Here is a 61802-nt window from a genome sequence, read left to right as displayed (position 1 = left end):
TTGGCAATCTACCGGAGCACTAAAAGTGATACACCGCTGAACATTCTTTTCGCGGTAAGTAAGTTGTGGAATGGTCATATGGATGTTCAGAAACCGTCTGAACGTTTCCAGGGGGACGGTCATGCCCGGTAGCTTGAAAGTAAAGGCCGCTTTCAGTAGGTGTTGTAACTTACCGTGACTCGCACTTCTAAGATTAAGGAATAACCTTTGCTCAAATAGTCTTTAAGCAAACTGTATAAATTGGGGGTCGCCGTACAAATTTTGGTACCAGAGAAACAAATTACGCAGTTTACCAATATTTGAAATTCAAAATGGCCGCCATCCCTGTGTTATCTGCATGGGGAAAAATTATCTTTGTTTTCCACAAAACTATTAAGTCCGCCAAAAATTTATATAAAAAATGACCCCCGGAAGTGGTAGGCAAAAATGATGAAATATAAAAGATTGAGAGTCCAAACATCTGTTCCAGTGGCACATGCTACCTTGATGAAAGAGGAAATGAAAGGGAATGGACCTGACTTTGTTTGCTAAAACACAAATGAAGTAAATGAAGTAAAGTTATTGGAATGAAACTGCGGCTAATGGCTTGCTATGTCAGTTGGATCGTAGCTTAGACTTGATTTTTGTTCCGGCTTTCCTATGGTCACTATTTTGCATTTTGTACGGTATGGAGTGAACTATATCTTCATTTGAACAAGGGATATATTTCTCTTTATATAGAAGAAGGTATATTTGGTGTTACATTGAAGATTATAACTGTTTGTAACATACTGCAGATGTCACATCGTATCGTGGTTGACGGCGTTAAACAGGGGTTAACTTAAACTTACTCCGTCAATCACATACTGGTAATTTAGCGTGTAATTAATTATCCAACAGCTATGATTGTATAGATGCCGAGAATAGGCAAGGCTTGAGGTTGATCAAGAGAGGATTAATAATCTGATACGCACGGGTACAGTAATAGTTAAAATATTCTTCATGAAAATTTGAATGTTTTGTCGTGTGGAAAAATAACACATTTGCTAGCTCATAATCTTGAATTGTTTCACACAAACACGTTGTCATGCTATATACTGTACCGTGTCGGAGAAAACTTAGTTTTCAATTAAGAGTAAACAAATCAGATGTTAACACTTGAAGGAGATATCTTAACCAACCGATGTTTGGTCAACCCGGCCACCACGTCTTGACCCTAATCGCCTATTCGCATTGTTGGACTTTGCGCTTTAATGCCGTAATACCACAGATTGTATTGTGAAGATATCTGGGCTTTCATTGTCATGTCTATTTATGACTAGATACTGACAGTTTTGATTAACAAATATCAAAGCAGTCGAAATTCAGTTTATCGTGTTACACCTGAGTTAAAATTACTGTCCATGCTTGACAAAAGATCTAAAAGTTAGGGATATACTTGAACGTATTTGGTTGGAGGCGCTTTAGTACAAACATAACTCTGATTGTACGTTATCTTAGATGGACGTAGTAGACAATATTTTATCTTGGCTGACGTCAGCATAGTGATGAATTTCGCCAAGCTCTGACGTGGCATTAAATGAGTAATGATATGTCATACTTTTGAAGTCACCCAGATCTTCAGCTACACTAATATAAAAAATTGTTAAATTGACGGAAAACGGGGTGACGGCATACGAATTACGTAAGCTGAATGGATCCTAGGAAATAAAGATAAATTGCAAAGTCTAGCACAGAGTATTGAGAGACTCTAAATGCAAGAACTAAATTGTATGTCAAGACTATGCTTGAAACAAGCACGCAGAGCATAATACAATGGAAGTCAAATTAGAGAACACAAGACGTGTCGTAAAAGTAAGATTATTGGGAATTTTTTGCGTTTTCATTTTTATTGTTTTCGTTTGTGTGCCTTACTGGGGTACATGTGACCAACATATCGCTCTAACTCTAAAATTTTTACACTTTTTTCATCTTGTCTGACATGTTGGCTGTAAAGTTTACTTACGAAACAGGTATTCTCACCCAAGCAATGGTGTTGAACCGTAAATACCGGAGGAATAATTAAGACTGCGATGAAAAACCGAATTTTTCAGCCCGTAATTGAGATACAAAATGTACAATGACACATTAAAAGTTACTTGAAGACAACACATAATGTGCTCACGGACACTTGAATGACGTCAGCTGTATTATCAACCTTATCGTCACTTGTCTATTTTTAAATTTTGGAATGACTCAGTGATTTCATTCATAAAAGAATTCAAGATAGTGCGTGCCTATCTATTGTTTACGTCAAATGTAGGGGAAAGGTAGTCTACATCTGCAGTTTACAGACAGTCTTTGCAGTTACACATCTAAGCAGGCAAGCAGTACATCGCGTTGTCGGGCGGTGCAATTGATGAAACCATGGAGTCTCTTGGTCTTGAAATACCGACATGGCTAGTTCTTTCTGTGATAGCTTTGGTTCTGTTTTACATGTAAGTATTTGATTTGTCATGTTTAAACCATAAACTGAACATCGGAACTCGTCGAGAGTTTTCAGGAACGGTGATTTAGCAGCAGCGATTCAAAGTTTACTCTCACTAACATTTTAAGATGAGATTGTCCAAATTCTGCTCCTTAAGGTGTAGTATGCGCCTCGAAAATGAAAAACTTACACTTTTGCTCAAACTTTCCTCAATGAAACTTTCAAACATTTTGCTACCCGATAAAGAATAAAAATCCGGGGTCAACGTAAAAAGTTTAGCCAAAGCAAACAAATTATCTAACATTTATCGATATCTGATATCAAAAATGGCCGCCATCCTTGTGTTAACTCTGTTGGGAAAAATGAAATCTTCGAGTTCAGAAAAACTAAGACGTTGAAAGCTCTTCTTTCTCCAAGAACTTTAAAATAAGCCCCCACAAGTGGTAGATCAAAAATGACTTGTAAAAATTAGAGAAACCAAAAATTTGTCGCCGAGGCGTATTCTACTTTAATACAAGTTGCTTCGTCAGTTAAATTTATCCCTCAAACGATGGATGGAAATTGTCGAGCATTTTAATTAACAGACGGTTAACGGCATGCAGCAGCCATTAAATATAAGGAATATGAACAGTGTATTGCCTGACGTATGTGAACACATAACTCTACGTTCACAAAAAACGATTAGGGGGGGGGGGGCTGGAGGAATTCAGGGGGGATTCGAAAATTTTTGGGTAGTAGAGGGGGGGGACTTGAAAATTTTGCTCTACCTGTAGGGGGGGACTTGAAAATTTTTGGTTCCCTTTTGTGTTTTACATTTTCCTATTCCAAGTTTTTGTAGATAATTCAATGAAAAATGAATACCATTTTTAATGTCATCATAGTAATAATTTAACAAAATTTAGAACCATTTTGTCACATTTCATGACTTGTATCTCGAAAAAATCTAAATGTGTGGTTTGTCGTAAAAACAAACTTTAGCCTCCTAACCTGGGCAGAAGCTGCAACTGTTAATGATTTCTGCAATATTTCTATGCAATGGAACAAATATAGTTTCTGCTATCTCCCTACAGCATGCGCAAACACACAATATTTAGTTTGTCAACAAAGCCTGTATATATAAATATAAATACGTATTTGGTGATAATTTAATTGGAGTCCAGGCTGACAGTCAGTTGTCAGTGTTTTAATGCATGGTACACATATATAGGCTGTGATAGCATTAGCTGAATACTAGACAATTCAACATGCTGTAGGGAGTAGAACAAGAATGCAGTTGTAAAACTGAACAAAAATATTGCCAAAATTATCAAAGTTAATACAGCTACTGCCTAGGGTAGTGTCACTATCATTAATGCTCTCCTCCTGCAGTGTCACTGTCACTGCATACCTGATCAGTGCAAGAGATAGCTCTGACTCTGATGTACATCATGCAGAAGAGTTTGGGTCATATGATGCTCATGACAGTGAAACATACTTGTACACAAGATCAGGCCAGAGAGCAACACATGGAGAAACACATAGAAATATTTGAATTCTGGCATATGAGAATAATCAAATACGGGTATTAAAGAAAAAAGATGGGGTCACCATGCTTGATTTTCTAAATTTTCACATTCTTGTTATAAAATGTTACAGAATCTGATGTAAAACTTTGAACAGTAAAGACTAAAAGAAAAAATATGTGACCAAATGGAATTATTTATTTTTTAAACAAATTTAAAATTATTACACCCAAAATTTCAGAGAATAAAACATTTATTTGATGAAACATTTTACCTTCCAGTGTTGTCAATTTTGAGTAGCATCTAATCCATATATGTCTTGTAGTTTTGAAACAAATTTTTGGTAGGTCACTGTGCAATATGGCAATTAGCCAAAATTCACAATTTTCCTACTCTCTCATGATTGTCATTTTTGTGCTCTTCAGCAGGAGCAATTGACCTGGCCAGAGTTGGATTAACTCCGCCAAGTTGGCTTTTAGACCAATAAATCTAAAAAATTCACTGATGCATTTAAAGAACTTGCCTTGGGAATATGACTATAGAAAGTGCTAAAACAGGTTGTGTTGAACACCTGTGAGCGGAACGGCGCTATACATGTTTATTTTTTCTGCGCTCACATCCTTTACAAATATGCGGGCCTGTGATAGTTAGGGGGGGGACTTGAAAAATTTTGACCATATAGAGGGGGGGGGGGCATTTGAAAATTTTTTGGGGTACTTAGGGGGGGGATCTGAAAAAAAATAAGATTTCAATCGAAATTCCTCCAGCCCCCCCCCCCCCTAATCGTTATTTGTGAACACATAACTCTACGCTATCTGAGCCGAACAGAGGTAAACAATAGAATGTTTAAGTCATAATTGAACTTCTGTCGGGGGGCATTTTACTTTACTTTAGATCGCCACACCTCTTCTCAATCATATATTTTATTAAAGAGCAGAAATCAGATGCAACCGACGAAGCTGTTCCTAAAAAGCTGCACAAAGGTGTTCGTGCCAGTTTTTCAGCGGGCGGCAATGATCCAATAGGCGGGGAAATAGCATTCAATGGATTAGATAGTGTGACCTTTGGTACGGTTGGGAGAATGTTCAAGGTAGTCCGATACTTGACTCTCACAGCTCCTCGCTAGCTTCACGTCAGACCATAATACACATACCACCCTCTTAAGATCTTTGCTTGGCTCAGCGAGCCAGCGAAGTTCCGCTGCGCTATAACCCGGCCCCGGGAATTCGGAACCCGGCCACGCGTGGAACCCGGTTCGCTGATCACTGCGTCTCACGTGACTAGCTAGACGCAGCACGAAGGCGGGGACCAGCCAAGGAACCCGGCTGGCTTGGTGAGCCTCGCTTGCTAGAAGATCGTTGAGGGCGCATCACCATATGGTTGACAGAGCTGCGCAGTGGACGAGGGGCTGTGAGAGTGTGTAGTACGATACATAATCTTGACGACCAGAAAAGCCTAACTGAAGGAACATGACAGAAGCTAAATACAATTTTGACGCACTGTTTAGAGATAAATTTGCCTGAATAGTGATCGGAGGTCCAAATTCCAGGCTGAATAACTAGACCAAAGCCATGGTTGAGAACAATATTACCGCGGTCTCAAGTGGAGGGAGCGTGATTTTATCTTCCTCAGAGGAAATAATGTCACGTACATACAGTCATTGGTGGTGTACCATGTATTGTCTCTACAATCTCATTTAAAATTACATGAGTATATTTTCCTACAAGGCAAACGTTCGCAATTGTTAAATCTTTGAGTCATAAAAATAGAGTGCGGTAGCACCGGTTTATGGCTTTGTCTATCTTTTCTGAAATGGACATATGAAGAAGAAATACAACACTTTGCAAGGATGATGATCAAGTTGACAAAGTTTGATCCACAACGATTTATAAAGCAATTTATAACCTAATACAATGATATGGAAATCTATGGATACTTGTAAATTTTGTCATCAAAGAATTGAACTGCTCCGCGAACAGTCCAAGCCTTTTGCAATTTAAAAACTCATTTTCTCATGAATCAGGCATATACTAATTCTAATTATTTGCTTGTTTCAATTTTCAATCTTACAAGAATCAGGCCATTCGGAAGGATATCGTTTATAGACTCTGCTAGCTTTCTGTAGTTAGTCAGTCCGATAGTTTGATTAATACAAATTTTCTTCCATTGAGAAGGAGTTAAAAAAATTAATGTATTAATTTTATAAGAGGTTTGAATATAAGAATTTTGAAGTAAATTTTGTAAGGTTTTGTTGGAATATAAAAATTTCCCAGGTGAATGTTGAAAATTTTGAGAACTATGAATGAAATTAATTAATTAACTAGGATTTGGCAGGCTCGCTGTTCCAACCAGTCTCGTGTCATACCTGAACGATAATCCTGTAAAATTCTAATTTGGTGGTGTCTGCTTGAAGTGACAATGATCCCCACGCTCCTACAAGTGTTCTTTTCAAGCTGAAATGTAATTGCCTTTTTAACGATAACCATTTAAGAAATCCAATTTCTTTTATCATTCAAATTCCTTAAAATACAATTTGCATCGATAGAATTTATATCTCTATCTGGGATATTATTGACCATATCGATCCAGTTCTGAATGTGTACGTCATGAATTTTACACACAATATTTTCGTGTCCCTAGACAATTTGATTTCAATTATCCAGGTAGCTAGGATTTGGCAGGCTCGCTGTTCCAACCAGTCTCGTGTCATACCTGAACGATAATCCTGTAAAATTCTAATTTGGTGGTGTCTGCTTGAAGTGACAATGGCCCACGTTTACTATATAATCGTCTCAGATTTTTGTGAAAGCTTTTTGTCTGATACCGTTGAACTTTGTGAAGGGATTTTGTCTGGTATAGATGACACGCTACAATGAAGTTAGCACCTGGAGTTCACTGGAATGAGAACTGACTCATGGAAAATGCTCAAAATACAAAAAAAATCACAAGTTAGCCAAGGACTACGCCTTGCCGATGTATGGAAATAGATCAAAGTCATACAAATAGTGAGTAGGGCTGGCGAATTGAGGTGTGAAAAGCACACAAAGAGATTTTGACCGATCAGAGACCTACATTACATCACACAAAATAAACTGAAACGGTACACTAATTATTAGAAAACATGTGGCATACTTGGTGATGTTAGGTTACTCACGACGAATTGCACATGATAATCTCTTCAACAGTATGACCATTCCTGATCTTGTACGAAGCGTTCGCTTTGACTTGACCGAGAACTGAAAAACTTATCGATTGATTTCAGCAGGCATGTACCTCCGGTCATAACTTAGCATGCACTGGATACGCTTCACTGGATACAGTTCAGATGCACGACAGCAAACTGTAAAACAGTTGACAAAGACAGTCATGCCAGATTGGCAGCAGTGATGTGCACCGTTGATTTGTTATCTTCTGAATCGTCCACAATTACCAGTAACTAAAATGTTTCAAATCCAGGTCAGCATTTTTCCAGTTAGTTTCAGAAGAACGGTCTGTCATGACAACAGTGACACGGTCGCGGTGCAAATTGAATGGGCAATGGCTATACGTCTTGCCTCTACTGGAATATTCGGCTACGACTGCATGTGATTCAGTTGCACCTGCAAATGTGAATAATTACAATTACCCAATCACGCACTCCACAGCATGTCTTTGGTCCAATCAGCAATCGTTTACTGGTGTCATCGTCAATAGGTGAACAACACGTGCCAAGATGTACTGATTTTCGGTTTTGCATGTTAACCTGCATCGTTCATAATTAAAGAGTCCCATGCCTTCTGTAAACGAACAACCTTATCGAGAAAGTCAATTTTTTTGAAATGTCTTCCAATTCGGACTTTTAATTAGGACGTTTACCTGACTGAGACTCCAAAAGCGGCCGCTGTTTATCGTTAACCCCCTTGTACTCGTACTGTAACTACCATTCAAAAGTCTGTTCCCTCGCTCGAAGATAACCGGTAAGGTCATATCAGGAGCTTCAAATTCATACGCTTTTCTTTACATTTTCTCCTCAAAAGAATGTTTCCCAGGTAACGTTATACACGATGGCAAACATTCAAACAAAAACCTCGGTTTCAGGTGACAAATGCTCAGCTTATTTCTGTGTCCTTAACAGGTATGCAACTTGGAATCATTCCACGTTCCGAAACCTGGGAATTCCTGGACCAACGCCATGGCCACTTGTAGGAAACCTCATGCAGTTAGGCGCGGTGAGGACAAGTTGGTATCAAACCAAATTAGATCAATGAAATGAAAAAGCAATGGGTTTAATTTCATTTGAATAACGGTGGTTTATTTTAATACTGCATTTGATCAGATCATAAACCCTGGCATTTTTGTTGAGATGAGGCACGACATATGCGGGGCACTTAAGACGCATATTCTTTTGTTGCAGACATGGATAAGAATTTAAAACTTGAAGAACAATCATGCAAACCTTAATTCAGTTATTACATATTTCGTTTTATCATTATTGTTAAATTCGTCCTTTCGGCCCTCTATTGCTAAATATGCTATTAACGGAAACAGCATAGATAGGTTTTGAAATAATTCAATGACAACTTTTGATTCCTCTATGGGATGTATTTATAGGGTTTTCAAGAAAAACAGTTGGAGTGGTATAACCAATATGGTAAAGTCTATGGGTAAGTGACTGATGACTGTATCTGAGCGACTTCTAGTGCCTTATTCTCCGCCTCGTGGTGATCTTTATACCACAGGTAGAAAGTCCTATGAACAACAACAACAACAAGAACAACAACAACAAGAACAACAACAACAACAACAACAACAACAGTAGCAAAAACAACGACAACTATTACATGTACTAATTTTACTACCAACAACATCATCATCTTCATTGTCGTCGTCGTTTTCGTTGTTTTATCAATGAATGTCATGTTGAGCGCTTTAGAAATTTAAATATTACATATACTTTTTCTGAGTCACGCTACTGTCTTGTTTAGAAAAACAAAGGTGTCACTTTGCAATGCATTATATGTTAAAATGGCTAAAAATCTTTCAGCTTACACAACAATATCCTGCTATCCTCTCTGATGTACTCCACGTCCCCAAATGCCGATTACACATCGGTCTTGTATTTGTAAGATCTTTGTAGCTGCACCTTCTTGTAAAGTAAACTTTTACCCACCTCTTTTCCATATTGGATGTTTTCCATATTGGATGTTTTCCATATTGGACGTTTCAGGATATACGAAGGTCATCAACCAATGCTGGAAGTGGCAGACCCGGAAATGGTTAAACAGATCTGTGTCAAACACTTCACATCATTTTATAACAGACGGGTGAGTGTTTGAATGCCCTAGCCGAGCTCGATTTGCTCGACTCCTTTAAAACCCGTAGACAAAAGTTGATATTTATTTCTATTGCCAATTAAATGGGATTTAAAGAGACAAATGTTTTTCTGAAGGGAAGAAAAAATTGTAGTAGAGACGCAGAGTAAAAACTTTGAAATTCCCAAGACGAAAAAGGAAGAACTTAAGTTTTTTGCCAGAGGAACATGCACGAGACAATTTAAAAAACTGTCAGCTCCATAGAACAAGATAATTCATTATAGACTTTGATACATGTCTTGTGATTCGGTTATTAAAATTCTGTTGTTGTTTACTGTTTCAAACAGATATTTTAGAAGAGAAAACGTTTTAATTAACCTTTATTGCTGTCGTTTGTTGTTCATTATAACTCCAAACTGAGATTTTTGTCACGGTGACTAAATGATGATAAAAAATGTTAAGCCCAAGTATACTTTCCTTGGCTTTACAGCGTTTCCCGCTCGAAAGTAAACCTCTAAACAATCGCCTAAGTATTCTCGCCGACCAACGATGGAAGGACAAGAGAAACACTCTAACACCTGCATTCACTGGATCGAAAATGAGAACTGTAAGTTCAGCCTAGACACACACACACAAACACACACACACACACACACTCTCTCTCTCTCTCTCTCTCTCTCTCTCTCTCTCTCTCTCTCTCTCTCTCACACTCTCACACACACACACACACACACAAAGACAATTGATATTGCCTACCGTTTACTAACTTACATTAATACGATTGGAACTAATTTGGGACTGGATTTTCATATTTTTCAAATTTCTCAAAGGTGTTAGATGCCGTATAGCTGATTGTTGCAATATTACAAATTACTCATAAAACAAGTGTATAATGCAAAAGAAAAAGCAGATGAGCTTACATTTGCAGATTAAACAGACATTACTTCACCATCCAATTATCCCAAATTAGTGCCAATCGTGTTCATTAGAAAGCATTGTCTTCGGAACCCTTTTAACAAATAATACAACAAAAAGCTGACGCATAGAAACGTAATTCCTTGATTTTGGTGTCAAGACCCTCCCTAGACTGAAAGATCCGTCGCTCGAGGGCGCTCGAGGGGGAGCGTAGAGAGTGCCCTCGAGCGACGGATCTTTCAGTCTAGACCCTCCCCTTCTCAAAACGAAATTTTATATTAGTTTTTGTTACAGCAGTCTTTATCGCAAATTTGACGAACGCAAAACGAATTGGAGTCTTACCCCTCCCTAAACAAAGGAATAACGTTTCTAGTTTGTAGATCGATGGCCCCTAAGTGTGTGGTAGAATTGCGTTAGCAGTAATCAATCGCATTTACCACACACAGCTTCCTTCTCTATATGACTTGGAACAACATGGGTTTTCCGCACCAAGTCCTATGTGTGTTTTCTATGACACTATAGAACTGAAATCCCAACATCTCGGTTTGATGTGACTTGCCAACGTGCTTTCATAGCGTTTTGCACAAGACAAACTTAGGATATTCAACCAAACCACTTCCATGGAAGATTATAATATATGAATATTATCTTTTTAGGTATGACTGATCGCTCAAATGTCCACTGTGGTCAAGAAAGTTCAAATAAGCTTTAAATGAGTGTGACTAAATGAATTTAAATTGCTCTGCTATTTTACTTGTAGTTTTTGTATGTAGGTAAGTTTAATGTAGATGTCGTTATTAAAAATAACATCTATACTTTTGTTTTATTAAGTAAAGTTATTTGTCTTAACAAATGTAAAAAAAATGCTTATCAGAAAATTATTGCCACATTGGTTCGAAAATAGTTTTGCAGGACATATTATCTCAAATAAATAGTGTTCCAATTATACATGTGTAACAATAGCTCGTGCAGCGGTACACTGACTCGCACAGGTCACCGAATGTAGTGCGATAATCATTTTTGCAAACTAGCCTACAATACTGTGAGAGCGTCGTCAAACGTCGCGGCCTAATAAGCTTCAATATCTTTTACTTTGATCAAGATTTGCAAGCTATAAAGTAATAAGGCTACTAAAATAATGTAAAATTTCAAAAAAAAAAATTCATTTTGGTTGAAAAACAACATCGTTATGGATCGATCGCAGCCGTTATGACTAAACTGTATCAAGGGTCACCGTCCTGACGCAAGGTACACCGGGACAATATGTGTATTCTTCGTATATGGTCGAAAACGTTTAGAGCTTTGAGCTACAGCAGATATATGGTAGCTGGATGAAACATTTCAATGTCATAAGAGTAGAAACAGAGTAGCAGTTTATAGTTGAAAATACTTGAGCCCGTCAGAGACTGAATATATACCACGTTGTGTCTTTACAGATGTCCCCAATTGTCAACAACGCTGCCGATGCAATGGTACGAGTTCTTAGCAAACACTGCAAAGAAGGAAAACCCGTACAATGCAAAGAGTAAGACATGGTTTAGGCGTAAAATGTACTCAAATGCTAAAATATTATTTTTCATGTAATGCAAATTCATTCAACCATGTCTGAAGAGGTAGTTTAAGTAATATTAAGCTACACCAGCTAAGAGTGACACAAGTGGTTTTTATTTGTAAATATACGACACTCTTCATCGTTTTGAAAAGTAAACTCGGCTCTCTGCAGAGCATCCTAAATCGAATTATTCTTTGAATCTTTCCAGCGTCTTTGGTTGCTTTATAATCGACAGCATTGGCAGTGCTGGCTTTGGCATAGAAGTGAATTCACAGGAACAACCAGACCACCCCTTCGTCAAGAATGTCAAGGAAGCGTTCTCCTCAGGATTTTTCAATCCTGCAGTTTTGATAGTTTGTAAGTTGTATGGTTCTGATGGTTTGTATAAACTATAAAATAACTTTTACGAAACAGCTGTCCAAAACACGATTGGAATTAATTTGGGATAGTTAGATCAGCATATTTTTCAAATTTCTTAAAATTGTTCGGTGCCCCATAGCCGAATGTTGCAATAATACAAATTACTTATAAAAACAAGTGTGTAATGTAAAAAGAAAAGCAGATTAGCTTACGTTTGCAGATGTAACAGACATTACTTCGCCATCCAATTATCCCAAATTAGTTCCAATCGTGTTCTAATTACTTTGGTACTCGATATACGCATTTCCACGCCCATATTAATCTTTGGGGAAATTAGCATAAATCTTTTACGTTCAAAGTTTAAATTAATTTGTTTATCATCTTTCATCAAGAATTTCATGGAAACCATGTGTCGTGTAACATCTTTATTTGCCTTGGCATTTCTCTTGAATCTCCTCATTTGTCGGTAATAGAAATGATCACGAATTTAGACATTCGGATATTAAGCTTCCACTTCTTTTATTCAATTACATCATCAAAAAAGCTAATTCTTGTAGCTCTTCTGTTCGTAAACTTTAAGCGTGAATTCAGCCAGATAAGCTGAAATAATGCCAGAAATTGCATCATCCAATTCTCATAGCTCCCTTTCCTTAAAATTGCTCCAATTTGGTTCGAAGGTTATACATTCAATAAAAGATGTTCAAATAAAAAGTCACTCTAAAACCGTATCTATGCATGCTATGTCTGTCTGTCTGTCTGTCTGTCTGTCTGTCTGTCTATCTGTCTGTCTGTCTGTCTGTCTGTGAGACTATTGGAATACGTGATCATGATAGCGTGCTTGCAAAGTTAGCGTGTATCGTCAAATATAAAATCAAATGAAAATTCTTTTCGGAATGCCAATGCAAACAACTTGGTAATTTTCAATACCGTCTACTTCATTCCATTTCAAGTCTTTATTCTGTTTCTAACACATCTTTAAAACCATTAAAGAATTTGAATATGATTATAGTCAAGCAAACTGGTATCTATATCTCAAAACAAACATAAATGTCAGACCTTAAACTTTAACAACATCATTAATCATCAACGCGTTTAGAATACCAGCTTCTCAATCACTTGCGTCAAAATTGAACTCTAAAAGGTATTACTGTAAAAATTGTTTTATTTCTTCTCATCCGATTGCAGTCTTTTTCCCTTTTGTAACACCAATTCTCAATTGGCTGAACATCGGATTTTTTCCAAAGAGAGTGATGAATTACTTCCTGAACTTGACTGAAACAACAATAGAGATAAGGAAAAATCAAGATCCGTCTGAGAAGGTAAGGAGATGCGTGTAAGAATTATCCCAGCTCCATCAATGAAACGGTAGTATTTCCCATCTATTTGTTAGCTCCAATCGGTAAACAGACGCTAATGCAGTAGTGCTCAGTCTGTCTGTCTGTCAGGCTGTGAATACAGTGTCTAAAATACAGCCGTTTCCATTGACATGAAACTTGATACACAGTGCAGGTACCGACTACTGTGAAGTGAAAAATTGAGCCGTTGAGAATGTACCATTATTAGCATTTACTAATTTCTGAAATTTCGGAATGCACGTGCAAACAACTTTAGTAATTTACTAAGTGATGAAAGTTGGAGAAATATTTCAAAAACAAAGTGATCATAGCGCCATAACATACATGGAAGTCTACTCTTGGTTAATTAGCAATTTAGATATTCAGTGACATGTAACAAAACACTTGTTATACCATAGAATGTACAATAGTGTGTGTGGTTATGCTCACTGGCCTAGTATTAGCCCTGATATTTGATAAACGTATGTATCTGAGGATGCATTTTGACGTAATATGTTTTAAGTCCACACAACATAATGCGCAAGTGTAATTTTGGGGAATTTCCTCATTTTGACACATCTGTCGCTTTACAACCACTCACCCGATAATTTTGCCAAGTTGATTTTTAGAGAGACTTCATTGAATTGTGTACGACTGATGATCAGCTTTAAAACTTGGTCTCTCGGTTTCTAGGAGAAAATCTCGTTGAGAAATTCTAATACGATGGCAAAATGTTCATTGGTAAATGACGAATTTTCTCAGTCTTCGTCTTAACATTTTTTCTGACACCAATTGACCGATACGCAGGCGCTTATTTATGTTATATCTGGCTTTGTTTGTAAATTACACTTTCTGGTTTTACTCCCCAAATCATATCATAATGACTGTATGTATGTAATGCACGATAGTCATGATAATGTTGATAACTGAATCCAAGCGAACACATTAAAGGTATACCCTCACCTGTTCCAATTTTGCCACAGATACCATGGAAAGAGAAAATCTAACCAATCACAGATTTTAAGCGAGTGGCCGCTTTTTAAAAAACAGCGCCCTCACATGGGCATATTGAATACCGAGGAAGACCCCCTTGACCATATATGGGCATATTTAGATTACAGGTGACTGTATACCTTTAAGGTAGAACGCGCATCGGGGACAGATATTCGGACTCTCAAACTTTAACTATTCGTTTCTGATCTACCACTTGTGGAGCGCTCATTTTAAAGCTCAGGGAGAAAGAAAACTTTCACCGTGTTATTTTTTCGAAAATCTAAAATTTATTCCCCCCCTAGAATTAGCGCAGGAATGGCGGCCATTTTGAATACCTAATATCGCAAAATGTAGGATAATTTGTTTCGCTAGTTCCAAAATTTGCACGGTGACAGTTTCATTTGGGAAATTTTGAGCAAAAGTTTAAGTCGTTCATTTTCGAAGCCCATACCATCTTAAGTCAAAACTAGCACGCTACACTTTGCACGTTGTTTTAAATAGGGCTTTTAATCTATTACCAAATAAAAGAAAACACCTACTCTTACTTTTCATAGAGAATTGACTTCCTACAGCAAATGTTGGACGCCAAGGAAGTTTATGATCAATATATTAAACAAAATGAAAAAGAAGAAGGTGAGAATGGAGTGCATCTTGTGAAAGATGGAAAATCAGATACACATGATTTCCATAAAGGTTTTACAAACGATGAGGTGCTGGCACAGGTAAGAATCAAACAAAGGACAGTAAAATACAATTACATTGTCTCAGGGCAAAATAGTTATTTGTAAAGGACGTCATTTAAAAAGACCAGCCGATGTATGCCTAAGGTATTCAAGTTTCGTTTTTTCAGAGTTTATGCTATTTTTAGTTATCTATTGTTTTAGACTACTTCTGTCCAAAACTTATCATGTCAGAAGTTTTAAAGTTATTGAAGTGTGATAGTCTTCGCCATACTCGATATGCCTGTGAAAAATTGCGCTTCATCATTTGACAGCAGGTTGAATTGTAGTGAGTGGATTATTTTCGTTGAACTTGAGTACCCGTCTTTCACTCGCTCTGCCTTTCTGTCATTTGTAAGTGTTTCGTTAAAATATGTTTTAGATTCAGAGCTTAGTCATAATTTCGTCGTTCGCCGTAACATTCACGTAAGCACGGGATAGTTTCAAATGGTTTCCTATTATCCACTGAGCAGCTACTTTTAAATGTTCTTTTAATTGTATCAATATAGCAAATGATTCTTAGGATTCCAAAGCTTCTTAACAAATTCCCTATTACCGACATAAATGTTAATTGGTCTGTTGTAATTTTGTTTGAGATTGATCGCTTGATAAGCTATAGTAAAACATATTTGTTGGTCTTTACAGTCACTGTTGTTCTTCCTGGCTGGCTATGAGACAACGAATACTATGATGAGTTTCGTTGCCTACAGCATGGCAACTAATCCAGACGTGCAGGACAAGTTGTGTGCTGAAATCGATGACGTCATGGCCAACTATGAAGAGCCTACCTACGAAGCCGTGTCAAAGATGCCTTATCTTGATATGGTTGTCTGTGAAACTCTAAGAATGTTTCCGCCTGCTATAAGGTTAATACCGAGTGTTTATTTTTTATAAACAATAAATGGTAGTTTTGAAAGCATTCAAATAATTATGAAGTTGACAAAATTACAGATCTGCAAGTTTTGATACTTCTGCTACCACTAGTACTTCTACTGATACAATTCCCTGTAATAATAATATTAAGAATAAGTCATCATTGCAACTTCATTAAATTACTTTGAAAGTTGCGAATGTAATTTGACAACATCTCGAAAGTGATCCAGTTTACTATCTATGTTTATGTTTATATTTACTTCATGGTACCAGTGATGCCAGGACGGAGGTCCAAGTGCGACATCAACAGTAACAACGACAATAAATATCACGCTAAGTCGTGGATTGATGTTTACCTTTTTTAACTTTCCACTTGAAGTTTGGCAGTAGCGCTGTTGTTGAGCCTAAACACAGAAACAACGCCACAACAAGAAGAACGGCAAACATCATGAACATCATCACCAGCACCATCATCATGCTTTTAAAAGATATCTTCATAGTTATAACAGTGACAGTACCAGCAGCAGTTTGATCTATCAGTTGACGAGTCAGTAAAATTGACAATACCAAATATAATAGTATATAATACTCTTACTTATGACCTTTTTTGTTAAACAGTAGTACTACTTAGTGAAAGTAACGGAGTATCTGATATCTGCAGATTTGACAGGGAGTGCAACGAGGATGTCACAATCGAAGGAGTTCACATCCCGAAGGGGATTTTTGTTGCAGTATCGGTCTATGTTATTCATCGCAATCCGAAGATTTACCCTGAACCTGAGAAATTCATCCCGGAGAGGTGAGGCAGGAAAGAAATACTGCACAAAATTTCACTTTTCACTGATGACAAGCTCAGAACATTATGATGATACTGTGAGAGTCATGTCAATTATCTGCTCATTTGCATATTTAATGATATAACTGAGAAATTTCTGCACCGCATTTTATGACACTTGCTGAAAATATTGATGTGATAGATATATAATGGTACTGAGAAGCGTTGAGCAGTCGCAAGTTAATAAATAGTTTATTTGCATATTTAGCAAATAACATTGAAATTTCTTTTAGATTTACCAAAGAAGAGAAAGAGAAACGTCATCCTTACGCATGGTTGCCATTTGGAGCTGGTCCTCGTAACTGTATTGGAATGAGATTTGCCTTGCTGGAAGCTAAGATCGGCGTTGTGCGCATATTCCAGAATTTCACCTTTGAACCTTGCTCTGAGACTGAGGTACGAATAACACAAAATACTTTTTTTTCTGACAAAGAGTAATACCGTTCATATATTGAGGAAGAGACAAGGATTTAAATTAACTCCTACATGATCATGTTCTCACACCACAGTAGTAATTAACCTTGATGCTATTGCACTGTTGCCATATAGTTGCACATACTCCTTTATCAATGATGACGACTACGACGATGATGATGGCGGCGGTGGTTGTGGTAGTGATGATGATTGTGATCACGATGAAGTAAATACTGTTGGAGTGGAATAGAACTTTATCTTGTTTGATCAACATGTTGATAATATTTCCCATCGTTCCTTAACGTTCCCAATCTCTTTATTAGATACCACCAAAGCTTGGAAAGACCGGAATTTTGTCACCACCAAATGGCATTAAACTCAACGTCAAACCAAGACTATGAAGTGGACGACTGCTTTCGTATCCATATCACTTGTAAAATTATCCGAAAGAAGCAGGACTAACTGATTTTCAATGCATTTACAAACTAGGTTTTGCAGGATTTGACTGAAAGTACAGCCAGTGATTGTTATGATTTTTTCAATACACGACTCAAAGAGTTTATCTATCCAAAACATCACTTCGTTGGGCAGATTGAAATATTTGGATTCCTGCTTGCTTGCCCAATTGGAATTTTAGTCTTTAGTCGTCGTTAACCTGACCTTATTTGCAAATATAAATGAATTAAACGTGTAAATATGACACCATGGGTTATGGCTGATTATTCAGTTAGATTTTGTCAGCTGGATTGCGCAGTAGTTTGATTGTCTTTATTGTTTCCGTGATTTCTATATATTATAGATGCACTATTTACTTTATGAAGTGTGACTATCAAAAGAACAGAAATGTAAATATTTTCGGCGGCACACTGTGATATTAAAGAAATGCCTAGTGCCACAACTGCTTACTGAAAACTATCATTGAAAGCTTGCAACAGCTTAAAAGCATGCTCATATTCGAAATATCATGTCGTGGGGATGGTCAACTTTTAGTAATTGCGATTACCCATTTCTTCTTGACAACGAAAAATGCGTGGCTGCAACCTCTACCAAAGCGTTGATCGCGATTTCGCGTTTGTTACTAAATATAGCTGCACGCGCGCGACTTTCGGACAAATATGCTGAAATTCGGATAAATTTTGTCGTTGTATGCGCGGCTGTTGTTGCAGCTTGTAGTCTTAGTCATCAATTCATACGAATAAGTGTGACGCTAAATAGCCATTCTAACACTCGTAGGTCACATTTTCGTCGTTTATGCGGAAAATGCGGACAAATATTTATTTATGCATATTAATGAGAGATAACAGTGACGTCATTTGCGATCAGCGTTAATTAGGTCAATATTATCAATATGCTGGAACTCGATGAAATGCATGCGATTCTGAGTTTATTTGTTAGGGGTCAAAGCCCATAGGGGGCTTGGGTCCCTCTTGTTTTTTCAGGAGTTCAGTTTTCTGCAACTACAATAACAACTTGTTCTTCTTTTTCTGTCACTTTTTTGTTGACCTAGATCTCAGAAATCGCTGCACACAGCAATTTCAAACTTGCAGGGGTGATGGACTCCATGAGTACTAGTGCATCTGACACTTGAAATTTTCATCGGTTATATGACCTTGCTGCCATCTTGTATTCACATTTTGTATTCTGCCTAATTTGCATAATATTTGATCAATCGAAAAGTCGTTAGCATCTCTTGCAGAGCATTGTATTAAGATGCCATATGCACATTTCAGGGTCATGACTTTGTCGTGTTTGAGAAGACGATTTTTAAGTGATTAAATTTATTTCCAAAAACTAATTAATTATGCAAAATCGATGTATCTCAGGAACTAAAGGGTCTAAAAGTTTGGTTCCTGATTACCAGCTCTTCATAGGCTCAAACACCGACAAGACCAGACGACCTTGAGAGTGTCAATGTGAGGTCTGGTGAAACAACCGTCGTTAGAATAATGTGGAAGTTAAGGCTCTCTAAATCTTCAGTTGGTCAGTCAGCAACAAAGTCGCATACTTATGTGATCGTTGAAGTCATACTATTGTCAATTTCTGATTTGTGTGATTTCTAGCATTTTTAAAAATCCTCTAAAAGTGGGGAGGGTCTTTTACTCGAGTAGGGTCTTATACTCGAACAAGTACGGTAATATGAGTCCGTGGGACCAAACTTTTTTTGAATTTTGTGTTGTTTTTAATCGATGTGTATCGGCGATTTACACATTACCACAGCAGGGCTTGATGTGATCTTGTTTACATCTCTAATCAGCAACAGGCTCTCCGTTACACAGACAGATGACAGAGAAACATAAACAAATCACCACACTTTGCCATGTCATGTATTTTTCTGCTTCATATTCCTGATGAACAAGTGAGCGTAAAAGTTCACGTAGCTTTGGAATTGACCGCCATAGACAAGTATCACATAAAACGTACATGTTCAAAATATTTGTGAAGTTCCTGATTGGACTCAACGGTACGTTTTGTTTCGCAAAAGGTAAAAAATGAAATACGGTTTGTTACAAGGCATCCTTATCACTGAAACACTCGCAAATATATGGAACAACGATACTTGAAATAGTAAAACTGAATGTATATAGATATAACAGTAAACAATTTAACTAACAGATTTCAATTTTATTGGTTCAAGTATAATAGAAAAAAAATATGGAAAACATGAACAGAATGTAGTAATTTTCTACACTTTTGTTTTCTTACAACTCAAGAAGCCAACTCAAGAAGCCCTATAAGTTTTAAAGAACTATGACAAGTAGTAGTTATTTCTTCTCTTTCAGTGAAAATACTTGTACTAATGTGTGATGTCAAAACTTTGAAATGACTAATGCTGCAGTAAATGTAAATAACCAGTGGCTGCAAAGTATTCCCGTGTATCATTTGAAAATGCATCTTAGAATTTGAAATGAGGGATGAATGTCTGGTTCATTCTTTCAGTGGTGAGCGCTTTCAGCCGTCTTTGTATGACCAACGAGAGATACTGTATCACCACATGTATACCGGCTTTTCCCTCGCAAATGTTTGAATATGCACTTATCTATGTGCATTTGTATTCACGTTTACTTTTATATTTTTCAATTCACATTTGAAGTAGTCTTGTTTACTCTGAATAAAGCACTTTTCTTGCTGCCAGTCTTTCATTGATAAGGATGTTATCTAACACATGAGACTCAAAAGACGATTTAGTGATTTTTCCCGTTTTCAACGAGTTTGGTCATCTTTGAATAAATGATCAGTAGCCGTGATGTAATTATGTTGTGTTCTATTACTTCCAGCTCATTTCCTTTATACCGTTTAGATAAATTGTTCCTGCATGCGTCTATAAAATAACTATTTATTCACTATTGTTCTATATGTAGCTTGAAGGTATTTTTAAAGTTGTAACAGTACTTTTCTTTTGTTCTTTTTGAGGTATACTGTGATAAGAATATTCCCTATTACAACGTATTTCATCCTTCATTTCATTTGTAAGAACTAGGATCGCAATGATGAGACCATTGTTAGTAACAGAAAACATATCATTGTGTCCAATCAGGAATTCCTAAAATTGATTAACATGTAGGTTAGACTGGACAAGCGAAAATTTCAAAACCATCCTGAACTTTCACGTTCACTTGTTCATCGGGAATAAAGGAAACATAAATAACATTGCAAAGTTTGGTGATTTGTTTATATTTCTGTCTGACGTGTGTGAGTGGCCCTGGTGTGTTGTGTAACTGACAGATGTAAGCAAGACCACACCAAGCCCTGCTATGGTAATGTTGTAAAAATCGCTGATACACGTCGATTAAAACAACACCTTAGCCAATTAAGTTTTGCAGCTTGATCGAATTTGAGTGAAGGTCATGTCAGTCCGTCCGTGCATCTGTCACCAGCCTTTTCTCAGACACTTATGAAGCAATTGTTCAAAACTTGGCATAAGTATAGTACCCGTTTTTGTCTTGATGCACGCCATTTGCTTTCACAAAACAATCAAATTTATCCCCCAAGGATTCATTTTTCTTTTGAGGTCAAAAATTGAGGTGGGGATTTACAACACAGGGCAATATAGATGGACACCAGCAAGGGATGCCTGCAAATTTTTTATTTGCTTCTGCTTGTGACAAGAACAAGTCTAGATATGGATGTCAGCCTTACCTAAGAATACTTTCAATGACTCAGTGTCAGTCACATTCAGTGTCAGTCACATGGGTAAAACTAATCTTGTAGACAAAAATCTGGATAATTCTATGCTACAGATTTTTCAGTACTTTTAATAAAAGGGAAACCCCTGATTTCTCTGCCTACACAATATGCATTTCGATTGTTATGATAATGGTTTAATATACTGTTTAACTCTTACACTGTTTAAACTTAGTAACCAATCACCAGATAAAGGAGTACTGGTATTCTTGTTTCCAGTGTGGTATGGGTGGATTGTTCTGGGGAACACCATAGGATAAACTCTATGATTAAATTAATTCATTGTTTGATTTTCTGCACAAGTTTGATGAAATGCTCAATTTTCCATGTTGTCAGCACACTTGTAAATGTGAAACAAACCACAAAAAAACACCCCAAAAAACCCCAAAAAACAAACAAACAAAAACAGTTAAAGACTTCACTGGACACAAAAAATGACACCAATGCTCAAGTATCATTAGGCTAGGCTGACAAACTGAATCAATACAGAGCATATCATGCTAAAATACAGCAGCTAATACTACAAATTCTGAAATCTTATGAATTTACGTAACTCTGTACTGCAAAGTAAACAACAAAACCAACATCTTGTCCATACACCATTGTTTCAAATTACAGTGACTGACAGCCAAAAATAACAAAACAGCAAACATGGAATTTTCATAGGCCATTAAAGGGACAAAGTCACTCATTTTTGACAAATTTTGGTCATTTTAATTTCTGTTGAATATATGCTTTTCTGCTGCTCACTGAAACAGGCTAAATTGCAATCTCTGGTTGTCACAGCTCAACTCATGTGCATGCATGGATATAACATGTGATCACTTAATAATTTAATTTAAGGTATGTACCAAAAATTGTAACATAGTAAATTTCACATGTTAATGTGTCTTATAAAAAGTGAGAATTGAATTGCAATAACCAGGGAGTGAGCATATTTCAGTGAGAATAATCTATCAAAAGAAATTTAAATGGTAAAATAATGTCAAAAATGAGCAACTTTGTCCCTTTAACTTGGTACATATCTAGTACAGATTCTTTTAATTCAAGTGTCAAGCAGCATGACCATTGCACTGTTGAAGTATTAAAATGGTGGTCATGAATATTTTTATAATTGATGCATTGACAAGATAGTACTGTAAAATGTTGATAAAAATAGCTTTGTCCAAAGTATAATAATATTAGCCAGTTCTGAACAGGATGTAAGATTACACCACCGTGTGAACTCACAAATATTTCCAATATGAAAGTGCAGTCCTCTGCTCAGTGCCGAATCATGTACACCCTGGACGTAGGCACCAAGCATAGCATCATGTGAAAAATTTAAAGTCTTAGTTGTAGAGGACTGATAAACAAGATCGACAGTCTGCTTATTTCAAAGCTATTTAAAAAGTTTCTTCTGGGCCTATTTCATATCATACTTGACCCCCCTGGACTTGACCTGCAAGCTTGTATGTACATTGTATTCTGGAAAATGACAGTAACGTTAACGTCATTTTAAGTCAGAGATTCGTCATATAAGTCATTAATTTCACTCAATTATTTCTGTCCGTTCTTCCTGACTGTCAAAATTGATTGAGGTCTAAATATTGAAAGTACTTAATGTAATGATTTGATTTAATGATTTAATGAAATATGTTTCACTTACAACTAGACTAATTGTCACTACTTCCAAGTGTGACTGTGAACATCATTCTAAAAATATTCAAATAACTTCAACGCATTCAAGTTTGTTTACAAGTGTCGCGCTGTACCAAGAAGTTCTCTGGACGTACACTGTACATTTTAGCCTATCATTTTCAGGAAATAAAGGTCTGTATGTTTAAATGATTGGCTTATGAAAAATATATTAAGGATCAGAAGGATGTTGATATTGCAATTCACAAGTCTCGGTGTTGTTTTCCCAAGCAGGAGCGCATCAGTATCACCATGGAGCTATCAAGCTCTGCATGGCAGGGCTGTTTGTTACCGGCGTTATAGTTTATTACATGCCTCGTATATGGAACGTCACGAGCCCCATAGGATTCAATGGTAACTGGTTTGTGACGTGACGGGCCGCATAGTCATCACCCGACCGAAAGTGAACCGGAACTATTTTTAGCACAGACGACAAGCCAGGGATTGAAATGATCAAAAACACACAATTTTTCATGAAAGATTAAATCAATTCTTTAATAAATACGCAAGTTTCAAATATTTAAACACCGCTTAATACTGGAAAAATGAAATAAACGGTGAAAATGCGAATAACACTCAACTTTCATGTGCACGTATTCGTTGCTCGAACTACAGGAACCAGGCTCAAGCGAACGCATAGAAACGAGAACAACTTCCATGTCCGTTTAGCTCAGATACGTCGAACAATTCAATCAATCGGTGAAGTTAACACGAGAAAAATAGGCAACTATAAATGTCAAAAACGAAGATACAAATTGTCCAATATTTTGATTTAATTGTCTTCATCGCTGGAATCTGATTCGATGACACGAATTCGGCGACGTTTAGCCTTGCAATCGCACACTGCCGGTGTTGACGTGATATTGAAAATGCAGTTTGTCATGACCGCGCCTGCAAACAGTTGTTGAAACTTGTCCGTATTTCCAGAAACAGACGGGATGGCCGAAATTTGCGGCTGACAAAGCGAATTACTTGTAGTGGCATTCGTATTTTCTGAGTTGGTTTCGCTGAGTATATGTGACAGTCGTCTTTGCTCACTCAGTTCAAGTTCGTCGTAATGTTGCAGGCTGCCCGCGTTCTTATGGCCGGTTATTTTGATGATTTTGTGCGGGGGCACTCCGGCTGAAGACAGTCGCCGAACGCAGGTTTTCCGTAGAGAATGGTTGGTAATCTTACCCTGGATATTAGCTTTCAAGGCCGCTTTCTTCATGAGTTGGCCGAGTTGATTTTTACCGAGCGGGCGATCGTAAAACCAAACAGCGTCGGACTTCAAGTGATCGATGAATTTAGGCTGTAGCGGCTGTAGGTAAAATGGCGAGTCTGGGTCACACGCTGATCGCGGACGATGTTTTATGTACTCGCGATACAAATCAAGCGGATTTCTGGAATCATCAGTAGCAGTGGCATACATTCTCGGTGAGAATGCTCGGGTGTCAAGTCCGGTACCATCACGAGTCTTAGTCTGCCGTTCGTGGAACTCCAGATACTCGAGGCCGTCGGTGTCTCTGCCGGTCACAATATCGCCAAATTTCAATTGTCGATGTTCATCCCGTCCGCGAAGACCGAAATGTTTACCAAACAGGTAAAACATCGTAAAATTCGCCGACTCGGCATCAAAAATGCCAAGAATACGCTCTTTCCACATCTTCTCTTCTTCTTCAACAGTAACTGCATCAGATTTCTTTTCTTTTCGTCCCTTTCCCTGTCTCTTCAGATCGACTTGCTTCGCACGTAGTGCCTGGTTCATTTTGTGGAACTGCCGATCATTTAAGCTTACTTCATATCCCTTGTCGCGAAGATACCGCTCGAGACTACACTTGATATTAGTAAGAGTGGATGGCTCATACTCTTCTCCGTCGATTTTTCGAACACGATGAAAAATTTGCTGAGAAGAATACTCAGTTCGGCTGGCGGTATTACTTCGATTGGTCGAACTTCGCCGTGTTCGTCGCTAACCATTCGGTACATTTTCGTATGTCGCGCGATGTTGTTTTCACGGTATTTTCTTTCTGGTGGCTTTGTATGAAGTCATCTACTTCATCTTGATAATTTTCTTCTGGCGGTGCACCTAGTAACTGGTCGATCTCTTCCTCCTTCAATGACAACAGCCATTGCGTAATGTCATCCGCCATGATTGACAAGGGAATTCCGTGTTTACAAAATTATGCAAGAAAATCGATAACCGCATAACAGTGATTCTAATATATTCATGCGCCGTCAAACGATGAAACATTATCGTTTTTTTCGACGAATGTAATTATTTCGTGGAAATTAAACAATGAATGTCATTTAAAGATCAAAACAAAACTTCAGTAGGAAAATCATGAGGGGGAGCATGTAATAAAAATATTATAGCCCCAACATGGGACTATGTGCCCTCGAGGCAGGAGACCATTTGCCCTCCTTACGTCGGGCAAATGGTCACCTACCCTCGGGCACATAGTCCCATGTTGGGGCTATAATATATAATATTGCCTCCTACCACAGGCCGTATAACGCTGGTAACACACAGCCCTGACATGCAAAGTAGGAGCTACCACACTCTTTTGGTAGTACCGTGGTATCATATATTGCTTTATGTAGCTGCGAAGGTTTTGCTTTTTTCGAGTTTAAGCTTTTAGTTTTTAGGGTTTGATCAAGTTGACATCCTACCTAAACACTAGTCCAAATATTATGGTACAACGGCAATATTGCCCTACGCTAGGAGGATTATGTGTACCACTGTTGCTACGCGAAGGCTACTTACCCAGAAGAGCTCTCTACCGGGTGCATAGGCCTTCGCGTTGCGACTGTGGTTGCACCTGTGTGATGAGTATGCCGTTGTTTGAGGCAATCAAAGCAGCCAATAGCTGAATACTCGTACCATTCTCGTAGGGCTTAGACTGCTACACAAGTCAATGGCATATATCATGTAAAGTAGGCAGTAAATATGTACCCCTTCACTTTGGCTTTGAACTGCAGATGTGGAATGTTATGATTCAACAGGCTGTCCAATAATTCAAATAATGAATGCCCAAATTGGCTCATAATGGAATAGCTAGTTAATAATGCTCTTCAAATGTTTTCTTTTATATTAATGCACATGTGCCTGCTTTTTTTTCTTAGGAATTATAATTTCACATTCATCAAATATCAGTGAAATTCATAATTTTGGAATGTGTCACATTGACAGTTGAGGGAATACTGGAAACACAATGTAACACTGATCTATACAACAATGTTATATGGTCATGTACAATGTATTGAACAGTTCAATCTCTACATAGGGAGGAAATATGGGAAAGCATATTTAAAATGTGTTCCTGGTACAGATATAGAGCTACATGTGTGTGCATGACCCCATTATTCACTGTATTTATTTTATTTCCGATAGATCTGTGTAGTCAGAGAACTGAAAATACCTGTACATGTGCTTATTGCATTCATATCAAATCCAGGTTTACACAAATGTACTATGTGTTCCAGTAGACAATAAGAAGTTTTAGTCCTGTTTGTGGGGAAAGGTCAACAGAAAGGCTATGCCTATTCAATCAATGATTTAAGCAAACAATTCAAAGTATGGTCATAGATTGAATGCTATAGTGTGAAATTATGGTGTTTTAACATCGACAATACTTTGTCATTTTTTGTGCCTCGTTTCTTTGCATTTTAAACATATCACAGAAAGCAGCCTAGATAGTAGAAGATAGACTGATCCTGATTTGACACAGAAGTAGCAAACACTATTTCAAGATCAATCAAGTCTTCATATTCTGAAATGACATTGGAATTTCACCATATTTAATCAAGTTTAATCTGAATACGTGATCAACATGGCCAATTCACTGTATTAATTACCCGCATTAAATTTCAACAATTGTCATATATTCTGCCATCACTACACAAATGAACACTATCCATTCCAAAGATAGTACTCACATGGTAAAGCCAATATAAACTTGAAATGCCACAAGTAGCCATACCAATCAGATGACTGTACCTAAATATTTAAGTATACTAAAATCACTTTTCTTGAATCAAAATTATTAATTATCACACCAAAGCTTACTCTTAAGGCATTACCTAGGTAAATGTTACCGGGGTTCCCCAGTCAGGTTTATCAGGGTTTACCAGGTATCTACCTCCATGGGATATCAGTGCAGTCATACTAGCGGACAACAGAAATTTTATCAGGGTTCCCGATATTCACCAACCTTAGCAAAAACACTGTTTAGTGTTTATTAACAAAAACACTACATGTACAATTTATAGCCAGAATGTCACGAGTCATTCCCTTTAATATGTTGGGTTAACAGAGGAACAATAGATTGAATTGGCTATAAACTTAATGCCATAGCAACAAGAGAGACAATCCTATTTAAGATAATGGTGGGGAAGAGATACACAGAGAGTTGGAAATGAACACTTAATAGAAAGTAAGAGGCAGTGAGCGAGTGATGTCATGTGAGCATAATTGTCTTTGCAAACAATTTGTTTTCTACTTTTAGTGCACCGACAACATGCCCCAAAATGTGTGACCCTCCCCTTAGAGGAGCTCAAAAAATTGTGACCCTCCCCAAACAGAGGCTCAAAAATTTGTGACCCTCCCCAAAATCCCCCCGCCCCCCTGCTAATTTACGTCCAGTCCCTAAGAAGAACAAGTTTGATAAAATTGTACTTGTATGACTTATCTCAGAGTATGTTTTCTTCAATCAATTGCAGAATGTAAATGCTATTGAATTTTCTCTTTTTTCCTTTGGTCCTTGGTTAAATACAACTTTCTTGCAAGGTCTTTCTTTGAACTATATTACTCTCAGTGTATGTGTTGTGCGTATGGTCTCGCTTTTCACTTCAGAACATACTCTCAATCACTCCACCCAGTAATTGTAACTTTATTTGGTAACTGGCGCAATGTTGGCAGAATGTAAATCTTCTTGAAGTTTTAGCTCACATTTGGGTATGTACATATACCGAAGAGAGCTTATACGATGAGTTGGCGGCGCCTGTATGTCTCTACGTATGTATGTACCTATGTAATATAGTATGTGTGGTTGTACGTCTGTGCGTGTGTAGATTAATAATTAAAATCTAGAGAAAATTGTCACATTTAATGACTTTTATCTCGAAAAAGTCTATTCATGTTTGATTTTCTTAAAAGAAATAAACACGTGGGCGTGGTAACGGGGCAGAAGCTGCAACTGTGTCAATATTTCTTTGCAATACATCAAATGAATTTTCTTGCTGTCAACAGCATGCTGATTTGAGCAGCATCTAAGTCATACATGTCTTGCACTTTTGAAAGTCGAAAGTGTCGAATATCTGGGTTGACAATACGCGCACAACGCTTAAGCCGCTGCAGACAGTATATGAGGATAAAGAGCGGTGCAACCAACCTTCGCGGTTCATAGAGTTAAGAGAATAAAGAAACGAATTGAATACTGAAATTTTGGTGCAATAACCTCATGCACAATGATGGATAAGATCAATTGTGTAAAAAGACAGCAATTCTTGGCCTGCTAGCAGAACTGCCAAGTACATGATTGTTCATTTTACTTTGCGTGCATGCCTAATAAATATGCGGCTTTATGATAATGGGGTTGGGTTGACATGAAATGTTTTGATCATATGGACGGGGGACTTGAAGTTTTTGATGGTATTGAGGGGGATGTCTTTTATGTTTTTTCCTTTTATATGTATGATAATTTTTTTCTGGAAAAACTGTGGCCAGTGTTTGACCGCCCTGACCCCTAAAATGCATATTTTAAAATAAAAAATATTTTGAAAAAAACCCTGCCGACCTACCCACCCTATTTTGAAAACCACGTTATCGAAACAGCACACTTTATGGTTTTTTATTGCCTTAGCTGTCGTCGGGTAACCATTTTTAAATTGCTCAACTTTCGTTCGCGATCGCTGTATGTGAATGAATATGTTGTCATTTCGAGGGTCGCATTTGGCTCCCCGAGCTTTCTAACTCGGATGACAGTGCACAGTAAGTGAGGCTACCCACAATTCTCCATGATCTGTACACACCGAGATCACTCACTGAACTCAAGCGAATTTCTTCTTTACACTGAACAACTCGGTCCATATTTCAAAATTCTGGCAACATAGTTCTGATAATCATAATTTTCTGATTTCTCACTGCGAATAATTAGGAGATCAACCTCTTTTCCGCGGAGGAGATAGCAATTTTGTAATTTTATCGACATAGATTTTTGACAGCCATACACAATATTTTCAAGGAAACTAAGGAATAAGTTGCATCTGTATTGCCAAAAGAAAGGGTATTGATAGTCTGGTTCCCTGACCCATTTCCCCGGTAGAGGGCGTGGGGCCTATATTTTCCCACGCCCTCTACCGGGAAATGGGTCAGGGAACCAGACTAGGGTATTGATTTTTTTAATGTTCGTAACAAAGGAAATTTGCATGTCTGACAGGTGGTATGATGAGACCATCTCAGTTGCTGATTACTTTATCTTGACAAGTGTGAAATTTTTAGTACTCCAAACATCGACTTCTCATTCAATTTACTCTTGAATTTTAAACATAATCAATAATTTTGAAACATAGTTTTAACAAATAATCCTGGACTTAGATTGTAAATTAAAAATTGTTGAGAAACTGATAAAATTGAAAAAGCCTTTTGCAAAAAATTCTGAGTGAACAAATCAAAGGGAAATGTGGGTAGCCTCACTTACTGTGCAGTGCAATTCAGGCGGTAAAAGGCTCTGACGTCAATGTATAAGATTACCAGGGGTCAAAAGGAACTAGCCGCCACACTCTTGGCGGTCTGCGGCTGTGGAAACGGAGCTATCTGTGGCGGTGTGGGCTGCGCCTATGCGGGTCATCAACAGGTCAAAATCGCCAGGCTAGGCGGTCTATATAAAATAAAGAATTATAGCCCATGTAGCATGGGCTATCAACGGATGTCGACCGGTGTTCGGTCAACACACAAATGCTCTCACGGAAACTCCATAAGGGACTGGTCAGTTTCTTCGGCTTGGGGGGGGGGGGGCGGTGGATTCATGGGGGGGGGGCACCCTGTTTTTGACTTTGGTGGTAGGGGGGTCACCATGTTTTTGAAATGCCCAATAGGGGGGGTCAGTGTGTTTTTTAATTTCGACATGGCTCATACTTGCGAAAAATGCATTGTGCCAGCCACAAATTTCATCATTCAGTTGCATTTTTCGGTGCGCCCTTCGGGCGCATAACTTTAATAATAATAAGACATTTTTCAGAGCCCCGCCCTAGTGCAAAACTTTAATATATCAGACATATATATATATATATATATATATATATATATATATATATATATATATATATATATATATAATATATATATATATATTATATATATATATATATATATATATATATATATATATATATATATATATATATATATACATATATGATATACTTGTATGTTTAAAATTTTTCGGCGTGCCCTTCGGGCACATTTCTTTAAAATATCAAACAATATTTTTCAGCATGCCCTTCAGCTACATGACTTTCATATATCAGATATGTATATATATTAGAGATATCTGGATGTTTAATATTTTTCGACGCGCCCTTCGGGCGCAGTAAATTAATATATCAGAGATACTATGTCAGATATATCTTGATGTCTGTAAATTGAAAGTCTGTTTTGCAAAGTATATTGATCATTATGAAATCTGCAGTTCATATGAAAAGCATGACAAGTTCCTTATACTTTTCTGTTTCCTCTATGAGAATTCAGTGTTAGAAAGCAACATGCACTAATATTTCACAATCACATTTTTCTTACAACAGTTCTGGACATCTGCTTTATGCATAAAAAGAGTGGAGTACATTCACAGCTCATTCAAAATACTGTATTCAAACTTTAGAATTGACACTGTTAAGTTCCTATCTTACAACTGACATGACAACAATTTCACTAAAACACAGAATGACTGAATGTTTAAATTATATATATATATATATATATATATATATATATATATATATATATATCTATATATATCTTTCTATCTATCTATCTATCTATCATCTATCTATCTATCTATCTATCTATCTATCTATATATATATATATATATATATATATATATATATATATATATATATATATATATATATATATATATATATACACTGAATAATTCAATTTATATTCCACCTTTTGTTTTAGGCCGCGTTCAAAAAAAGTGGTGAGGGGGGGGGCTGGAGGAATTCAGGGGGGGGATTCGAAAATTTTGGGGTAGTCGAGGGGGGGACTTGAAAGTTTTGCTCTGCCTATAGGGGGGGACCTGAAAATATTGTGACTTTCAACATTTTGATGTCGTCCAATGGTTCTAATATTAGTAATAATTAAACAAAATCTAGAACCGTTTTGTCATATTTTATGTCTTTAATCTCAAAAAGTCTAAAACTGTATGAATGCCATTAAATTTTCGTAGAACAAGTTTGCCTTGTAATGGGGCAGGAGCTACAACTGTTTATAATTTTTCAATATTTCTATGCAATGTATCAAACACAGTTTCTTGGTGTCTCTCTACAGCATGCTGAAAAACACAATATTCAGTTTGTCAACAAAGCCCGTTTGTCTAAATATTGGTGATAATTGAATGATGCAAATGCACGGTATACGTAGGCTGTGTTGGCAAGCTGAATACTGGATAGCTCAACATTCTGTAGGGAATAGAACAAGAACACAATTGTATAAACTGAACAAAAATGTTGTCAAAATAAAAAGTTAATTCAACTACTGCCCTGCTACTACATACTGGCAGTGAGAGTGATACATGTAGCTCTGACTCTGATGTAGTTTAAAAAGAGTTTCGGTCATAGGACACTCAATTGACAGTGAAACATACATCTACTTGTACACAAGATCCAGCCAGAGAGCAACACATAGAAGACTAGGGGACTAACAGTTACCATGGATTTTTGAATTCTGGCATATGAGAACAATAAAATATTAGAGAAAAAAGATGGGGTCACCATAATTGATCTTATACAAATATACGATGAAAAGTAAGTTTTTCTAAAATCACTTAAAATCAATATATAAAACCATTCATTTCAAGTTTATGCAGTGAATGAAATTTTCACAATAACACAAAAGTAAAACTTTTAATAGTAAAGACTCTAATTTAAATGGAAAAATGTGTGACTAAATGGAATCTTTTATTTTTTATCAAATTTGTCATTATTACACCCAAAATTTCTGAGATTAAAACATTAATTTCATGGAATATTTTAACCGTCCAATCCAGTATTGTCAATATTTTGTAAAACAGTTTATAAGTGGCATCTAAGTTGTATATGTCTTGTACTTTTGAAAAAAAAATTTGGTAGGTCACTGTGCTCATTTTTTCACAATTTGGTTAAACGTAGCTAGGAATACATAATTTTCATACTCTCTCATGATTGTCATTTTGTGTGCTTTTCAGCTGGTGCCGTTGAACTGGCCAGAGTTGGATAAACTCAAGTGGGCTTAGACTGAGAAATCCAAAAGTTCACTGATGCATTTAAAATGAACCAATTTAAGAACTTGCCCTAGGTATATGGCTCTACAACCTGCTGATAAGAGATAGTGTTGAACATTTGCGTGCAGAACGACACATTACATGTTTTTTTTACTCTGCGTGCATCCCTAATAAATATGCGGCTATATGGTAATTTGGGGGGGGGGACTTGAAAATTTTTGAGGGTATTGAGGGGGGGACTTGAAAATTTTTGAGGGTATTGAGGGGGGATCTGAAAAAAAATAAGATTTCAATCGCGATTCCTCCAGCCCCCCCTCACCATTTTTTTGAACGCGGCCTTACCTTTGTCGCGCGCACGGGGGGGGGGGGGTCACCCTGTTTTCGAAAGCTGGAATAGAGGGGGGGCCAGCCTGTTTTTGAAAGTAGGAATAGGGGGGGGGGTCAGCCACTTTTTGACGTCAGCAAAAAATTATCCACCGCCGCCCCCCCAGGCCGAAGACACTGACCAGTCCCTAAGGAAGCCGTTTATTAGCCCAACTAACGCGTACTTTTTGGAAGCTTGTGAATGCAAGATAGATGACAATTTATGGTTAGCAAGGCAATCTGTTTCTATAGGTACGCTAATATTTCTATTTCAAAAGTCTTGTCTTGACTGACCGGCCCCAACAGAATCACAAAACACGGCTTCTAGCTTGTGATCATTATGCTAATGACATGTGGTCACGGTATTAACCTTACGGCACTGGCGCCCAACTTTGTCCACCTAATTTAATCTATTTTGGTCTCCCTTCTTTATTTACGCCGAATCATCTTACTGATAGTTAATATTTAATAGAATAACGGTAAAATGCTATTCCATGGCTACACCAGCCGCTGACTATATAAGGGGCCGTGGATAATTAAAACACGCCCACGGCAAACGCAACTTCTGCGTTTAGGGGAGGGGGTTTGGCTGTATTTCGATTATCGTGTGCAAAAATCGCACTATATGTTTTTATATCACAACATCTCGCTACACGTTTTCATCCCGTTGTATTGTTTGGCGTGAACCAGGCCAGTGCGGCACCGGTTACACCATTCTTTTGACATGGAAGTATCGATTCAGTAAGGAAAATAAAGAAAGTGAGATTTTTCAGAATATTCAATTCAGTAAATTTTCTACCTGATTCGAGCTCACAACGCATGGCACCCAGTCACCTAGCGCAGACATCACAGTCAAAACCGCTTGGTTAATCCCCGCCCTTAAAAAGAGTGATTCAATAATCGACCAAATTGTTTACAATTATTGTGACTGCGGCCCTTCACACGCTGTGTAAAGTTCATGAAGCCCTAGCACTCACAAACTCGCAATCACACATCGCGCACAAACTTTATCAAATACATCACTTGTGTCATACCCATGAATGTTGGCCGGGATTTTTTCGCCGACACACCAATGTTCTCACAGAGGCTCTCTCTCTGCCAGTCATGAAGTTGGCAGAACTAACGTGAGCTTTTCAAGATCGCTTATACAAAATTCTTGTACAACAATTGTCGTATATGGTTAGCAAGGCAATCTGTGTTTATTGTTACACCAGAACTAAGTTCTCAGAGTTGAATTTAAAAGTTCTAAGCCGAAAATGTATGCATAAATTATGTTCAACAATGCAGGGTAATATTTGGTTTCCGATAGCCAGGTCTTGCCAACAATCTGTCAGTTGTACTTCAAGATTTATTGCAGACAACCTGCAGCTGAAAGCATTACGATCCCAACCGGTACCTCAACCCAGACACAGTAAACAGGGACACGTGACACATGAAGCATTGTCCACGTTAACACACAGTGTCCAGAGCAGGTAATTCTTGCAAAAGTGGGTTGGTCGGTTACCAACATCAACTTTGACAGGCTCAGAATATAGTTTAGCTAGTATTGTATTGGCTTTGATTACGCATACGACCTGTTGTCTTATAGTGTTAGCAGTGACGCAAAACCTTGTTCCTTTTGAAAACTTTCTTTCATTTTTACCCACACATAAAGATTGGTCTCGCTCAAATTGTAATTAAATTCGTGGAATTTCCGCAGAGGTCACCTTCTCACCTCAATATGTCAATTACCTTCAAGGACGCCACAAAGCAGGACATTTTTCCCACAGTTAGTTTCCCGCGTCGTATTTCAGCTGCAGGTTCCTCCGGAACCTGTCCAAAAGAGGAGCTTGAGAACGAAAAAAGGGATTTTACCTCCATTCCGCAATTTGTTTCGATACGTCGCAACGTGAGTCTTTGTTGGCACATAATTAAAAATGGCGGATGGAAATGGAACGCAGGATGAGTCGACAGTAAGCTCGCCTATCCCTTGTACAGAAAGCAGTGAAAATGCCTATAAGTGGAGTTCACAGGATGCTACTGATGCGGCTTTGGGCGTTGCTCTGGTAGGTAATCGTTAAATGTATTTGAATTTCTCCTCTTTAATCTTTTAAGAAGAAAGATAGTGTTCTCTTAATACAGTCGGCCTTGGCAACGACGTCGACGAAGTGGTAAACGTATACTATGTCAGGTATAAATACAGTCGAAATTGCCGTCCGTAAAGGTGCTCGCAGTATCAAAACAATGTTTCTGTCTTTTAAAATATAGCTCTACCATAGTCAAATAAAGAGACAGTTAAATGATCAGGACTCCGAGTATAACGTTCTACGAATTTCCGAACATTAAAAGAAGTTATTGAAGTTTCATTTTGTATTTACTGACTGTTCACATAATATAGGTCTAGAATTGGATGTGGAATAGTGAAATTGAATTCGGAATGGCATGTTGTGTTGTGTTGTGAAATGAAATTCAGAACAGCATACAGAATGTGAAATAGAATTTGGAATGGCATGTTGTGTTGTGAAATGAAATTCAGAACAGCATACAGAATTGTGAAATAGAATTTGGAATGGCATGTTGTGTTGTGAAATGAAATTCAGAACAGCATACAGAATTGTGAAATAGAATTGGAATGGCATGTTGTGTTGTCAAAAGAAATTCAGAACAGCGTACAGAATTTGAAATAGAAAACGGAATAGCATACAGAGTTGTGGAATAGGATACAGAGCAGTGGAATAGCATGTTGAGGAGTGGAATAGAAAACGGAGTTGCATGTCAAGTTGTAGAATCAAAGTAGTAATTTTGGCATGGATTGGACACCATATATATAACTAGTCATTGTGCTTAGTCTCTCTGCCTATCAACCTTTTACTTTCATATTTGAATCTTTTCCTTGCTTTTTTACGTGCAAAATAGTAGTGCGTTTTGCAAAGACTTTGGGATTGTAATGAACGCTGTGTCGTGGTTGGTATTTTGAAATAAGGGAAGGGATAAAAATCGCAGGTGGGGGCCGGGGATTTTTGTGGATGGGTCGCCAGTCTTTATGCAACTATTTTTAAGAGTCCTGAAAAGTTTGTGCACGCAGGTTCGAAGAACTAAAAGAAAATAAAGATGCCAAGATGTGACCCATATGGTGAAATGACTTTACATATACACACACAACTTGAAGATACAGTCACACACAAAGACACACAATGACATAGAAAAAGACAGACACTGACAGACACAGACACACATATTCATGACACACATTTATATGTCTTTGTGTGTGTCAGTGTCTCTCTCTGTCTCTGTCTGTGTCAGTGTGTGCCCTAGTGTGTGGCTGTGTCTTCAATGTCTTTGGTATAACTAGAGTGAATGTTGTCATCCATGCTATCAAGGTATGGCATTCTCTACGCATGTTTTTAGACAACTATTTTAATTTTGGGGAGTTGCGAATTTTCTTGAAAAATTATCGACGGTTCAGAAGAGAAATAAATAATCCGATCCTTTATTGGCTTGACAGAAACATTGTTCCAACATACAGATATCGAAAATAACGTTTCTCTAGTGTGCAGAAATCAGCGAACTGGAAAATCTGCACAGCATGCAAACTGCTCTACAAGAAAATTGCAATAAATAGTGCTGCGCCTACTCGGGCATTTTGAGGCTGTAACCAGAACTAGTATATAATAAGACAAACCGCCTACTTTGGCGGTTAATAAAGATTACAAAACCATAAAACATGGGCTAACAACGGATGTTAGCCAGCAGTTTTTACGTACACATAAATGTTCCCACGGAAACAACATCGGCAATCCATAAATTTTGGCACTGATGGGTACTTTCCAAAAGCTTGTGGAAATAAATTACTAGTTCCATATTGGCAGTTTATAGTCAGCCATCTTTTTAGCAGGAAGGTATTATTTTCTGAATATTGTCGCCTTTACAACATCTATCAGCCATAGGGCCATATGGCATTATCAGCATACCAAGAGTGTAAAAAAATCATAATATATGATTTTGAATACTTTCGACTTTTGTATACTGAATGGTATACAATCGTCAGAACTGCACTCAAAGGTCGTATCGTATCCATACGATCAATGCAAACACTGTATCCCAGGTACGATGGTATGGATGAAAGTTGAAACATGTCTGTCATAATCTACATAGTTTAATTTAAATGTTGCAGCTATGATGATGAGGTGCATCTAGATATCGTGCACGAAATACATTGTTTGTAAACCAGTAACTCGCATAGGCGCAGTTCGGACGACTATTTCCCTTAACTACTGCACTCGAATCTTGAATTATCACTTCCCATGTCAAATTAGTGCAATTGTATAACAGATCTTGTTATTAATAGTCGCGCCAGCGGCTTACTGACTACGCATGCGCGTATTCATAATATACTATGCGAGTAACCGGAAGAGTACCCTTCTTTCGTGGGCGCCGCCATGTTTTTTTTGAGTGCTCGTAAATAAACAAATTCGAAACGTGCTCTCTTTTATTTTATAACGTGCCATTAATAAAATATTCTTTTCCTCTTAGCGAGTAATTATTATTATCCACCCTGTCGCTTATACAAAATTTCTTATCACGCCTAAAAATTAAAAGAAGAGAGAAAACTATCGTGCATATGAACGAGAACATTTGCAAAGAATGCTGGGATTGAATCTTGGAAAGGCGCCCTCTGTGTCAATAACTATATGCAAAATTTACCCGATTTTAGAAGTAACGCTGGTTTTCAGCTTACATATCGGAAGTTTGGCGGTACAGTTACTATTGCAAAGTTAATGATGGCACAATACGTCCCTTGTTAAACACAATAGATAGTAATGACGGTAAAAATTGCAAATTTATGTCAAACTTTTTGAGACATAACAGAAAATCTATACCTACAGGGTCTGACATCGTGTACGTGAAATGTCATCAGAGGGTAAACCGGTCATACTTGTACAAACGTATATAGAAAGTAACAATTAATTCTATTTTAAATTTTATGATTACTAATCATGAATCGATACAAATAACATTTTCAATCTCAACGCCTGGCGCGACACCAAGGACTGAGCCCTATATAATATTAAATTTATGATTCTGAATATTCTTGAAAAATAATAACGCTTCTGAAGTTACAAAAAGTACCCTACAGCACTGAAGTCTTTAATGAAGATCAGTTTCTCTGCCCAATTCACGCAGTTGTAGGACAGACCCTCAAAAATATGGTCAATATGGTTACACTGCATCAGCATTGCTCAGTAACTTGATGCATGGTCACAGTACTGCCTCGGCAGACTCTCTAGATAGTAAGGGAGTCTTCAGTAATTACAGAGGGCGGGAGAATTCCGAACACACTTGTACCGTAAATTGTAACCGTCCCCTATCCTCCTGTCTAAAATGGCCCCCCTTGTCCGACATTCTAAAACTTGACCCCCCCCCCCAACTACTACATTATACTCCCAAGGAATAACGGAAACAGTATCAACTAATTTACATAACAATTGTTTTAATTGTTATGAGAGTTAGGGACAAATTATGGAGGGAGGGCTGGTGTTTTGGAGGGACAGTTGCAATTTATCACGTAAGAATTTTTTTAAGAGATATTGATTTGAGGGAGGGTCACCATATTTTATGCAACTATTAGAAGGCAAGATGCGGCTGATATAGTGCTTCATCCAAAAATATCAAATCATAATACATGGAGTCTATCAGGCAAATTATTGACAATTTTTCCCCCTAAACATGCTATATCTGTATAATATATATTTCTGATAATGTATTTATACGTACTTTGCCTGAAGTGGAAAGTCAAATGTGCATTTGTGTACAAGAAAATGATTTTGGAATTTTATCTAAAATGTTGGTTAACTATACACGAATAGGTAAATCTGTGCATTTTTGTACGCTTGATTATTGAAATTAATGTTCTTGATGAGATTAGAGTGGTTACAAGTCCATGGTTGTGCAAGAAATGTGATTTTGGAATTTCACCGAAATGTTGTTTCTTATACATGGCAGTCTATGATGAAACTATGAATAATTTGTTTCCAATACAAAAATAGGTAAATCTGTGCATTTTTGTACGCTTGATTATTGATATTAATGTTCTTGATTAGACTAGAGTGGTTACAAGTCCATAGCTGTACAAGAAATTGATTTTGGAATTTCACCGAAATGTGGATTCACTGTATACAGTAGTCAATGAGAGAACTATGCACACTTTTTTCCATTACAAAAGTGACAATATCTTTGCATTTATGCTCAATTAATAATTGATGTTTTTGACCATTGTCTTTCATCAGTTTTAACTGTTCAAGGTGTCTAATGTATTATACCGCTTGTTACGGCCAAAATTGAGCCGTGTAATTTTGTTTGTTTCAATGGGCATTCAGAGTTAAATCAACAAAACGTAAAATGTTTCCATCGCGTAAGTACGTCCATGACGCTGATGTCTACGTTCCCACACTGCCAAGTACGGACTCAGGACATTAAAGACGGAGCCTCTCTTTAAAAGGGCACCAAGGTATGGTGGCGTTCATTGTGTAAGTGGACACCAAAGAGGCAACACGCGGGTACACGCTCCACAAAATGCCACTTTTTAGTTTTCCCCGGCAACAAATACACAGACAGACTGCCAAGCGGTCAGCGTGAAGTTACTGCCCATCGAACTATGTGGTTATATTCAAAGTCTAACGCGACTGGAAGACAAATTTTTAGGAAATTCAAGTGTTTGTGCTGGGGAATCAATGACCTTCGGCGATTTGAACAGACCGTCAATCAAAAGCTTGCATAAATTTTGTTTGCAGGATTAGCAAAATGTGACAAAAGGTTGAGATCAGTTTGTGTAATTAATGTTATAGAAATCAAACATCATACTGGCCATGTGTTTGACTGGGAGGAGAACTCCACTAATGCGAGAACCTTGGATTGAAAAGTGCGGCTTTAAGTCATCGGTATCATTGTTTATGTAGTCGTTTAATTTCAGTCCACTGTTCGCTCGGATTCCGCCATATTAATATTCGTTGATTTAAACTTTCAATAGTTCATATTTCGATAGTAAAATCATTCAGTTGGTGATACACTAAATACCTTTCAATCTGCGCGCGAATATCTTTGTTAGAATCGCAGCTTTGTCTGGGACGAATATCAGTATTCACAATAAAGAATAGGTTCAGTTTTGGAAGTTGGAGTGGAACATGGAATTGAAAGTGCGCAACTGGCGGACAGCAATTTCACGGGACCCTACAATGGCTACAGTGGACACCACAGACATAGAATTTGTTGTCTGACCACAGACATTGGAGAAAAAGTTGGTATGTTGATAACTTCAATGCTGTGTTATGTCCAACATTGATGGACGCGTAATACAAACGATGGTTTCGACCGTATCACATTCTAACAAAGATAGCGTAACCAGTTAGGCCTAACTCGGATTCGTCTAGATTGAAAACAGTATTGTTATATTCTTGGACTTGAAGTACGCGGAGAAGTGTTTCAAGTATAAAAGTCTTTGTTATCAGTCGACTTGGAATACGCGAATTATTGGACTGAGAAGTACTTACAAATTTGCATCATGGCAACCTGCGGAAGTCCAAGTAGTGAAGCTTGGGTGCCCGGTAAAATTTACGACAAAGTTCCGCATGATCGGCAAGATGTTGCTGAACGTACAAGATGGGATAAAAATGAAGTTTTATTTCTTGGTCGTAGAAGGGCAGGCCTTGCCTCTCGTGTTACTATTTGTTATACTAGAATCTGCAAAGCAGAAGACGATAATATGGCGGTGGAAGAGCTTGAAGGATTGTATGGCTGTCTAGAGGTTGCCTTTCAGAGGTTTAAAGAGGTTCATATTCAGTATGCTGATATTATCGCAGCATTGGATAAAGATACATTCGATCGATGCACAAGTCACTACCAGGAAATGCAAGATGTTATGACACAGGCCAGAGATCGATGTAAAGCTGCATATACCAGAGAGAGTAAATTACTGATGACGAAATAACCCCTCAAGATAGTGTTTCCATGGCAGGCTCGGATAAATGTTCAAAGGTTAGTAAAAGCCAGCAGTACTGCATCAAGTACACTTGCAAAACTCACTGCAAAGAAAACTGCATCGGCTACTAAGGCGAAATTGATGGAAGATCAATATACCTCCAAAGTGGAAACTAAAGAGAGGATGGGGAAAATGATGTTGGATTATTACATTAGCAAACTGCAGCCATTCAGAAGGCCCAAGAGGCAGAAAGAGAATTACTAATAAGGAAACGAGATGCGGAATAAAAGGCGATGAAAGCGGAAGTTAAGAGGGAGTGCTTGCAAAGGAGGGCATTGACAGATATGCAGAAACGTGGCATGGAAGTTGATTTGGAAACTACTAAAATAGAAGAAGAAACATTAGCAAAGCTAATTGGAGATAAGATTGCATTGTCACCTATGAAAATTGAAGAACCTGCTGTACAACGGACTTCATGGTCAAACACAATATGCCTGCAACTGGTGTTAAGAAACCTTTGGAAGAACACTTCATAGTTCAAATATAAACCTTGCAGCAACACAATGGAAGCCCACTTCACAAATCCAGCCACCTTCAAGGTCAAAGGTCGACACGGGTTTCCCTTTAGAACAAGCTCGTAAGTTTCAGGAAGCTACTAAGTTTTCCCGTGTCCTGAATTACCAATAACTTCCGATGAAGACATCATCAACCAATTAGCCAGCTCATCACTAGCATGTGAGAAATCCAGGGTAATGGAAATGAGTGGTTTGTCGGTAAACGAAAATAACACTGTTGCACAATGTCAACTTGTTGACGCCATTCGGTTACCTAAAACCAAGATTGTGGAATTTGATGGCAATCCCTTGCGATATGCAGTATTTATGAACTCCTTTGACAGTTTTGTTGACAAGTCTACAGTTACTGATGCAGACAAACTTACTTGCTTCCTAGAATATTGTGATAGCAAGGCAGGCAAAGTTATTGAGCCTTGTGCACTCATGGAACCCTCTGCGGTTACCAGAAAGCCAGAGTATTGCTGAAGACTAAAAGTCAAGCATGGGTCAGTAAGATAGTCAATGGACTACCCATAAAGCCAAATGATAGTGACGCCCTGCGCGACTTTGTGGATGATATCAGGGGGTGTTTGAAAACACTCAGAGCTGCGGACAGAACAGGTGACATAGATTCTCAGGAGAGAATGGTGAAAGTTATGACACGTTTGCCAATGTATCTACAATCAAGATGGCGAAAGCAAGCCTATCATATCAAGAAAGACCGAGGCAGATATCCTGACTTTCAGGAGTGTGCTGAATTTCTTCAGCGTTCAAGGTGGTAGAACTAATCATCTAATGACAGAGCAGAGAGTTCAAAGTCACAGAATAAACTCAACTGTCATATTTGTAGCCAAGGACACTCCCTCACAGTTTGTGATCAGTTTAGGAAGATGACGCCTCTGCCGTGAGTGAAAGCAGTGAAGAATACGATGGTTTCAATCGGGTTCGAACTCACAACGTACGGTACCCAATCACCTAGCGGAGAAAGCAAATGAAGAAGTGTAAAAAACAAGGTTTGTGTTTCGGCTGCTTAGACTATGGTAACCATGGCCTCCGCAAGTGCAAAAGAGCAAATGTTTGTCCTACAAAGAATTGAGGTAGGAAACATGCAGTCCTTCTTCATGATGGGTTCATCTCTGCTTCACCGGCGACTGAAGCAAAGTCAACTATAGGGCCAAGCAATGATAGAGACCAGAAGGTACAGGAAGGAGTTCAAAGCTATGCTTGCGGGCAATCAGAGCGTGATACACTCTCAGTAAAAATTGCTCTGCCTACTTTGCCAGTCTATATTAGAGGAAAGAGGAAACAACACATGTTTATCAAGACACGGGCACTTTTAGATTCTTTTGGTAACAGAACATTTCGTTCAGCAGCTTTGGCAGAACAGATGCAGTTGCAGTGGAAACTCTTGGAGAAGACAAGACTGTTGCTGCTGTTGCAGTGCAGTTAGAAGTTACTTCAACAACAGGTTGGCGTAAAACATGCAAGATAGTCGATCTGACTAGAGTTTATGCCACACAGTCATTTCCGGCATTGACAGAAAATGTGGTGAATGGTGATATTGCCAAATATCGAGTTACAGCAAGATGATTTTAACAACATATCAATTCTTATTGGTCAAGATGTTCCTGCCACGCTCATCCCATTAGAGGTTAGGTATGGCCGACTTGATGACCCTTATGCCACCACAACTGTTCTGGGTTGGATGGTAAATGGACCTGTTGCAAGATCATCAGATGAGTCTGTAGTGAGCAACTTCATTAAGGCAGATTTGAAGAACACAGATGACCATTAGGAATCTCAGGTGGAGCAGTTTTGGAACTTAGATAGTGGACCAATTCTAGTAAAGTCAAAGCCACACCCCTCACAATGTGACAAGAGGGCAATAGAGATTTGGAATGAGTCTGTTTCCATGAAGGACTGACATTATTATTTGGATATTCCATTTACAGACTTGACATCAAGATTGCCTAACAGTCGGAGACTATCCGAAATGAGACTACAGAGTCTTGTTAGAAGACTTGCGAAGGACAAGGAGCTACATCAGAAGTACAAACAAGGTATTCAGGAGCTAATTGACAAAGGTTATGCAGAGCAAGTATCTCAAGATGAGATAAATCAACTAGAAGGATATAAGTGGTATTTGCCACAGCATCCTGGTAAGCCAGATAAGTTTCGGATTGTTTTTGATTGCGCTGCAGAATATGAAGGAACTTCCCTGAACAAGCAAGTATTTCAGGGTCTTGATCTTACCAATAACTTGACAGGAGTACTATTGCACTTTAGGGAAAAGCCAGTTGCTATCATGGGAGATATAGAAGGCATGTTTCTTCAAGTGAAAGTACCCAACAAACATAGACATGTTTTGAGATTTCTGTGTTGGAAAGATGGACAGATTGGTGCTGAACTAGAAGTCTTCAGATGACAGTTCACCTATTTAGAAGTGTTTGGAGTCCAAACTGTGCCAGTTTTGCTCTTAGAGGACAGCAAAACTTATGCAAGACTTTGCCCCTAAAGTGATAGACTCGGTGACCAAATGTTTTTATGGGGATGACTATCTTGGGTCATTGGCTTCAGATGACGAGGCTAAACAAACGATAGTCAGTCTGAGTGAGTTACTATTCAAGGAGGTTTCCGTCTGACAAAGTGGTCCACCAATAGGAAGAAGGTCATACAATCTGTGCCATCTGAAGATCGAGCCAAGAAGGTGAAGAATCTTGATTTAGACAGAGATACTTTGCCAGTGGAGCGTGCATTGGGTACTCACTGGGATACTGAAACTGATATGTTTGGTATCAAAATACGTCAAAAGTTAAAGTCTTCACTATTCGTGGACTTTGAAAATTACCAGTTCTGTTTATGACCCACTAGTATTTGTATGTCCTTACGTGCTTCAGGCAAAGAAAATATTTCAGGAGTGTAAAGGTGGAAAGGCCTTGGATTATGATATTGACCCTGTTAACTCCCAGAAGTGGAAAACATGGCTGATGGAATTGCCTGAGTTGGAGAGGTTAATGGTACCATGGTGTCTAATACCAAAGGGTTGGGCTAAGTGAGGTAAGATAGTATGCACCGATTCTGGCTTGCTGGTGGGCGCAACATGGTCAAAAACAATCCAGTTTGGAGAAAATGTTTAACCATCCCCCTTGCCAAGATTCCAAACTCTCCACTCTGCCCTTTACAAGCGTACAAACACATGTTTTTCTCATCCCTGTTTCCCCATCTAGCCCAGGCTTCATTTTTCTTGTTGGTGGGAGTATGTCATGCTTGACTCATTCAGGATTAGTTACTGCTCTCAAAGAGCTCCTCATAAAGGCCGGTTATCAAGCAGGTCTGTATTCTGGCCATAGTTTGCGCAGAGGCGGAGCATCGTTTGCTTTCAGTTGCAATGTACCAGGAGAATTAATACAGCTTCAGGGAGATTGGCAGTCCAGTGCTTATCTCAGGTACTGAAATATTCCATTTCACACACGCTACCAAGTCACCTGGGCAATGAGCACACTCATTCAGTCAATGTTCCAGGCTTAGTATGTTTACCACTATCAGTGGGCTGGACACTTGTTTGGCAGTGGTTGGGCCTGCAAGAGCCTTTCTTTCCAGTTACCCTCATTAAAACATTACAGGCTCTTGCCTACTGACTGCCAAACTCGTGTCCATGTCAGTTATTTCACTTAATAATTTAGGCAACATTGCGAAAGGCCACAGTACTGGAGTAATGTTGCATAATTATCTACCCTGACAGGGTGAGAGAGAGACAGCGCCGTCTACTGGTCATGCTTATTGTGCCAAACTTGCATTTGAGGCCAGAAGTCGTGGACAGCTGTCTCATTTCTTCCCCATCCTGTCCTCCCTTAATTAAGAGTGCGGGTGTATTACGTACGTGTTAACCATTAGCTCAACAGCTAAGGGAAACCTGTGCTTCTATCGGTTTTAAGCATACAAGGTCATGTCTTTTGCATGTCACATAAAATGCACAGTTCTGTAACTTCAATGATTTGTGAGACTTCTCTACTTTGTACGTTAGCTTTTCTACAGTGATTTATTATTCTACTTAAAGGGCCTGCAAGAGCCTCTTTCCACTTACCTTCATTAAAACATTACAGGCTCTTGCCTACTGACTGCCAAACTTGTGTCCTTGTCAGTTATTTCACTTCATAATTTGTATACATGCATACATACATGCGTGCATGCTTACTGATCTACTTACTTTAATAAATATCTTAGGGACGCAAATGTGTTTACGAAACTGTTAGCAATCTCAGATTTCTAAAATTATCTTGAGAAGAGAAACAGTAAAAAAATGTAGCAAAAAAACGAAACGCAAGATTGTGTCTCCTTTTTTACTTTTTTGACATACAGTTGTGTTTATTACATGCAAAAGAGATATAAGCGTTCATTGATTTCTGTTTTCTACGGATTATAAGCTGTTCACTGGGCATTACAAGGGTACCTGCTTTTAAAGGTATACTGTCACCTGTTCCAATTTTGCCATAGTTACCATGGAAAGAGAAAATCTAACCAATCACAGAGTTTAAGCGGGTGGCCGCTTTTTAAAAACGGCACCCTCACATTGGCAATTTGAATACAAGGAACACCCCTTTGACCATATATGGGCATAATTAGATTACAGGTGACTGTATACCTTTACGACGTCCTAAGGACTTGCTATAATTTTATTTCAGGAATCACCCTGTATGTTGGGAAAGCAAATACCACTCAAAGAACAGAATTGCAATTCGAAAAGGGTAAGAAAATCTGTCACCTTACAGACAAAATTCAGGAGGACTGGAAAATTGACAAGAAGCACGAGATTGTGGTGCAAGAGCCACAACAAATGTTAGCAATACCTGCGATGGAGAGTCTGGACAATTATCATGAGAAGCAACTTACCTTCTACGTGCCGGCAACTGACAATTTAGGTAAGATATCTGACGAACCCTTATGCAGTGACTTTGCATTGTGATATTTAAAGGTTACTATCCATTTCCGCCTATACCTTGCTTTGCACTCGTGTCATTTGTGCTGCGTCAGACACTCGACTTCGTCTCGTGTCTGACAAATGACACGAATGTTGATACAAAGCAAGGAACCGGCGATATAGGGTAATAACTGATTTATCATATACCCTAGCCCAGAATATTACTAATACATAAAACCTTAAATTTTGAGACTTTATTCTGTTGCGCTGGCGCATAAATATCGAAATATTTGTCTGAACATGCTTCATTCATAAACTATACGAAGAAGTTAGCATTACGCGCGACACCACTGCGAGTCCTTCATAGCTTCATGAACCCCAAAAAGAAAGTCACCTGGATTCAAAAATTGTCGTAAAGGTGGAACTTTTTAAGGTTTTAAGGTTCAAAATGCCATACTAACAGTTGCAACAGATCAAACATTGTCCTTTGCTATTAATCTCTCCTTATTTCATTCAGCAATGAATGTTACACATATCCCTTATAAAAATACGGGTAACATTCAGGTGAATGTGACACTTATGTAACCTTCTTATTTATCGATTCTGGTCTACAATAAACCTAGCAACTAAAGTGCAAAGTTGTCACTATTTGGCAAATGTATCAAGCAATTCCGTCTTAGACATACTTGATGCATAGGCAAGCTTGTCCGACATGTAGCACTGATGAATGTTACCCTTATTTATAATTAAAGGTCGCGTGTATTTTTTATTTTCTCCCTCTTTATCCTCTTTAGTTTTTGAGGACACAGTGTGGATAGTGATATAACACTTTGATATGGAAAAGTAAGGGTACAATAAAGTAAAAACGGTCTTGCAAGACAAAAATCTCGTCAAATGTCAAGATAAAGTGTAAGCCAATTAACTAGGCTGCGCTCAACAATAACAACTAGTGGGGGTGAGGCTGGAGAAATCGCGATTGAAATCTTTTTTTTGCAGATTCCCCTCAATACCCTAAAACATTTTAACACCCCTCTGTTTGATCAAAATATTTTAAGTCCCCACATGATCACAAGCCCGTATATCACTTAAGGATGTGCGCGCAAAAAAACTAAACGCGTATCGTGCAGTTCCATTCACAGATGTTCAACACTACATTTATTTGCAGCTTGTAAAGTCATTTTCTTAAGACAAGTCTTAAATTGACTTATTTTTAAACGCATTAGTTATTTTTTCGGATTTATCATGATAAGTCTAAGCCAACTTGAGTTATTCAAACTCTGGGCAGGGCCAGGTCAATTGCTCCTGCTTAAGAGCACACAAAATGACGATCATGAGGAAGTAGTAGGCAAATCGTGAATTCTGGCGACTTGTCATATTGTAAAAAACTGAGCACAGTGACCTATCAAAAAATTGTTTCAAAAGTGAAGACACATGCATTAAATACTACTCAAAATTGACAATACTGGTAGGTTGATAATATCTAACAAATGAGGTTATATTCAAAAACAAGCTCAGTAGATGACTTATAGGAAGACAGGTTTAACAAAAATGCATGCAAATCTGCAACACTGTGATTTTGCGGTACCTTTCAAAATAAGACTATTACAGTTGTAGAGTCCCAATATTTTTCTGCTAAAAGTCTATTTCATATTTCTCACATGTCCTTGTATTAAATAGAACAGATTTCATACAAAGCATTGCATTTTTTATTATGCCAAGCTAAAAAATTGGTAGAATTTGAGATTTACTGTAATTTGCAATGTTAAATTTTGGGGTATGGGGTAAGTTTTGGTCATATTTCACAAAAACTGTAGAAGATATTGCATAGTACAATATGTCATCTTAAAGGAGAATAAAGTTTCTTTCTAATGATACCAAACAAGTGAGATTATGTTTAAAAAATAAGTTCAGCACATGACTTACAAGAAGACAGATTTGACGAAAATGCATTTGGGTTGGAAAATGGTGATTTTGCGGTACCCTTCAAAACATGACCATAACAGCTATTGCGTCCCTATATTTTTTCTGTTAAAATTCCATTTCGTATTCTAGGGATCCCAAGGCTTCTGAAAGATACAGGTTTGTTATCCTTTGGGGGTGCACTATGACCACCTCTAGCCCATGGACTATATTAGACTGACAGTCAGTTGTCAGTGATACAAATGCATGGTACACATACACAAGTTTGTTAACAAGCTGAGTTCTTTACAGGTTAACGTGCTGCAAGGAGTAGAACAAGAACACAGTTGTATAAACTTAACAAAATATTGCCAAAATTATTAAGTGAATACAGCACTCCCAAGGGGCAGTGTCACTATCGGATACGTACTGTCCTGTTACTGCAGTGTTGCTGTCACTGCATACCTGAGCAGTGATAGAGATAGCTCTGACTCTGATGTACATGGTAGTTGAAGAAGAGTTTGGGTCAAATGACGTTCATGACAGTGAAACATACTTGTACACAAGATCAGGCCAGACAGCAACACATGGAAGACCCGAAGACCGTAAAAGATATCTTTTTTTTTTTTTGAATTCTGGCATATGAGAATCATCAAATATTAAAGAAAAAAGATAGAGTCACCGTGCTTGATTTTCTATATTTTCACATTCATTTCATAAAATAATACAAAAGTAAAACTTAGAACAGTAAAGATTTGACTGAATTGAATTATATATTTTTCAAGCAAATTTGACATTATTGCATCTAAAATTTCAGAGAATCAAACATTTGATGGAATATAAAAGTACTTGATATACGACAATATACACACATAACTGACTCCGTACATTTGTCAAATATGTTAAGTATGCACGTACGTATACTTATAAAATTCACAAATACAGTGTACACTTGGTGTGCAAAAATCATCATTACGTATACTTCCAGTGTGCCCAGTGTAGGCAGGTGGCTGGAGACTCAACCCCTTTCACCTTCAGTTTCAGCAACACAATCCAAAAAGTTTATTCCGCAAGATATCCCAACAAACCTGCTAGAACTTTTGGGTACCCCAGTAGAGGATCGTCCCAACAAACCTGCTAGAACTTCTCGTACCCTAGTGGAGGATCCCATTCACATGAAACTGGCTCCAGACAAAACAATAATGAATTCGAACAATGAGCTAAGGCGCATTCTCAACAGTGGCAACTGGTATTGTAGTTACAACACCAAATGGGCCACAGCAAATCTGTTTTATGACGCAGAAGAAGCTGTTTTGGGGTTGAAGCCATCAGAATAAGTCACCTGCACCTGCAGACGGCTGAGCAAGAAATGACGGACCAGCTGGCGATCCTCACTAGAAGGACTCTTTTCATCGATTACATCAAGACGGCCACCGTAAATGAGTTGCTTTAATACTGGAGGATGTTGCGCTCAAAGCAGCGAAGAAACTCTGGATTGGAGTTGTCATCAGAGATATTGATGATGATTTTCGTTCAGACTTCTTTGGTGATAACATTGAAAACATTACGACAGGAATTGGCTAGGAGCAGGGCAAATAGAGGGTAAATATCCAGACGATTCACTGCAAGCAAATCATCCTTCTGGACGTTAAATACTTCTCACAAAGTCTGAAGGATAATGAAGTCAGGTCACTTCTTGGTCTTCTGGCCAAGGTCCATATATCTTTCTTTCATGAATGTGACTTTGTTTGTTTACCGTCTATTTACTGTCTGTTCTATGCTGTTTTGTGTCTATGTTTACAACTATCGTCTAACGAATTCTGACCTAATGTCATTGGATTATGGATTGGTATAATTGCGATTATTTTTCAGGTATGTTTTGTCTCCATACAGATAGGCGCCAGCATAAAGACACCTTCTGTGGATCCACAGAATTTCGCTCTCTCAGACATCAAAGATGTCAAGGGCATGGAGAGAGCAAAGAAAAAAAGGAACCATGGGAAGGCCTTTAACCTTGTCTATCAAGACGAGTCTGGGGTATGATGACCTTGAGGCAAGTGGTGCCTCAGAAGCCTTGCACAGACATAAAATACCGGGATGTCCTTGTCCCTGAAGGCACGACAATAAAGGCTTGTGAGCCATTCATTAGGCTTGATTCTCTGGACGGCATGAAAGCAAAACGTATGAAGTCTATTTTGTTTTCTACAAAGATGCAAGTTCCCTACGAATAGATATAAGCTTAGAACCTTTTCTACTAAGTATGCAAGTCGGCTGAGCTCTTCCACTGGTGGCGTGTGCCTATGGAGTCCTTTCAAAGATCTTTCAGCACCCCTCCAGACAGGGGATGATGTCATCACGATTATCCTGCAGATAACAAATACAAGCGATTCTGAATTAGTCCTGCCGGCCATCCCTCTTAGACTTTATTTCATACAAAACGTGCTCATAAACTTCTACAACTTGTTGCCCCGCCCTACCGGCTCAAGCCACTCTTATATAAGATTTGGTCTTGTGACAAGTCTCTGAGAAGGGGAGGGGATATCACCTTCCATCCATTTTCGCCAGTAGTTGCCATGTCTGACATAACAAATTGAAAGTTTCTCCTTCCATACACAGACAACAGCAGCTAAATACACTGTTGACCTATATGCAGGGCTTCGCAATGTTAGGGGTTTCCAGGATACGGAGGGGGAGGGATTTCTAGGACATGGAGGGTTCCAGTGAATCTAATTTAGGCCTCACTCTAGCCCATCTTGAGGCGCATCTACGTTTCATCACTCGCTGGCAGCCAGTAGAGGTAGCGATCATTTTGCTAGGCCTTACATTTTTTTGATATTAAAATATGTTGTAATGTTTTATTATTGTGCGGGTCTTCTTGCTGGAAGGCCCAGCATGTGTCCTCAAGCATTGTGGCCAGGCCTTTGTCATCCATATATACAGTGCATGACTGCAGAGCCATGGCTTTGTGAAGAGAGGATCTGCAGCATTACCCAAAGGCCTAACAGCTCCCATCCCGTATGCATCGTGACAAAGCCTACATGCTGACCTGCTTGCCAGCAATGTGTCCAATCTTTTTGACAGGGCTGAGCAGTGCCGCTTCTACCTTGCCCCTGCCAGTCTCCCATGCCTCCTTGGTATCAGCTAGTGCGCATTTAGGGACTGGTCAGTTTCTTCGGCCTGGGGGCGGTGGATTATATTTTGCCGATGTCAAAAAGTGGGTGACCCCCCTATTCCAAATTTTTAAAACAGGATGACCCCAATCCCAAATTTCGAAAACAAGGTGAACCCCCCCGCATGTGACAACTGTAAAACAAAAGGTGGACATTATATATATATATATATATATATATATATATATATATATATTATATATTATATTATATTTTACATACATTTATATTTTAACAGTCATTCTGTGTTTTAATGAAATTGTTGACATGTCAGTTGTAAGATAATAATTTCAAAGTGTCAATATGGCTAGTTTTCAATCGGGTTCAAACCCGGAACATACGGCATCAGTCGCCTAGCAGAGAGGCCACAGAGAGAAGCGCTCGGCTAAATCTCCACTCCCAAAAAAGAGTGGTTCAATAGCCGGCTAAGTTGTTACATTTTTCTGACTGAGACCGCTCCACACGTTGTAGAGTTCGTGAAGCACTCACGCACGCATGCTCACTATCACACATCGCACATACAAACTTTATCGAAGCGAAGAAACGAATTCATCGCTTTAACTGGGCGAACGATAATCTCGGGGACAATTCTGTCCACCAGCAGAGTTACCAACCCAGGGTAGAAAATACGGCTAGTTTTCAAGCGGGTTCGAATCTTGACGTTTGAATACAGTACATTTTGAATGAGTTGTGAATGTATTTCACATTTTCTATGTTTAACCAGATGTCCATAACAGAAATGGATGTCAATCATTAATATCAAAGAGGAAAAGCAGTAAATCAAAAATTTTGATGGGTGTTAAGACTTGCCAGCAACCCAATTAAATCTTCTGAGGAGCCATAGAGAGGCATTTTAGCTAAATCTGATGTGTGCAGTGTCTTAGATGACCTTTTCTTGTAACATTGAAACAATAAAAGCACAGCTAATAATGACAAAAACTGCCTTGTAACTGTTATTTTGGTCACAAAAAAGTATCATTCTACAGAAAACCTGAGACACAAAGGAAAACAGTTGTATCAATGACAACGAAAGATATCTTGTCATTTTTCTATCTCTAAAATAAGTCACTTTATCAAATATATATTGTGAAAAATTTGTGCATGTTGCTTTCTCATACTGAATTCTCATACAGAGAACAGAAAAGTATCAGGAATTTGTCATGCTTTTCGTATGAAATGCAGATTTCATAACGGTACACTTTCACTTAGTAAACATCAAGATATCTCTGGCATATATCTCTGATTTATTAAAGTATGGCGCCCAAAGGGCGCGGAGAAAAATATGAAACATCCTGATACCTCTGATATATATTTCTTGTATATTAAAGTCATGCACAGGAAGAGCGTGCTGAAAAATGTCTGATATATTAAAGTAATGTGCTCGAAGAGCATGCTGAAAAATATTGAACATACAGATATATCTGATATATGTATGTCTGATATGTTAAAGTTGGGCGTGTTGAAATATGTCTGATTATTAAAGTTATGCGCCCGAAGGGCACGCCGAAAAATGCAACTGAATGATGAAATGTGTGGCTGACAGGATGCATTTTAGGCAATGATGAGCCTGTGACGAAATTCAAAAACACACTGACCCCTACTGTTCAAAAACATGGTGACCCCCTATCACCAAAGTCAAAAACAGGGTGACCCCCCCCCATGAATCCAACGCCCCCTCCCAGGCCGAAAAACTGACCAGTCCCTTAGGAGGTCCCTATATAAAACGTATTTGTTTTGCAAACAGTTTGATCCATTACCCAAATGGTGTTGGGAGCCTTCTGGGTGAAACGGGCTTAAAGAGGGGCTCAAATGGTCTGGCCCCTTCAAACCAATGAACCAAAACACTAATCCCCTAAAGTGGTCCAGAACCCCCACCTGTTTTTAGGGGGTCAGGTGCTTGCATTTACAAATTTAGGACAATAGACACCGCTCCCAGGCCCTTCTCAAGTGACCAAAGATTCGGAATTTATAGGGGGTGGGAGCCTGTATTTGTCTATATAAGAGTCTCACGCAGCCTCAGCATCATGCCAAAGAAGAGCTCGAACAGAGTTAGACACTTTCACGTCTGCAGCCAGCCCATTGGTAAAAACGTCAACTCACGCGTATAGACAACTCCATGCAACTACGAATCGATCGCATCTTGCAAACCACAGGGTACCACAGGCATGATTCGTCTAGAAGCTATGGATATATAAACAATAGATAAAGAGATAATATTAATTACCCTAACTAATCCTCTTCATTAATTTGTTTTACAAATCACTAACGTGGTGGCTAATCGCCCCGATTAATAATTTGTAAGCAGGTTAAATACTGCAAGGGGTGAGACTCTCAGGGTCCGTGGCTAGAGGATTGCAGTAAGGAATCTGGGCTAGAACCTTGGCACTTGCTTTATGCATGTATGAATAGACAAACAGGAAAAAAACCAAGCTGCACTAGATGTTCATGCAAAGACACTCATTTTGAAAACTACGCATGAGCATTGTGGAGTCTGAAGTTCTTGAAAACATGTTAGATCTGTTTCCACAGATCCTAGCAAAGATAAATAATATTATAGCATTGTATCCTACACTTGTGCTTGGGCTTAAGAGGGTAATCAACATGATGGTGTCGTATTGGGCTTTAGCATAATAATTGTTACCATTGACCAGATTATCTTGAGTTTCCAAAATATGTTGATTTTGTCCTTACTAAAATCTTCAATTGCATCGTAATCTGGCTTTTCTCATACAGATTAAAATAAGAATTTCTGTAAGTAATACAATTTCTTTTTTCTATTGCGTCCATAAAGAAGTAAGAGAATAGTGTGTATTTTCCATATTGTAATCAACTTATGATCACGTGCACCCTTTTTTCTACAGTTTTCTACATAAGTAAAATTGGGGCGGAAACAAGTACACGATTGAGTGTAAGTATAAAGACCATCTATCTGTCCTGAAGAAAAAACTTTCTAAAGTTACAAAGACTGACATAAGGAGAATCTGTCTTTATGAACATCCTGAGGACTTAACGAAGCCTCTAGAAGATGAGACAAGTTTACATCTTCTAAAAAAGCCACAGCTGGTGTACAGAGTAAAGGTAGGTGTAATATAAATAGAGTTGTGATCAATATCAGTAACATGAGTATAGAAAAAGAATCAAATTATTATACATTTAAAGTAAGGTATGAAAGAAATACGAGAGATTGAATAATATGGAATAATAAAAAATTATGAAATAAACTAGTGTCTATCACTCAAACGATATCATTGAAAGAAGTCATAGTGTACATAATGTTTAAAGGCCCATTTAAGTTTTGCTCTCAACAGTTCGGAAACTTGCCAAAAATAGTAAGTATCTTCACATTGTGAATATTTACCAGATAATATGTTTTTATAAAAGAGCGAGGCTTGACACCGTACGCGAATATTGGCTCAGTTTTGATGAATACATACGATAAAAAACACGAACCATACATCAAACATCAAGTTCTTTAATGTTTATCGTGCAGGTAATACGAATTCCCGTAATGGGATAAAAATAAACGGAATACTTGGTTTTAGAGAACTGCTTTATACACTGACCAAAATATTGACAAATGGCTATCGGTTATCAACAGCATAAGTCGAGGTCATACCATAGGTCATGGCCTAATTTTGATAAATAATACAATATAGTAAAATACTAATTGACTATATTTGGTAAGTTCATGAACTGTACATGTAACTACACAAACATTGAGGTCTTCTCGCCATGTACTGCACCCTGTTTATCCGCATGACTGAATCTTTTTTCTTTAAATGACACTGAAAGTTTAAGTATTTGCAATTTTTAATTTACTGCCAAGCAATAATGGTAAGACATCCACAGCAATGATATCATAATTTCTCAGAGAACCTATCGTTAGCATTGTCCGACCTGGAACACGACCGAAACTTATCACACCAATTCATTCATATGGTTGCCTAGGCGCCAACCCTATATATTAACCCTCGCCTTCGCTATGTTATTGCACTTTCAATGCCTTTGGTTTACATTGCCTTAATCGTGTTTTATATAGCAACAGCAGCAGGATGGGGGCTAATGGACTTTTTTATACCTGTCGCTACCTATCTCAACGGGGTGGAAGGATTTTTAATACCTGGCAAAAGTGCTCCTTTGGAAAATAATACAAGTATAAGGAAAGCCCCAGAGAAAGCCATACATCCTCGCCAGCCCTGACTCTCCTTTCACAGCTTCCTCTGCGGGCTCTCACAATAGGAAAACCTCCCTCCATGAACAGGCCTGCAAAGTTCTGCCAGCCAGTTGTGGACGATCGCGTAGATGCAGAAGATTAGCAAACTGTCATGGATGTGGTCCAAGAGCATTGAGATCTCGCAGATGCCATGGCTCTCAATGATGACGGTCATCCCCTCCCCATGGCCGTTTGGACCACCTGACAGACCTCTCCCAGCACAATGTCGAGAATCCCCTTCCTCACAGTGGTGATGGGGAGCTAACCGGTTTTGGCCATGTACGCCCTCTGCTGGCTATAGAGGAAGCGGGTGGAAGGCAACCTCGTATAAGGGATTCTTCATTCTCACGTCCCTGGCCACTGTGAGTGTGGAAACAAAAGTGTGGGATTAAATTGTTCCCACACTCGTATTATTGTGTGAGACAGATTAGTTTGTAAGGCATGCTTTCCGATTGGTCAGTAATGCTCTACTCGTGATACATCCATGCACTATTGCGCCAATAAGAACGTGCGTTACACAAATCTATAAATGATTCATTGGCGCAGACTACAGGTTGACAACTGCCTTGTTTTTTGTTTACATGCTGTAATGTTCAATGTAGGCGACGTATTTTCTAAGGACTCCCGAATTTTTGTGCTGAAATACCAATATAGACCTCTTGGAACCTTCTGACTGTTTGTCCTGAAGGGTATGAATTCTAGTGAAGAATTCACTTGTTCAGCGATGCAGCTGGTTAGTGACTACTGGTACGTAGGTCCCGTTATGGATACACCAAGGTTCGGTACATTGGCGGTCCACGCTGGAAGATCCGGTCGACTTGCAGAGTTGTCCCCACCTGAGCTAGACAGGTTTTGCTTCTGATCAACAGAACAAGGAAACGACACATAAAACGTGATATCACATCTCACTATTTAAGCCATTCCTGATCGAAAATAATGATAATAGAGAAATCAAAGACATTCCTCCTGCCGAACTCGATCTGCTTGTCAGTAGGTTTCTCTGCGTTGTTTAGAAGGAAGATGGGTCCGGACATGAACCCTCATATTCATGTGGCATGCGTAATAGCCTCGAAAGACATATCCACTGGGAGAAGTACATGTCGTCTTTAACACTGCCCGTAGGAAACGTGCAGATCTTCATTTAGCTGCAGCAGATCGGTTTCAGAGCTGTGACAGCTCAAACCAGCTTTAATGCAGATCTGCACAGAGCGTTTGGAGCTGTCATTTGTCTGCTGCAGATTCGAGTGTCTCTGGAAGACGAAATGCAGACTTGTGCAGCTCTTGGCCGATCGGTCAACAGCCGTTATGCAGCTCAAAATCGTTCGAAGTAAAACTTTGTTGACACTACAATTGTCACAGCTCTATGGCAGCTCAAAACAGTTCACTGGCAGCAAAACATGAGCCAGTCAAGGTATATATAAGGGTAGGCACCACCGTAGTTGAGTTTTCGTTTCTAGTAGAGTGAAGTTATAAGGACGGTCAGGTATTTAATGAGTTCAGTCCATTTTCAAATTAAAATTTGCGTGCGTCCGTTTTGCGATCTCGGCTCAGAAAATTGATCGAGTACGCGTGTACGTGTACATGTAGTCTATCAGCGTAATCCTATGGGCACACATATAAAAACGCCGGGAAAGCCCTGTGCATCAATGAGAAGTTGCCTTATAATTATCAACGTGTCTTCCTCAGAATCATTGTTCATTCGATGTTTAGCTGTGCTCCGTTTTACCTTTGATATTTGTAGATCCGAGCACCGCTACTTTTGCTACTCCCCACAGGTCCGAACATCAAATCATAGACCCTTGAGAAAAACGTGTACGTTGCATGTTTGTTGGGTAGGCTGCATCACGCATGATGATGTCATTTATCATGTGAAAAGTTGTCCGCGATTGGTCAGATTCGCTAAATGACCCAGGTCACGCAGGTCAAAGTGTTAGCGGCAAGACACATCGACCGTTAATCTACACGCATTGAATTAGCTTCAGGGTTACTCTGTCATGTTTCTTTGCTAAACTTTGGATGAAATTTCGCCGAAAACGGTATCCAAACTTTGATAAAATGGTAGCAAATTGAACGAGTATACTTGACGACATATTCAACGTACCAATAGGTCTCGCCGTCAGGAGAAATGAGGTCAAACCATGGATATATTGCCTGCAATTGCAAACGGCATTGCAAACCGCATACCGATCCCAATGATACTATAGGTAAGTTACTTTGACATATCTCCTTCATATGCGTTTTTTATTTGTACAGACTTTTCTGAAGATTACATTCGGTATATCGAGGATATCTAGTTGCTTCAAAGTTCAAGCCAGGCATCAGTAAAACTGCCGATTTGCGATTGTACGGTTCAAGAAGACAGGGTGCTGAAATAATATACACAGTCAATCCAACACAATTGTCATCAATAAAATTGCCGATTTTCGATCACCATGTAATCAGTGTTTCATCTAGGCTTTTGATCTGCTTCATGAAAATGCTGTTGAAACAATATACCACGCGTAAATTTTCCGTACGCTGATTTTGCATATGAAAGCCTGCCAGTTGAGAGTTACGTGTACGTTCACAAAGTTCATTGCCCTAGCCCGATACGGTTTCTGTGTCACATTATCTCTGTACGATTGAGAAAAGGAGACAAACTGAAGTTTTTATGCATTGTATGGATGTCAATAACACTCTGAAAATAATTCTGATAGCAAAATCGACACGAACAATCGGACTTTATTGTCACAGAAACGTGTTCAGTGCAGACGGCATGCAATGAAAGTCACAAGCAAACTGTGGTGTCAATGGCCCACACAATGGGTCCTGTTTTTGAATTCAGTGAACAGACAAACTTATTTTTCGGGGCAAATAAACCCGTACAAGTTACAAGTTAAGTTCCCCAAAATTTTAAAATCCCCTCGAAAATTCCAGTGGAAGGGGACCAATCCCCCCACCCTGGTGTAGTATCCTAGATGAAACACTGTGTACCGGTAATATGGTTCAGTCTTTGCCAGCCTGCAGCCTTGCTTCACTTTCTTTTTCATCGACAGGCCTTAACTGGCTTATTGATAAGTTCGCTAAATTCTCACTGGATTTTAAAAGCTACGTGAACCTTTTGTCTGCACTTAAGCACTGTATATCATATATTTTCACATTTCAGTAACTTGTGTTTCTCATTCTTCTATCATTTCAGAGTTCATCTGTGACTGGTATTAAGGCTTCACGTTGAAGGAAAACTTCACAGTTTTACACTATAAAAGTATCAAAAACGTGAGCGATTAAATTTAGAGCATAGCCCTACAGTAGCATTGTGTCGTTTCAGCATGGAAATCCCTTGATTTGAGTGAGTAAACAGAATTTGTAAACTTGTTTGCTGTACTAGTGATTTTACATAAAGTAACACTTTTATTTTCCATGGTCCATCTGGGTGAATTGTATCTATTTAAATTACACCCTCGCGATTCTTCTTTCTCATTAAATGCCAAAACAAATGTGTATTGCTTGATATATAGTTTGATGTCCTTTCCATATAGAGGATCTCAATTTCATTACTGCTACTGGTATTTGTTCAAAGCTTCCTATATTTATTCTATACATCAGAATAACTTTTGTTGGAATTGATAAGTACTGGAAATATTTGAATAAACTACAAGAACTTTGATCTATTTTACAATGCTGAGATTAACTCTTCACAATTTCTCAGAAGAAGTTTGATTCATCAAACAATGCTGAGGTAAACATCTCACAATATCTCCAACATCAGTTGTTCATGACAGTAAACTTGGACTAGTTTGTACTAGTTTTGATATAACATTATGCTAGCTTCATAAAGGTTTTAGACTTTTTTCCTTTGTTGTATTCAGTGTAATTTTTCCCATAACCTTTAGTAATAAATGAGTGTTTCTTCATCCTACATCAGGTGTTATCTTTTTTTACTCACATCACATGTGAGCTAGTTCACTGATATGGTAACTTTGATGAGGTGTGTCACATTTATCTAACAGGGTGACGAGGATCTCCAGCTGCTTGTGTTGTATTGTTGTGAGCCATTGAAGTGAGCATGACATGAGGTAGAAATAAATATATTTTTGTGTGTACAAATGAAATATGACCCATTACATGCAGTATGATAATGGTGAATGAGCAATGTCCATTTTGAGCTGTTATATGTCTTCAAGTGGTCTAATATGAGCTGCTGTATGTCTGCAGGTCAAAAGTCATGGGCTGAAAGTTGTCTGCAATGAGCTGTGGCATGTCTGCAGGTCAAAAGTCATGGGCTGAAAGTTGTCTGCTATGAGCTGCTATATTTCTGCAGGTCAAAAGTCACAGGCTGCATTTGAGCTGTCATGTGTATGTCATTGATCTGCATACTGCATACATGCCCCATGAGCTGCAATTTGCAGCTCAAAGCTAATTATATATGCACAAAATCAGACCATTTGCAGATATCTGCAAGTGATCTGCTACAGCCGAGCTGCGAAGATCTGCAACAGCCATCTGGCAGGTCTGCAGGTTTGGTAAGGGTGGGCGTCGATTTCTTTATGGCCCGCACAAAACTGAAGGCGAAACAGAAGGAACTGAGAAAACAAGGCAAAGGCAACCCTCCCGAACAAAGAGGAGCATTAACGGATGATGACATAAATCACTTAGAATGTGCACACGACAGTCAGTTATCAACACCCTTTAGCTGAACAGCATACTACATTTTGGTATGAGAGCTGTTAAAGAACACCGTTTGCTGTGTTGGGGTGATGTTCAGTTCAAACGCAATCGTGAGGGCAGAGAGTTTCTTGAAATGACCACAGAACAACAAACGAAGATGCGAACTGGTGAAATTGAAAACGATGTCCACCCAGTGAGACCTCCAATGTACGAACACTGGACAAAATTCTTTATGTACGTTCAGTATATTTATACGTATATTGATGTATATGGAACACAATATTAAGTGTACACATAACGTATATTGACGTATATGGAACATTCCAAAACGTTGATATGCGTAGCGTATTTCTATGCAGATCATGAGTATGCGTAATGCAGATCTTTGCACACCAATTATACACTGTAGTTTTGCATTTTATTAGTTTACGTACGTGTATATTTAACATATTTGACACATGTACAGAGTCTGTATATGTGTATATATTGTTACATATCAAGCATTTTGCCCAGTGGAAGCCCTACAGATATTGGGCACTGTCCTGTAGTGTTGTGCAGGCATTACAGAGCTCTGACACCAGGAGATTTTAACAGTCTGGAAACACCATTCTATTTGGCTATAAAGGACAATAACCCGAAATCACCGACAGAGAAGACTTGGTTTAAACGTCAAGCTATGGGACCCAATACTCTCTGTAACATTATGAAAAGTGTCAAGTAAAGTGGTCTGTCTGACCTCGTAAAGAAACTGATGAACACAAGCGCTAGAAAATATATGCTTCAAAGTTAAATGATAAAATGGTGCAGCCAACACACACGATGCGAAAAAAGTGCACACAAGAATGTGCAGTCCATCAACTACTACTGTAAATTATCGGACAAACATCAGCTCGCTATGTCACACATTCTATGCGATACCAAGGGTAACCAAAACGAAGGTAATGTCATCCAAACAAGCTTTCTTTGTAGTAGTACTGCTGTTACCACGTCATCAAATTACATGAAACTACAAATGCAGGAACATAAACACACGGAAAAGAAGGAACATAAACACACGGAAAAGATAGAAACGTGACGATTTCTAGGTTCGGCTGCAATTTTCAGCGATTGCAATATTTACCGGAGGAACATTTCATGTTATGTTGAACATGCAAAGTTTGGAACAGAAATTTTATGTTTTGCTTCCCGTTTTTTTCCGGTTAAATTTATGGTGACATGAGAAATAGAATCCCACACCCCCAATGGGTTGGGATGGAATGTCTCACACGAGTTTTGGAATTGTTCCCCAACGAGTGTGAGGCATTCCATCCCAACGCGTTGTGGGTGTGGGATTCTATTATTCCATGATTGGGATGTTGAGAAAGCAAGTCAGGGGTCAAGACAAATATAATTGGTTAAACAAAGTCAGACAGTAAGTCAGACAGTAAGGCGGACAGTAGGTCAGGCAGTAGGTCATATAATTAGTTAGCCAGTAAGACTGATGGTAAGTCACGCACTAAGTCTCACAGTAAGTCAGGGGGAGTGAATG

The 61802-nt window shown here is 38.4% G+C and overlaps 1 protein-coding gene across 1 annotated transcript; it reads left to right on the top strand.

Annotated features, from left to right (window-relative positions):
* Positions 1-2253: 2253 nt before the first annotated feature.
* Positions 2254-17934, top strand: LOC139133899 (cytochrome P450 3A8-like). Its single transcript, XM_070700671.1, has 13 exons — positions 2254-2456; positions 8063-8156; positions 8539-8591; positions 9155-9251; positions 9730-9846; positions 11591-11679; positions 11915-12063; positions 13252-13385; positions 14948-15115; positions 15758-15978; positions 16647-16784; positions 17054-17216; positions 17558-17934. The coding sequence occupies exons 1-13, from the start codon at positions 2386-2388 to the stop codon at positions 17633-17635; spliced, it is 1572 nt and encodes a 523-aa protein (XP_070556772.1). The 5' UTR covers positions 2254-2385; the 3' UTR covers positions 17636-17934.
* The last annotated feature ends 43868 nt before the right edge of the window (positions 17935-61802 follow it).

Source organism: Ptychodera flava, chromosome 5 (assembly GCF_041260155.1).
Source record: "Ptychodera flava strain L36383 chromosome 5, AS_Pfla_20210202, whole genome shotgun sequence".
NCBI lineage: Eukaryota > Metazoa > Hemichordata > Enteropneusta > Ptychoderidae > Ptychodera > Ptychodera flava.
This window is presented reverse-complemented; position numbering and strand designations above follow the sequence as displayed.

What these genes read in the sequence shown, in the direction of transcription:
- LOC139133899 (XM_070700671.1), top strand. Translation starts at nt 2,386, where the DNA reads ATGGAGTCTCTTGGTCTTGAAATACCGACATGGCTAGTTCTTTCTGTG. An exon ending in TCCTGCAGTTTTGATAGTTT is followed by an intron (nt 12,064 to 13,251) that starts GTAAGTTGTATG and finishes ATCCGATTGCAG; the next exon opens with TCTTTTTCCCTTTTGTAACA. An exon ending in ATGTTTCCGCCTGCTATAAG is followed by an intron (nt 15,979 to 16,646) that starts GTTAATACCGAG and finishes TGATATCTGCAG; the next exon opens with ATTTGACAGGGAGTGCAACG.